Source organism: Ovis aries, chromosome 2, assembly GCF_016772045.2.
Source record: "Ovis aries strain OAR_USU_Benz2616 breed Rambouillet chromosome 2, ARS-UI_Ramb_v3.0, whole genome shotgun sequence".
NCBI lineage: Eukaryota > Metazoa > Chordata > Mammalia > Artiodactyla > Bovidae > Ovis > Ovis aries.
The window spans coordinates 184,136,121-184,207,037 of NC_056055.1; the positions used below are offsets into that span (position 1 = coordinate 184,136,121).

Genomic DNA, 70,917 nt, shown 5'->3' on the forward strand with positions numbered 1-70,917 from the left:
GTTCTCAGATACATTTCTTGCAGCTACACAGGCTTATGTTTTGCACTAAAAATCTTTTTAAGCTCACAGAAGAGCAACAAAAATGGAGGGTAAGTTATTTTTTCTATGCCTACCAAGCCAACATTAATCTCTCTCCAACTTTTGGGTTCCGTTTTTAGTTTTTTACTCTTTTTTCTCCCCATTCTGGCTAACTGTGCCTCTCAGTATTTCCCAAACCCTTATTTAAAGCAAAAATCCCTCCTGACAAATGTTTTTGGTTTAAAACTAATGTTTGCCCCAACTGGGTTAATGCCACAGAAGCAAAAAAAAAAAAAGAGTTTTCAAAAAATATTCCACAACCTGATTTTTAATTTACTGCATCATCAGCTACTTTTATGATAATATTTAATCTGCTGAAACAAAACCAGCCTTAGAGGGGAAATAAACAAACACCACCAACAAAAGACAGTTTATTTTTAGCGGCTTCATTCTCATTTAAGGTGGCTACCGAAAAGGCAAACAGTCTCACCTAGGAACAGTAGTTTCTCTCCTCTATTTTTCTTTCTCTCTTCCTTCTTTCTTTTCATTAATTTTTTTCTCTCTTTTATCTCAGTAGCTGAGTTAATCACATTAAAGTTTAGACTTCACAAAGTGCAGTTAACAAGTCTCTGTAAGAAGAAGGCTTTTAGAAAGAAACACTCTCCACCCACCCACAGAAAAAAATTTATAGAGTGGTGATAAGTGTAAATAGTCAACCGTGGTCCAGATATGCAAAACCCCGAAATGAAAAGAAGTTTAGTGACTACACCACTTCATGAGGTCAAGTTTGGAAAATTTGGCTCAGATGTCCCAAGTAGAGGGCCACGATGGTGAGAGTGTCATTATTTAGGAGTCAGGAAAGTAGGGAAGGGAGACAATAAAATTGCCTCGATTTTCAGGGAGTTTCTTCATCTCGGGCGCTTCAAACTGTTTACTCCAGAGTTCATTGTTTTAGAGACAAGTCAGATAGGAGCGATGGCAAAGCAAACTAAGCATTCTATGGGTTTTTATGGGTCTCTATATCCTATGTCTGTTCAGACTGATTTCTTAAGAACTAAGCATTCTAGTGAGAGACAGTTATGCCTAGCACTGTGCAGATAAAAAACACCCTTGAAAACCATGCCCTGAAGATGCAAACTGTAATGGAAACTGAGCCAGGGCAGTGGGCGCCTCCCCCTACCCTTAAGGAACTGCTTCCAATCAAAAGGTGAGCCCCTCTGCATGCCTCCACATTTTTAAGCACTGGCCTAGATTAAGGCAGCTCCAAGCCATTAGAATGGGCCTTTCCTGAATGGAAAAGACATTACTGAAGTTTTGCCTGTGTTTCTGGTAGAAAATGGCCCTACCCCAGGAGCACCATGCTGGTGGCTCCTCAGCAAAGTAGAAAATGTCACTTGCGCGTGAGCCGTGACAGCAGCATGTACAGGCCCGCACGCACGCTGTCCTCTGCCGAGCAGCTGCTACAGCTGCAAACTGCAGGGCAAGATCAAGAGGACTAAAGGGGCCAACGACCCCACAGCCACAGCGCTCTGGCCACGGAGCACTGCAAGAGAAAGTTCAGGTTATGTCAGGATGTTTCCCCTGGAAATGAGGGGGAGGTTTCCTTTAAGCTCCATAATTAGCTTGTTTGAAAGCTGCTCTGATTCACCTCTCCACCCTAATTCTTAAGATCATGAATTTTGCATTATTCTATGCACAATAATGCACATAAAATTAAATAAACAATTTAATTAATTTAATTAAAATTAAATATTAAACATATTGTGTATAAGGAACCTGCGCCTTTGATTTAATTGGGCGGGAGAATCCAAAGCACTTTGGGTAACAGCAGAAAATAATTAAAAACAACAAGTACGTTAGCCTCTGGGTACAAGAAATAGTTGGGAGCCTTCTCTTGAGAAAGGTTTATTTAATTAAAATTAAACTAATCTTTGGAAAACATTTGATAAGCATTTCATAATACAAATCATAATCCAAAAAATGAGGCTCAGCCTGCTTCTTCACAATACAGGAAAATTGTGTTAAATAATTTATCTCTGGCAGTAGCTACTTTCTCCTTTACAGACACACATACACACACACACAGAGTAATTCAGTAGACATGTTTACTAGCTTTGAATTCTAGGTAATATTTGATTCATTTAAAATCTAAGATAAACATTAGCAAAGCGTATTAAGCATAATACATCCATAGTAAGAATTTAGGAGACAGTGCTTGATTTCGAACTGGGTATTGATTTTCAGAGTCAACAAGCCTCCCTCCAAAAGCATCCTCATGAATTCATTTAAAAGGAAAATGCAACTGTTTGGGCAAATCACTAATATAGCCCCAAACACTAAAAGATCACGGTCCCACAGTCATCCTCAGATACATTTAACTCACAGGGCATCATGGTTAGTGCTTCTGGCCAGGAGAGGAAAACCATTTATATTCCTGCTTCCCTCCCACCCCCAGTTAGTGTGACTAGATCTGTTATCCAGTTGCAGAGAATTAGATAATATTAGACACAGACCACAAAAGAAAGTCATCAGATACACACACACTACCCTGCTAACTCTTCCCAGGGCCTGACCTGCCAGAACCCCAGACGTCCATCGTCTTTACTAAACCGGGGCCCAGTTTGACACCTATAGCCTGAGCAGGAATATCACCAAAATAAGTTTGTGGTCCAATTCCAAAAGTACTGAATGCATGCATCTCAGCTAGCAGGTATCTACAGGCATAACTCGAAGCCTAAATTATATAAATGCTAATTGTCCACCTTTTAAAACATCACATACCCCTAAAGAAGACCAAAGTTGGACCATCCGCTGACTCAAGTAGTTCCCTTCACTTCTACTTCTGAATAACTTAGTTTACCAGAGGATATAAAATATTTTCTTATATTCTAATGATTCATAAAGGATAAAGAAACTATATTCACCTCAGAGATCTGTTGGGAGCATACAACAATGCATTTTTGCTTTGTCCTCACAGCAAAAGATTTTCAATATATGCCTTGACAACAAATCATATTCTCCACTGGTCATATGTAACCTAAAAATCATTGTGTGGGCTGTACCTACCCACAGGTGTCACACACATAGGAAAATATGAGTCAAACGTAGTTCTACCTACACCAGGTCATTTTATAGTGTCTTTGCTCTGTAAAGAAAGCCATGACGATATGTAACATGCTATTTTATAAGCAGTAATTCATAATGGCAACTAATAATTATTCCTACAACATCACGCATTCCTCAAAAAATTCAGCTAAGCTTTTAACCATTTTCCCTGTTTGGTTCAACTTTTCTTTGATCAGAAGAACAAAGTACCATTGGAGACTTACAGTTGGACTGAGAGACACGGCGATCCAAAGGGTGGCCTGCCTATTACCAGACTTAAAATTAAAAGAAAAAATCTGGAGATGGGGCAGAGCTAAGAAGGATTGTAAGCAAAATATCCCAAAGCCACCTCCAGTTCAATTAACTCTTTCACATCATTATTGGAAAAGAATGTTTAACCCTCTAGAAAACACCCTGTGAAGAGCCTGGTGCAGCCCTGGCTTCCTCCAGCCAGGACCACGGCTGCAGAGGGTTTCCCTTCTGCCATCCAGGGCTTGTCAATGGTGCCCTTCATTTGCATGTCAATCCTTTTACATGATTAATATGTATTTATTGACCAGAAGGCCTTCCCAACCTAGGACAAAGGGAGACAGGCAGTCAGTCCCCTTTTATAGGGGAGCGATAACTTTCCTGGCAGGACTGACAATTGTGCACAGAAATAATTCTCTTCCAGATAGAAAGTTCCCACCATTCAGACACATGAAGTGATGGAAAGAAAACAGTCTAAACTGGGCACCATAAGCTCATGTGCACCCTCCACCCCTTCCCCCTAAAGTCATTTGTCTCCGCTTCCTGCCACCTCAACTGGAGAGTAGGGACAGTTACTTTGAAGACCAGAGAAAAAAAAATGACCCAGAGTCTGAAGTTTTTACATCTCGTTGGGCCCACAATGGCCTCTGAGGCTGAGGTCTGCCCACAGGCAAGGCCTGACCAGAACCCTGAGTTACCTGGGGGAGGAGACTTGCCTTCTTTCCAACGAACGTGAATCTAGAAACAGGACGAAGCTGCACGCACCACAGCCCACAATTCAACTCCTCGTCCATCTTTTATTCACGCAAGTGTCACATGTCCCAGACTGACATGCAGAGTTTTATTTATTAAACAGCAAATTCCATTTTTATAAACAGATCAGCCTTGTATCAACCATGAAAGATCCCCAGAAATTCGCTCCCCTTATATCTCCTCACTCGTCCCACATATGAAACTAAATAAATAACAGCCTGGATGGTCAAGCAGTGGCATAAACTTCTACTTTCACTCTGGCATCTGCCAGTCTGAATGTCAGAGATGAGACTCCAGATAAGTTTAGAAAAACTGTGCACAGGATTATGATGACTTGTTTGTCCTGACGCCAAGGATATTGAGTCAAAACATCCAAGAGGGGTTTTTTTTTGTCTTTATCCTGGGTGGTTCTGGGACTTACTCAGTTTGATTGTTGGCTTCCCACTTCTGAGGGTATTAAGTTCTCCACCCCACAGGGAGGCTGACAGCTCACTGTCTAGGGTTTCCAAGGAAAAGTGCATGGAACCATTTCTTCTATAAAGTCCTTCACTGAAGAAATTAATAAGAAAAAAGGGACTTTCCCTTTAGGTTGAGGTAGTTCATAAGCAGCCTCCAAGTAAGCACTGTAACCTCTTAAAGGAAATGCACACACATTTATAAACACCAACAAGGAATTAGTCACCTTTTCACTTCAAGGCCAGCTCCGTATTCCTCCCCAGGATTCATCATCCTGGGATTTTATGAAAGGTACTCATTAGAGGTAAACTCACTTGATATTAAAGGAGAATTCTGGGGTGTTGCTCCTCCCAGTCTGTCCGTTACCTACATCCTATCGAACTCTAGGCAGTTGGGAACAAACGGTACACTTTGTAGAAGGACTGGTCACAGGCTTGCTCTCCACCCATAGTCTGGTCTGGACAAGGTGAGGGAGGGAAGCAGTTTAAACAACCACATGGCTGTCTGACTTCAGCCAACCCCTGTTTCATTCATGGTGTCATTTTTACTTAAACTGGTTTACATGTATAGACTGTACCTAAAAGAATCCCAGAAAGAGTCCTAGAATTCCAAGAATGTAAACTTCAAGGGCTAGGCCTGCAATGGTGAACTTACCACAAGCAATTTAACATAGAATGGCTCCATGGATGCTCATAGGCAGGATGTTTCAAATTTCTGCCCAAGTTTTGCCCATACAGAAATGCGATGCTTATGTTGAAGAAGGTATTTCCCTTAATAATAACCTCAAAGAATATTGCCCCGAAATAGACCCGGAGTCATTTCAGAGATGCTCCTCTAACTTCATACATCTTATGTGATGCCCAGAATGTCAGGACTCACCCTGCCTCCAGCCCTGTTCCAAATTCAGGCTTACACTTTCAAAAGCTACTTGAGACTACTCCATACGACCACATTTCCCAGAAAAAAAAATCCACCAAAAATTCAGACATGAGTGTGGATAGCCCCTGAAAACAAATACAAAGACAAGGAGGGAAAGTATTATGAGAAATAGAATATAATCTCTAAATTCTGTACATCTGTGCTTTATTCCACTAACCTGAACAGATCTGTGTTAAAAGTAGGGAAATAATTTTTTCCTGAAGCTACTGACATAAAAAACTAAGGTAGATGCACCTGAGTCTGCCTTTGTTTTCTCTTTCACAGATCATAAATTCAGCTAAGTTAACCAGCCGGAATCAGTCCCAGAGCTATTGCCTCTGATATTATTAAAGTTAAGGGATGGCTTCTGATGGTGTTTACAATATTCCAAATAACCAGCCTTCAGGAATTCACATGGCTAATCTGGAAATCTGGGCTATACCATACCAACATGGCACCTGGGACGCTAAGAGTGCAGCCCACCAATGCCCACCTCAGGGCATCACAGGCACTTGACTTAGGTCAAGTTGAGTTGATTGAATAATTTATCAGGACACAGCAGAGGTTTCCCTCTGATCTTGGTTATCCTTAGAAGCCAATCTCTGTTCGCCTTTTCAATTCACTGACTCCCACTTCATGCATTTGGTGGGGTAAAGGAGTGGAAACCACAACCCCCCCACCAAAAAAAAAAAAAAAGCCCTCTAAATTTGAAAGAAGATTGAAATCTCCTGAACACCTCTATTCTCTCTTTGACCCCCTCCTTATCTAACATTGCAGGCCCATTAATCCAAAATGGACACTAGAGCATTCTGGTATTTGCCTTCACATTAAAATAACTGAGCAATTAATGAAAGTTGACCACTGTTTGTGCGAGCAACAAGCCCGCTCCCCTCCTTCCCTGACTTAGTGATGCGTCATCATATCTACTCATCGTCACATCCCCTCCCCATCCAGCTGGCTCTGTCATCCCTACTACATCAGTGGAAACTCCTCAGGCTCTGTGAGGTGACTTTGCCCTCAAAGAACCATTAAGACTGCCGCTCTTGACCACTGAGGACCTTTGTGGTAAAAAAGTCATCATCTATTAAAGGGAGAAAGGACAACTACAGGGGCTTGACTCCATTGCAAGCTATGGACAAGTCACCAGCCACCTAATAAGGGAAATGCATCATTTCCAGGATGGTCCCTGTTGATACCCCAAGGCAAGTCTCACACACACACTTCCATAAGGTGGCTTCTTAAGAAAAACAAGCTCCTCTAAAACAGAAGCACAATTATTCCCTGCAATCTGTGAGCTGGATAAGGTGAGAGAAAGAAGGACTGACAATCCCTCCTGGTTATCCACCCCCCCTCGCAAACAACAGCCTTTGTGTTGGAGGGGCTCCCAGCGTGGGATAACTGGAATGTGGGCCTGCCACTGTGTTGGAGTTAATAATACAGTGTCACAAAGGAATTTAAGCCTGAACTTGGGAAATTCTCCTTCTAGGAGTTTATACTTCTTCCTCTTCAAACTTCACTGCTCTGTCTCAAAAGAATAAGAAATCTTTATCGTTTCCCCCCCCCCCGCCCCTCCAGAGGTCATTTCACTTCTTTCCAACTGCCTCTTCGTGAAATGACCAAAGAATCCCTCATTATGGAGAAGGCAAATCGCCTGCAATGTGTGAGACCTGGGTTTGATCCCTGGGTTGGGAAGATCCCTGGAGGAGGGCATGACAACCCACTCCAGTATTCTTGCCTGGAGAATTCCATGAACAGAGGAACCTGGAGAGTTACAGTCCACGGGGTAGCAAAGAGCTGGACAAGACTAAGCAACTAAGCAACAACAATCACCAAGTCACTAGGTGAGTTTTGTACATCAAAGGTAGAAAGGCTCTGGATCTACTTCCAAAAGGACCCACTGAGACTGCATATATGCATCAAAATAAAACTGTGGATGGAGAGTTGTCACTATGGACACAAGCTCTTGACCGCCTGAGCATGGAGAAGATCAGGGAGGGCTAGAGGGTTGGAATGACAAAGTGAATGAGGTCAAGACAGCATACAGGACAGCATACAGCCGGGTCTCCTGGCTCTCCTGGAACACACTGCAAATTCCAAGGAACTCCACTGTAAACAGAAAAGGGAGGTGCAGCATTAAGGTTAGCAGTGATTTGCACTGCTTTTGGGACCCATAGACTACAGCCCATGAGGCTCCTCTGTCCATGGATTTCTCCAGGCACATACACTCAACATCACAGGGATCCTCAAGAGTAATCCTCTGGACACCCCTTTTCTCCAATTTCAAATCCCTCAACCCTCGAGTCAGGGGTATGTAACTAGGTCTTTACCCCAAGGGGCTTGCTGGATGCAGCCCCAGCGAACAGAGCTCTTCCCTTCCCCAGGTAAGCCCATTGTAGGGGTTTTCCCGACGATGCTGTCTCACAGCCAAGTGAGCTTGTGAGCCCGGAGACGGCTGAGGATCCGAGACAAGGAACTCGCTCGCTCGGTCTTTGCCGGGCAGTGTTTGCCATTTGCGGGAATAAATGAAGCATCGGTAATCTCTATAATAGAGCTTTCACGCTTCATTCTCTGAAACTAAGTTGGAGCTTAGACAGAAAGTAAAAAGGAGGACTTTTAATTTAAAGTAATGATCATCAACACTCTGGCTCTAGAGAATCTCTAAGGGAGGGGTCCCCACCCTACCCCCAGGAAGCTGGAGGGAGGGCCGCGGCTCCTGCGCCTCAGCAGGAGGGTCTTTTTGCTTAGATTGGTGGGCCAAATCCAAACGCGAGCAGCTCTCCTGGAGTTAGTAACTAAGGAAGGAGAGAAAGAAAGGAGAGGGAGAAATATCCGATCAGGTTGCCCGAGAGAAAGGAGAACAAACCCTCTCCACCGAGGCCCAGCCAAGACTGGGGGCAGAGGTGTCTTCTACACAAGTCAGCAGTCCGCACTTGCGGGGTGCTGTGGGGGCGCCTCCTCAAAACCTCGGGTATCTCTGGTTACTTTCACCGCGGCAGCTTCGGTTTGGGGCCAAAGTTTGCACCTGGGGTGCATGGAACACAGAATCTCGCCCACCTGGAATCCCCTGATCCTGGCTAGTCCGAGAGCCCCAATAGCTCTATCCCAAAAGGGAACTTTGTTCACTTCAGCTGAGTGAAAGTGGCGTGGGGAGGCTTTGTCCTTCCAATTCTTTCCTCCCCCAACTCCCCGGGTCCCCTCACTCCCTTGCCAGTAGGCAAACCCACAACCCTAGACTTCTCACTCTGCAGCTCTAAACAGCTCGACCCTGTTAGGGCATTTTGGAGAACAGATAAGAAACTGAGGCCCGAGGAACATGGAACTGGGGTTTGGCCGTCCTCCCCCGGGTAGGTACCTAGCGATTCCGACGGAGCTCTCTGTTTCTGCCCGCTGAGGACAGCGCACTTGAACCGACCCTGAAGCCGTGAGGCTAGCGTTGAAGGCCAGAGCTCTCAGTCTGCAAGGGGAGGAGATGGGGGAGTTGCAGCGAAGGACTGAAGATCCTCGCCCGGCCTCCGTCCTTCTCACGCCCTGCTAGCCGGCCGCGCCTTCCTGGAAGCTCTGTAGGGCCTGGGTGGGCGCCACTCAGAAAAGATGCTGACCGAGGGCAAGAGGACTGCTCTAGTTTTAAAGAAATTCCATGCAAACAGTTAACCTGAGGGGGAGACCGCAGCTGTGCCTAGGAAAGCGAATTGGCCAAATATCTCCAGAAAAAGAAAGAAAGGGAAGGTGGAAAAAAAGTCTGCCACCTGAAAGTGGGCGCTTTATTGTGGGAAAAGGCGGCAGGGGGCAGGGCTGCTGCTGCAACTTTTTCTCTCGCCCCCAAAAAAGGATCCCGCATCGGGGATTTCGGAAGGCGCTCACCTAGTCCAGGAAAATGCAGGTGGCGGCCCTTCGCGGGCCAAGTTCGCCCCAGCCAGGCACTGAGAAGGCAGAAGCCCAAGCTCTCAGACGCCAGGGTCTGCGGGCCAGCCAGGGCCGCGCAGGGCGCCGAGCGGGCGGGCCGAGCCGGGCAGCCGAGCCAGCGAGGGTTTCGGCTCCCGGTGGCAACTGTGCGAGAGCGCGCGCCTCGTCTAACCCTTCAGGACAAGTTGAAACAAATAAAGTCGGGTCTCCACAGCCTGAGGTCCACCCCCTCCTCCTTCCTGGTTTGACCCCAGGCCCGGCCGCTCCGAAACATGGTTTGCGCAGCTCCGATTGCCAGCCGCTGAGCGATACCTCCAGGGCAAGGGCGCACCGCCAAGGGAAGGGCGCTTCCCCAGTGGCCACGACTTGGTAGCCCGGGAGTCAAGGGGGCCGGGGGTGACTGGGGAACACGGTGGGAAGGGGGAGCGTGGCCGCCTCCAAGGTCAGCCGCGGTCCCGCGCGCCGGCCCAGGGAGGGAAGCGAGAGGTCGGAAGTCGGCGGCCTCCCTCAGAGCCTCCCAATCCCGGGAGCAAACTTGGGAGCCGGGCCACGGACCAGAGGAGACGGAGGGCAGGAAGCCAAAGAGACGCCCAGGCACACCCTCCTCAAAGGCCGAGTCCGAGCGGTCCGAGAGGCTGACCGCAGGAGGGCAGTCTTCTGAACGAAAACGGAAACCTTGGAGCAGAGGACCCACGAGAGGGACCCAGAGGCCGGGAAGCCCAGAGAAAATTACTGAAAGGAGAGCGAACCCGGCCTAGACACGAATCGAAACTGTACAGAGATCGTCGCTTGGGGGAACCCGGGCGGGGATGCGGGAGCACTGGCTCCTGCGGGTGGAGGGAGGCGGGTCCCTGTCCATCGCCCGGAGCCCGGCGCGGGTAAGCCGCCGGGGCAGCCCTCCCTTTGGCGCCTCCATCGAGCCGGTGGGCAGGATCCCGCGCAGGGCTAGCAGAATTGGGGTTTCGAGGTTCCTCGAGAGAGGACGAGCCCCAGATCCTCTCCGATCTCCAGCCTGACTCGACAGGTCAGCGCGGTCCAAGCCTACGGCCTTCGCTGCGCTGACCGGAAGTGCATCTGCGAAGCGCCCTCCGCAGACCGCGCTGGGCGCGCAGGCAGCTCCAGCCAGGCGGGAGAAGCCAAAGTCCGAGACGCCAGGGCCGGGCTGTGTCAGCCGAGCCAGACTGGGCTCAGGAGGGAGAGGAGATTGTGAGGGTAGGCACTGCTGACTGTGGTGGGAAGGGGTCATCTTGAAGACCTCCAGGGAACCTAATCTGAGACCAACCTGGGTAGAGTGGGATTTGAGAGCAAGAATTCGTGCGTGAGTTACTAACTTGAGGGAAGGGTGGGAGGTTGGAGGTGGCGGCTGAGGACTACTCCTACTTAAGAGTCCAAAAGAGAAAGAATAGCCTTTAACCCAAATCCACCCCTATCCCGACCTTATGCAGAAGTTCTCCTACTGTGGAAACATCACAGCACACCGGGAGAATCGTCCTAGTATTTTATGACATATAATTACTGTGTAAGCTTTAATGTGGTTTGGTGTGACCTTGGCAAGAACGTCTCTGGACCTCACTTTTCTTACCTGTAAAATGGGGATGATAATATCCAGCTCAAAGAAGTGTGTGAGGTTGAAAAAAGTAAACTGTGTCAAATGACTAGCAACGTGGGACACTGGCTCTCAGTAAATAGAGAATCTGTTATTATTTTTAAATTTCTGGATGTGTCTTGTAATGATGAATTTTCATCTTGGATGAAAGACTTTTAGTGGCCGCCTCACTGCAGCTGGATGGGGGTGTGGGGCAGCAGCAGGGCTTTATGCGTGGTTTCCCACTGCATTCACTTCATCAGTGGGCACCACTGTGTGCCTTCCTGCCTGAATCTGCTGGCCTCTCAGTCAGGGTCCTAGCCCACTCTTGCAGTGGTCTGTCCTTGAGGAATGTTCAATTTTAGTAGGTCCCTCTCTTCCTTGGATTCCATCTCACCTACAGGGGTCTCCCTCCCCTCTTCAATGCAATTGCTGTTCCTGGGGTGCCAGGAGCGAGTGGGAGGGGGTGGGGGGAAACGGAGAGGGGGTACTGAGTGCACCCAGGATGGCGCTTCTCACCACCCCTGCACTTGCACTTGAATGGCAGCTGGGTCTGGGAGGAATCTTCTGGTAGCTGCTAGTCCCTGGGAGATTGCTTGCGTGTATACCCGTCCCCTGGCAGAGTTGAGTAGGGAGGCTTGTGCTCACAGCTTCCCCCAGCACAGGGCTCCTTCTGCATCCTCCCACCGCCACCCTTCACCCCGTTCCCACATCCGAAAGGCGAGTCTGGAGCATGGATCCAATCCTCTCCTTGGGATAAGCTGAGTGTGTTTGAGCATGCACAGTGCTCCGATCTCTGCTTTTCTGCAATCCATTATTGCAACCTGAAATCTTTCCAAATGGGCTCACAGCAACCTACCCCATATCTTTGGGAAGAATTCCAGAGTGGAGGGGCCTGCTCCATCTCCAGAATGGCATCTCTGGGGAAGGCTGCATTTAGAAGCAAACTCAAAGTGCAAATTATAATGGCCCAAGACTCACCCAACTCTCTGAGAAATCAGCTTCAGAAGTCTGCCCTCTCCCTCCCTGGATCTGCTTCACCCCCAGGAGGTACACCTGGGAAGGCGCAGGGTAGGTGGGAGGGAGGGATGGAGATAGGTGTAGCAGCAGCACATTTGTGTCTGAGCCCAGAGTCTCTGGGGAGAGAGAAGGGGCTGCCTTGACTCCAGACTTTCCACTCCCACACAATCAATCCACTCACCTCAGTCCCAGTTCTCTCTGGTGGCCTTCATGAAAAGAAACGGGCAGTCTAGTGTGTCCCCAGCCCTGGAAGGGCTGTCCCTATACTGGATAGGAGCAAAGCCCACTAGCTGGGGCATGCAGGTGTGTATTGGACACCAGCAGGTGTATTCCTGGGTCATGTAAAAAAAAAAAAGTGCCAGAAATTTCTACATGGACCATGGCCATGTGCTTGCTAGGAACCCATCTCTGCATGTCAGTTCTAGATATCTAGAAACTTGTTTGTATATTTGCTCATATTTTGCATAGGTGTACAAGTATTATACATGTGAGCACCTTTTTTGTGCATTTGGATGTGCAGAAGTGTGTGCACACGTGCTGCATGTCTATGTGTGCATTGGTACCACCCACTCAGTGACACTCTTGAGGCCCTTACTGGACTTAGAGGAAATCTGAAGATTTTGCCTCTCACTTCCAGTATGCTTTCACACCCTGCCAGGCATTTTCCCTCCCATCCCCCACCCCCAGTTAAATGAAACTTTTTATTCAAGAATCTCTGTGGATCTCCTCCAACAATTAAATGCCTGGCCTAAATCATTTGGGAAGGAGTGGGGGCTGGTGGAGTCCCCAGTCTTGCCCCTTTCCACAAGTTGCCACAATTCTTTCACCTGGGTTCAGAGTGAAAGAGAGAAGAGGTCTCTGGTGGGGTGATGGGGGATGGAGCAGTACTTGGCCACCTCCCTCCAGACGGAGTGAACATGATTTCCAATTTAAGTGATGGTGACATAGAGATTAAATGGGCCCCAGGCAGTGAGGCAAAGCGAGGAGAGGGGTCTTCAGGCTCCCCACCTCCTTCCCAGCCTGTGCCTGTTGAAAGATGAGGAATGAAGGTTGCCTGTATTGCCAGAGGAAGAGCTTTCATGAAGAAGAAAAGCAAGGCTGACCCTTGGAGAAACAGATGGCCATTCCCAGAAAAGCCACAGCAGACACCTCCACGGGGCAAGGAGTCTGGGGAGGCCAGTCTCCCTGACCCTGGCCTTGGCCTCGGCTTCTTGGTGTCAGCCAGAGTCACCCCTACCCCCGCAGTCTCTTGGCTTTTTTACTGAGGGCATTGGGGCATCTGGAAGCCCTGTCACGGGGTGACAGGGCTGTGGGGGCCAGGTGGGGGGCAGGTTAGTACTGACTCTTTCTCTGTGCCCTCAGCAGCCTGGATACACACACACACACACCCACAAACACCAATCGCTATTGGTGCCCATACACTCAAAACACACACTTACACCTCCCAAGCCCAAATAAATACATTTATTTATCAGTCAATAACACCTCTATACAAATGCCCACATGCAATACAACCCACAAACACACAAGCTAACACAGACCTACAATGCACCGCCATACACCCGAATACCCCTTCTGTAGTCCACCCCCATCCACACCTCCTCCTCCTGACCCTACTGAAGGAACGGGAGTTTCTGGCAAGAGAACAGAGACCTTTGCCCTCAGAAAGAGCCAAGGATCAATACTGTTTAGACTTGGCTAGTGTGTATTTCCTCCTGGGCTGAGGAAGATTTAAGTTTATGGTTCAATCCAATCTTTAAAAAAATAGGTAGAATATAAGGAAGTTGGGATAGCACACTCTAGTATTTATTTCGATGCAGTGCCAGACTTTAATACACAGGCAGCTGGCTAAGCCAGACCCATAAATCAGAGAAATAAATGCCTGTTTATGATTATTATTACTTTCTTTTTTCAGAGGGGGTGCATGAAAGAAGTCTGACTGGAGTCCTCCTTCTCTAGTCTCTGCCTCAATCAGGAGGAAGAAAAATGGGGATGCGGAAGAGAGAAGATAGGAAAGTCATACTGGACCATTACTTGAGGACCTCAGCCAGATTTCAGAGATAAAGGCAGTTGTAATGAGTAGGTGTGACAAAGAGGAAGACACGGGAGAACAGAGGAGCCATGGACCAAATGTTTAAGTTCTCCAAGCTTTAGTTTCCTCCTCTGAGTAAAGAAGAAAATTCTATTTACCCATAGTGATTGGAAGACAAAAGGAGAAAATAGGCCAGAAATCAAATTACATAATAATGACACATCCATGCAATTTACCAATATAATCCTGGGGAGAGGTGACCACCTCTCTCTCCCCCAGAGAGAAAACTCTTGGCTTTGATCTCCTGGTACAGAAAAGAGGAGCCTTAAGGAACAGGATGCTTCTTGGAGTTACTACTCAAGTTGGCCCCTGACTCTGCATCTGTGATCTTGAGGGGCACAGGTACCCTAAGGGGGCCACACTGAGGAAGGGAGAAGGAGAAGTAGCCCAGTTTCCATGCATTTGGACAGAAAGATTCTCTGTAGAACTGGGCACCCCAACATCCTATCTGCCTGTGGCCAGATTCTGAAAGGGGTACCCTCAGCCTCAGGTCTCAGCCCCAAAACCAAAAGCCCTGGAGAACTCGAAGATTCTAGTCTCCTCCCGTGCATCCCCACCCCAAGAAAAGCACAGGATATACTTCCCTTCCAGGGAAGGGCCCATCTCACTGCTTTCAACTCTTCACTCAAGGACTGGGTGAACATCTATTATGTGTAGAGGTTACTCCACACACCCAAAAAAAGACGTAAAAGGAATGCAATACAGTTGGGAACCCATGGCAATGTCAAATGTGCTCTGCAACTCCAGGCCCCTGAACCCCAATCCCCCAAGCCCTTCAACAGGGACTTCAACACCCCCTTGGCTTCAAAGACCTGACACCTGGCACTGTCATTTCACACTCAGCACAGGCCCAAACCAAGGCGAATTTTCCAAGAAAGGCAGACTGATCGGTCATTCCCACTCTCACAATAATCAATCCTGCAAAAACAACAGGAAAGAAACCCAAGGAAAGAGCACAGAAGCAGGGTTCCCCTCCATGCACAAACGCACCTGCAAACACAAATAAGCACATGTGCACACACTGTAAACTCACAAACATCCAAGTATGCATCTAATTACAGAGACATGAACATCCAATCGCATAATGTTCACATCATGCAGAAATACGCAAAACCCTGTGGGCACCCAGATGTACCAGTATTTATCTATACATGATCACATATGCACCTGAGTTTTTTGGGACACCTACATATCTGGTCGTATGAGTATAGCTGCATACATACATACTACAGAAGAGAAGGAAAAAATGGGGAGAACAGAATTTACCATTAAAAAATACTGGACCAAAGGAAGATTAGAAGGGACCTCCCCTTTCTCTTTCTAGTCCCTGAATGGTGGGACCCAGTGGCTACCCAGGAAGGATGGGCCCCAGGGTCTGGGACAAGTGTCCAGACATTTCCCTCTCGGAAATCTGGGGGTTCTGGGGGCCCAGGGGGCTGGTGTTTGTGCCCCCCTCTGTCAGAAAGCAAGCCAGGCTTTGTTGGGATTGTGAAAGGAACCTCACTTATTAGATCTGGGGCAGGGTCAAGGCAGGCCTGTGTGCATGTCGAGATCTTCGCCCCAGAGCAATCCCTGTAGCTGACCGAGGGGTTGTGGCTCCACATAGCTTCTCCACATGCAGGCCTCCTCTCCGGACTTCGCCCACCATGAGTCCTGCCAGGCTCCTATGCCGCCCTCGACTAGCCGTCTAGACAACCGAATCACTTCTCCATTGGAAGAGCAGTGAAGTCCAGACAGGCCGAAGTGGCCCCCGCTCAGGATTCCAGGCAGCCCCTCACCTCTGCCATGCCCCAGGAAGTCCTTTTGCTTCTAAAGGAGAAAACCTCCAGCAAGACTCGAATCAGAAAAAGAGACAGAAAAGAAAAGAAGGAAGCTGGAGCGAGGAGCAGGTTGAACCAGAGTATGCTGCAGCCCGGCTGGTCCTGGATCCGCGGGAAGCAGACCAACAGCCCCACAGTGTTTCCGAAGTCAAGACTGGGATTTGGGCCTTTGGTCTCCTTTGAATGCTATCAGAGACCAGGCGTGTTCCGCCAGACCCTCCAAACCCGGGCCATCCCCGGGTCCGAGCCATCCCTATCACCGCGCCCTCCTTGTCCCCTATATTCGTTGTGCGGTGATGGATCTTAAGGCCTGGCCAGCCTCGCGGCTCCGCGCCCGGTGTGCACCCGCCTTGCGCAGGGCCGCCCTGCTTCTTCGCCCTTCCCCAGCCCGCAAAGAGGAGGGCCGTCAGGCGCTCGTGAGCACAGTGTACACTTTATTTCAGACTACAGGTTTCTGAACATAATAAAATCTTTGGCTTGTAGCGGCGGTTCAGTCTCGCAGTCTGTGGGGTCGTATTTCTCAACAAGTCTCCAGAAAACGAAAGGGTCGGGGGACAGGACAGACAGACGGACAGAAGGGGCCGGGGAGATGGGGGGAGGGGGAGAGGCAAAGGGCAGACACGCGAGGAAACACACTCTCACGCACACAAAGAAAAGTCCCAGAGAAACGGAGGGCTAGCGATGCGGGACGGGAGGCACCGGAGAAGCGATAACATTCAAAAGAAAACGAAACTGGGCCGGGGGCAGCGAGGCGGAGGCGGGAGATAAAATAATTATAATAATTATAATAATTATAACAATAATAATAAAGGAGATTAATAAAAAGTCCAGCAAATAGAGATCGCTACACATAATTCTTTTCCTTACCTGAAATTAAATATATACAAGGTCGTAAGCTGTTTGGCTAGATAGAGCTTTAAGGAGTTCGTAGTTTTCGTCCCTTATACTGTGAAGAGAGAACTGATCTTATTTTTCAATAGCACCTGTCTGAGTCTTTCTCCCTTTTGAAAAAAAGAAATGTCTCGTTCCAATGTGACTCTCCATTCTGGGAACCTCTTTCTCTCTCTTTTCCCTGTTGCTCCCTTCCTCCTTTACGCTGATTCTTTCTCCCCGGGGCGTGGGGCCCACACGGCGGCGGCCGCGGTGCCAGGAGGGGGCGCGGGTGCGGCGGCCGGACCGCGCGGCCTCTGCCGGCGGCGGCTACTCGCTCTCGTCTTTGTCCTGGACCGTGGTGGTTGAATGGTTGTACAGTCCTTGCGCCATGAGGTGCAGCGCCAGGCCGTTCTTGATGCCCGTGGCTTTCTTGATCTTGGCGCGCTTGTTCTGGAACCAGATCTTGATCTGGGACTCGTTGAGGCTGAGCTCCTGGGCCAGCGTCTGCCGCCGCTGCTCAGTGATGTAGCGGTTCGCCTGGAACTCCGCCTTGAGTCTCTGCAGCTGCTCGGCCGTGAACGCCGTCCTCGGCCGCTTGTCCTCCTTCTCGTTCTTCTTCTTCTTCAGCTTCCTGGTGCGGGGACCTGCAGCATCGGAGGTGGGGACAAGGGGCAGAGGGCAGGGGGGAGAGGGCAGAGGAAGCCGTGAGAATTGCGGAGCGGAGCTGGAGGATCTCCCCCCGAGCTTCTGGGGCGATAGCAGAGGCCGTGCAGCCCCTCCCGCCCATGAGCCCCTAGATCAATCTGCTGGCTACTGGGGTTGCTGGGCTCCCCTCTGGGAATCCTCTGGGATGCCAGAAGGGTCACAGAGGAAAACTGGCCTGCCGAAGTTGTGTATGCACCTCACACCCCAATTCAGAATAGACCCAGCCGTGATAGGCTTAAATCATAGAGTCCAAGATGGAAAGATATTTGGAGCCCTATCAGGCCCAACCCAGAGTTGGAGGTCAGGGGCCTGCTGTCTTCACAGCTTTGGCACAAAAAGAGGCTCAACACTGGAGTCATGAAGACTGGGATAAGACTGCCCTGAGGGAATTGCCAGCCTGCAAACTATTTTTCTCCCCCTCCTCAAGAAGTGCATCTATACCCATACACCTACAATAAGACCACATGGGCTTGTAGCTGCGGACTCCAGAAAACAAGGGGATAAGGAGGGCTCCCTAGCTCCAAAACATTCAGCATCTGTTCTCTCTACCTGCTCTTCTTTCCCTCTGGCCTAAAACGAAGCCCCTTATGGAGTCCCAGGAAGACACTGTCCACCTGCTTCCTGGAAAGGGGAGAAGAGGCCTTCTCCCAGTTGTATGCCTTACCCACATGCCCAGGCCCCTGGGTTCTCTGCTTTGTCCCTTGAATGGTACCAGTAAGAAAGAGAGGACCCTCCCCATCCTATACCCAGTGGCACAGGCAGGTCTCTCTCCCTAGTCCTTCGGATACAGAAGCTGCAATTTCAGGACTGAAAACCGAACGACAAAAGCAAGTCAGAGCTGTCTTTTCTGCCCACCTATGGTGATCTGCAAGAAAACTGCATCCCCCTCCCCACATCCAGGAGCAAAACAGTGACAGAGGGACAGAAAGGGTGGGACAATTCCAGCAAAAATCTGTGCTATGCCCTAAGATGGTTATAGGAAGAGGCGACATGAAACCTTCCTAGGAAAGTGAATTGTCCCTCAAAAACTAGTCTGGGAAGAGGGCTGGCTATGAAGCCCAGCCCTGAAGAGAGGAGGAAAAAGAGAGGCCTCCACAAGTAAGTCTTCTCTGGCATTTACTTGCTGGGCCCTGTCATGATTATGGGAGCTTCCCGAGCTGCGCGAAGTCCCTATCTGGCCTGTTAACCTCTAAAATTGTCTGGAAAGAAGGGTCTGCACCGGCATCTCCAAACCTAGTGGCAGAGGGGTAAACCAGGCAGCTGGCCTCTGGGGCAGTCCAGCGCCAGGGGTCACCAGCTGTCCTGTGACAAAAGAGTCCAGGCCTGGCCGACCACCGCAACTCAAGACTGGGTTGAGGTTCCTCTCCCTCAACTGCCCCTGCAGGATTAGAAACCAGCACCCTGCCTCCCCAGGTTTGTAAGAAGGAAAGCAGCCAAGAACAAAGACAAGGCCCACTCCTGAGCCCGATGCAGAAAGCACTGGGAGGCGGGGTGAGGGGCCAGGAAGGCCTTGGTTTAGGTTAGTAATTAGCTGGTCGAGCAGAAGTGGCCCAGGAAATGTGTGCAACCTCAGAAAGGCCCCATTGTGAGACGGGCATCCCTTAGGTTGTTAGAGCATTGTTGCAATTGTTTTGTTGTTGTTGTTGTTGTTACTGTGTGTATGGGTGCCCTTGCAGAGGCATGAACACTTGTAATAAAATCGTAGCCTCCTGGCCAGCCTGAGCGGCACAGCCTGACAGCTCAATCACTCTATCCATCAGGCGAGTCAATCAAAGCAGCTTTTCGGAGGTTCAGGGAGCCCGATGTGTCAATAACGGGGCTCGAGATGGCGGGGGCTGATAGCGCTCATCGATCCGCGCCCGGCCAGCAGCGGTGGGAAGTCAGAGACCACTCGGAGTGGAGCGCCACACGGCGACGCCAGCCCGGCCTCCTGCCAGACCCAGGCGCGGAACCCCAATCGTAGACCAGAACCCCTGCCGCCCTCCTCGAGGCGCCCATCAGCCTCCTGGGAGCTGCGGTCCCCGGAGGCGGGCAGGCCACAGCCTCCTCTCCAGGGGCCTCGTGGCTGCCCCTGAGTACCTCTCGGCCTGGGGTTCTCCAAACTCAAAGAGGTATGTGGGGAAAGGCCAAAGGAAAATTGAGAAAAATGGGCCCATGGCTGGCAGAAATTTGCTAACGGGCAGATGTACGGAAGGAAGGAGTGAAAAAAGGAAGGGGCAGGGCCCGGGAGGATGTGCCAGGCGGCCACGGAGAAGCTGAGGTGGGGGCTGGCTCTCATGCCCTCGGCCCAGGTCTCTGGCCTGAGCCTAAGGTATTTTCTGTCCTCTCCCTCGTTTATCTGTCAGTTCCAGAGAATCGGGAGCCAGGGGCTCTCGGCACCCGCTGTTTCCGAAACCGCCTTTCCCTGGATTCTACCCAGGCGGGTCAGGCCCTTTTGGCTACCCGGCTTGCCGAAGAAGGACAGCTATCAGACACGTTTCTCTTTCTTCCTGTGTCTCCTTACATCTATCTCTTTGCAAATGATCTCTCCGCAGAAAATATCGATACAGTGTTTATGTCTGCAACGACACAAAGCGAAGATAATTTCTCTAATCAAAGCCTTGCTCAGTTTCGGCCTCCGCAGGATTTGAGACCCAGATCGCTAGGCCCACCTTCCCGCTGATTCTAAAAACCCCTTTTCCTGGAAGAAAAAGCAATGACTGATTGGGTGTTTACTAAGAATAATAAAGGTAAAACACAAAGAAGGCGAGAAGGGCTCGGAGTTCAAAATCGAAGGATCCACTCCCTGTAACCCTGAGCCGTAACCTCCCAGGTGGTAGTCGCAGAGCCCGGGAACGCAAAACTCGGTATAACAGTCGGTAGTGACTGGAATCGAAGGTGAAAATGAGAGAGCAGGCGTGAGAAAAGAGAACCCTCGGGATCCGGCCCGCACGCTCTCCCCAGCCCGGCGGCTGAGAGTTCTACCGGCGTCTGCCTGTTCACCGCGCAGCCTAGGGCTGGGTACTCACCGGAGGACGGGCGATCGGAGTAGCGCGTGCAGTAGACCCAGGCGGGCCACACGAGGGGTTGCTGCGAGTCAGTTTTGACGACGGGCCCGCCGTTGGCTGAGCCCATTAGCAGTATGGCCGGGTTGCTGTGCTCCGGGTACTTGGCACCCTGCGCACCTGGACTCCCCACGCCGCCTCCACTGCCACCGCCGTTGTCCGAAGGCTTGGCCGCTGCTGCCGCCGCCGCCGCCGCCGCCACGGCCGCTGCTGCAGCCGCTGCCGCCGCCGCCGCCGCCGGGTTCCCAGCTTTGGACGCGCCCGCGCCGCCGGCGGTGGCTGGCGGGGAGCCGTCGGGTGGGCCACAGTTCCCGTCCGCGGTGCACAGGAGTGAGGCGGCGCCTGGCGACCTCGTACCCAGCGGGTGGACGGGGTCTCTACCTGAGCCGGTCTGGCCTCTGTCACGCTCGACCCGGCCTCCGCCTGTGCCTCCTCCGGCCGCCGCCGCCGCCGCCACCAGGAGCTGCGGCGGCGGCTGCTCCTTTTTGCAGCCGAAGTCCGGCCTCAGGATGTTGTCGATGAAAAAGTTGGTGGTGCGGTGCAGCTGGGCCGCGGGCTGCGGCTGGTGAGCAGGCGCCGCGAGATGCTGCTGCTGCTGCGGCGGCGGCGGCGGCGGCGGCGGGGGCGGGGGGTGCGGGGGGAGATGCGGGTGGTGGGCCAGGGGCGGCAGGCAGGGCGCCGTGGGCGGCGAGGGGGGCGCAGGCTGTGGGGACACCGGCACGCTGTCTCCATCGCTGCTGCTGCTGCCGCTTGCGCCGGGGCTGAGACTCAGGGTGAGGCTGCCGGGGGCCGCCGCCACCGCCGCCGCCGCGCCGAGGCCCGAGTCGCGCTGACTTTTAGGTTCCGGCTGCTGTTCTTCCATGCTCGGCCGCCCCGCCGCCTCGGCCGCCGCGCCGGCCCCCGCCCCCCCCGCCTCGCTCCCCACCCCACTTTGCCAGCGGCCCGTGGGGGTGTGCGGAGGAAGGAGGCCGGCAAAGCCCCAGCGAAGGCACGGGGCGGGTGCAGAAAAAAAAGCCCAGGCGCCTGGCCTGGATCTCTCGCTCTTATCGAGCAGATCTCGCTGTCTCTCTCTAATTTGTAGATATCCAGATATGGAGACACTTGGCTATTTCTTTTTTCTTTCTGCAACCAGAATCAATTTGTTTTAAATGGGGAGTAAGCCACGGCTAAAAATAAAGAAAAAAAAAAAACAGGAAAGGAAAAAGCAAGAAAAAAATCTCCAAGAATTTTTTTTTCTTAAAGATAAAAAAAAAAAATAGTCTTTAAAGTCTAGCCATTTTCCTAGGCAGTAGTGAGGGGTTTGACTTCCCCGAGTGTCACGCTCAGCTGTGCCCAGAGCGCGAGGCTGGCAGCGCCTTTAATCGCCTTTGCTTTTTTTGCAGGGAGAGCGCGTCTCCGCCAGCGCCGGGGCTGCTTTTTTTTTTTTTTTTTTTCAAATCTCTGACAGCTCGGATCTTTGCTCAAACTCTCTCGCTTAAAAAAAAATCACCCAGGCACACTTTTTGCCTTCAAACCGGAAGCACGTGAGTCAGGGCCGCACGTGTGCGGGGCCAATGGCGAGCCAGGACTCGCGCTGACACCCGGGCCTCGGCCCAATAGGCGCGCGCGGGACTTTGCGGATAAATAATCCGGGGGCGGCGGCCGCGGGCGGAGAGGGGGAGCCGCGGCGCGGGCCCCGTGTGTCCGGCCCTCCCTCCCTTATCCGCACCCGAGCCCCTCCCCCTCTTTCAGGCCAGGACCGAGGAAGGGGCAAAGGAGACCGAGAAGGGGTGGATTGCGGGGTGTACGCAAATAGACAACTCCATAAACAACTTGTTGGAGAAATGCAGAATTATGAGTGCGTCCGTACAGGCGCAGGATCAGGAGGCAGCGGCATCGGCTCTTTTGGCAACCCCCATGCCTAAGAAACAGCCGTTTATTTTCTCGCTCTAGCTTTTTCTTGCTCGTTATTAAGGGTGAAAGAGTGCTATCACTGTCGGAGTCTGTGTGTATATGGTGTGTGTTTGGGGAGTGGGGGGTGTGGGGTGGGGAGAGGTGAACCGAGGGTGGTCGGAGACGTGAAACAGACGTAGATTTGGCTACTTTCAGTGGAGCGGTTTATTTTTCACAAGTAGCAAACGCCAGCGGCCAGCTGCGCCTAGCTAGGTTTGTAGGGTTGTAGTGGATGTTGGCCGGCTGCACTGCGTGCCCTTCCCGGGGTTTCCGTACCCATGCCCTTCCCTGGCGGGACCTTTGACAACCCCTAGGAGCTGTCCCGCCGCCATTAAGCCAGGTCCAGAGGGCGCGAGAGAGTCCTTTTCTGGCCGCCAGAGTCGAGCGGTCCGGGCACCTTACAGTTGTCCTGAGCCAAGTAAGTCAGGGTGCGGATACCCCCGAGGCCCTGGCTTTTGAGCTCAGGGAAACCTCCGTTTTCTATTTCCACGCGAAGTGAAATCCAGCGGATAAAAGTACTGCACTCTTGGTATTTGCCCTAGCCAGCTGGACAGCGAATTTCCCCCAGTAGCCCAGATTTTCCTGGGATTGTTCCCCAGTCCTTAAAGGCCCCTTCACTGTAGCCCTGAATTTTCTTATCAGTTTTTTGGGGGAGGGAGGAACTGCACGGGCTCCCGCCGCTCCCACGCTCACGGAGATCTGTCTCCAGTCGCTGGCTCTTCTTCGCTGTTTCCTTGTCGAGGCACCCCGAAGTTTTCCCACTGCCAGGGACAGGGTAGGGGAAGGTGAGGCGCTGAACATCGGCGGGGTTTGGTTTGCCTACCAAGGAGGGCCGGGATCCGACCATGTGGTGAAGCATAGAAAAACTCGGGCAACTGAGGCCTCCGAGAGGGTGTTATCACGGAGCTCCAGTGGGCATCTAGTCGGAACCGCCATTCTTAACTGGGGCGATGGAGAAAGGATCTTTTTGAGGATGTTGTCTAACGGAAGCATGCAAAATAATCCTCCTGTGCCCAGAAAAGTCACAGAGGGTTAGGAAGAGAATAAAACGAAAATCACAATAACCGGAACCCCCGCACTAACCGAAGTTTCTCACAAGGGGCTAGTGGAGAGCGGGAGTTGGTATTGCTAGCTGCATCTCCGGGTCAGCCGAGGGTCTTCCGATGCTCGGGGCTTTTGGAATTCTAGCTGGACTTTCCCAGCGGTTCCGGGGCGGCGAGAACCACTTTCCCGAAGCGCTGCGCTAAAGCAGGCCCGACGTGATCTCCTCAAACCTCCCAAGTCGTCCCCCAAACCCACCTGAAGGTCTCCCGGGTCCTCCTCAGTTCTGCACCCAAGGGCTCCCCGAAATCTCCCTGTGCCCCCACCCATTCTCCCCGAAATGGGTGTGGGATTATTTATATTTAAGTTAGCAAAATTGAAATCTTTATCCCGCAAGCGAGCGTGGGTACTTAATTAAATTCTAATTAGGACACTATCAATATCCTATTTAGCCGCGTAGCTTTTGTGCGCCGCGGTCCCTTTCAGCGCCGTAAATAGGGTCTCGACGCCTTATCTCGCCTGCAGGAGACGCCTCGAGAAGGGCTGCGGAAGATAATTTATAGGTTTTAATTACTCTTCATTCCGCCTGATCAGCTTGGCGTTCATCACAGGCCTGTGAATAAAACCCTGGTCAAAAGCTCTGTCACATCGCGCTGGCAAGACGCTTAATCAAAGTGAGCGGCCCCGCGCGCCGCGCGGCCCGGCTCCTCCACGTAATTTCCAGCCAGCTGATAAAGCCAGCTGAATAATGCGGCGGCCCTTTGGAGACACCATTTACAGAAATGACTTTATTGACGGCTTAACGTCGGTAATTCATTTTACCTTTCATGTAGTGGAGCCCGGATTTGTTACAGTAATGGGATGATAAATGCACCCGCGGCCCACGAGCTCCGGCTGGATTAGGCGGTGCTCCTCGCGCTGGTTCGTCCCCCCACCCGCAACAGCATCCTCCCCCAGGCCAGGCCTCCGCCGACGCTCCGCATCCAGAGCCGCTTGCTCTCCGAGACCCCTACCAGGGCCCGCGCCGTCCTCTCTTCTTCCTGAAAATGAAAATATTATTGGGAACTTGGTGTTAGCGGGTTGGTGTCCTGGCAAGCCTAATAGTAGGGTGTCACAGAGAGCAAATGTTGATCCAGGTGGGTGTGTGAGGGTCCAGAGGTCTCGGAGGGTGCCCAAGAATGGACATGTGGGTGATGAAATACGGGCAGGGTGAGTTGTGTGTAAAAGCCTGTAGGTAGAGGGGTTAAGTGTGTGTGGAGCAATGTGTGTGCAGGTGTGAGTGCACTTTTGTGGCAGTCTCTTAAGGGGTACTGGTTTGTGCCTTTTCGAATTTCTACCAACTTGATAGATGTCCAGGAAGGGGTAGGCTATCAGGAAGCAGGTTGGGAGAATTTTCGCAAATCCAATGGAATCCTTTTCTTCAAATGTCCTCTGCTCCAGGGCCAAAGATATGGAAGTTCAGTTCTAAGCTGTGCCGCTCCGCTGGGGCCAGAGGGCTCACAGAAGGCCACTGACATAGCTATATCTATGCAATAAATTGACTGTCCCCGAGTTCTGCCAGCCCACATAGAAGTGGTGAATGATGAGAAAAAAAAGGATTTTTAATGCCAAAAGGAGCATTTCTTTTCCTCACTTCACTGAAGGGAGAAGGGAGCTGAAAGAGGCTTTCAATGGTGGAGGGTGGGGTAAGCAAGACAGGGACCCCTCTCAACCCTCCGTCCTCTCTCCTGCTCCCAGACTTCCTCCACTGAATCTAACTAACCAGGGCCTGCCACTGAGCGAAAGGCACCTGATCAGAGGGGAAGTGTTTGTGTGTTTGGGGGAAGCTAGAGAAGTTTGGGGACCATAAGTAGGAACTGAGTAGTAGTGGAGGCTGGGATACTCTACCTTTGTTTTCCAATCTTGCAGAAACCACTTATGGATTTGGAGAGTGTCCATGACTATGGGGGAATGAGCCTATATTCATGTCTGCTGCTTGTGCATCTAAGAACCAGAGACAGGAATGAGTCCATAAAAGCTTTGTATGTCTGTGTATTTGTGTGCATGGCTGGAGGCTAGCGAATGTACACATTAGTGTGTACACCTGAGTCTGCCCACCAGCTGGGTGCAGTGAAATGTATTTGGTGAGGGCTTTGGTGTATGCTGTGCAGAAAAGAGAAGTCTTCCACCATCCCACATTTCCACAGAACTTTAGATTTCGTTTAGGCAGAGACAAATGTCATGGTCCTGCCTGCTTCCACCTGTCTTTCGTGGATGGGTGTGAGGGGGAGAATTGTGAAAGAAAACCTTGCAGCCTGGCCAGCCGTGCAAGCGTTGGGCCAAGAGTATGAGCGTGTTGCATGCACACGGTGGTAATCGCATTTCGAGTGTAGATCAGATGGCGGTGGGGCCTCGTGGCGCGGGACATGAATGAGTTGTCGCAACACAATAGCGCACAGCCTTCCTACGGGGACTGGGTGACCAGCGGTTTTGTTGGGAGTGAATGCGAGGAGATCTCTGCTACAAGTGCCTCGGTATTATTATGAGCCGGAAGGTCAGACTATACATCGCAGGTCCCCAAAGCCTATAGACCTTGGGAAATGTGGGGCCTCGAGCCACGTCATTGTACCTGACAGTCCTTTCAATAGACTAATTCAATTAGCACTCAGGAGTTTTGGTCTTCATTTGGAAGCAATAATAATGTAGGGGGTGAGTGGGTGCAGGGGGATTCAATGGGTATTGGTTAGGGATCCTAAGCGATTGTACCCGAAGTTTGAAGCGGGACTAGGGGAAGCAGGGGAAGGGATAAAGCTGAGATGGGGGTATGTGGGAAGCAAACCATAGAAATAAAATGCTCTGTTGACTCTGAAAATTGGGGCAGCTGTTTTGTTTATAGAGACCCTGGAAGACTGGAGGAGGGCAGGGGATATTTCTTTATTTCTGTGTGCAAGACGTGTGTCCACAAATGTCCAGACTCCTAAAAAGTCCCCCAAAGGCCTGCTGTTGGAGGTGGTCACCTTTGAGGATTTCAATATTTGAATTTATGCACCCATCATCCTGCCTTCCCTCAGGGTTTTCTCCCTTTTATGGGAGGGAGAGGCGGTTCACAGCGTGGACTTTTTGTTCTAGAAACAGTTTTGGTTTCGGGGTGCTTTTACCCCCTTTAAAGCTGGGTAAGCAGAGAAAATGAAGCCTTTTCTCTGCTTGACTATGGGAAATGGGGGAAACATCTTTGGCGATTCCCGAAAATTGCTGACACAGTCGACGCCGGATTCCCGGACACCGGGGTGCAAACACCAGACCGTCGCTGCGGGCGGGTTGACTTGTCGACTTAGGGCTGGATCAAGGACTTGGGGAGAGAGATGGAAGGCCCCTTGGCACAGATTACGGAAAGGAGCCTTTACCTTCTCCTCTGTATCCCCAAACCGCCCTCAAGCTGTACCACACGCCGCCCCCCTACCCGGGAGCCGGGGATTTTAGAGCTCACGGCTTCCGAAAGCAAGGAGATTATATATCCTTCTCTCTACATTTTTCTTCACTTTAATCAGACATCCCGCCTTTCTCCTTACAAAGAATTCCACCCAAACCCCAGAACCGAAACCCTAATGTTCATCCTCACAGCCCCCTACACCACCACCCCCGCCTGAAAAGAAAGCCCGGAGTAAATTCAGCGGCTACACTCGAATTTTCTTCACCCCTTTATTTTGCTTTTCGCCCTCTCTCACTCCCTCCTCCTGCCCAGAAGGTTCCCAGAGCTTGGCGACCCCAGGCCGAGGAGGCCTGCTGCCCACCCAGGTCCCCACCTGTCCGAGTGGCGGCTCCCGCCTCCATCAGGCTCGGCGCGGGTCGGGGTCCACACTGACTGGCCTCGAGCGTGTGCACACCGGTGGGTACGGATGTGAGAGTGCGCGCGAGGGGGGGCCAGGGCGGCTTCCGGGTTCTGCTGCCACCTCCCCCGCCTCGGCTCAGTCCATGCTCCCCGGGAGGTCAGACCCAACTCCAAAGTTAGGAACAACAACAAAAAAAAACTCAAGAAAACAAAATACACGTACGTCATCCGAGTCCTTTGCATAGAAGAGCCCATACGGCTCCAAAATCGCGGTCTCCGGCTCGCCCCAGCAGGCATCCTTCTTCCCTTTACTCCTACAGGGCTAGACACTGGTCCCACGGCTCTTTTGCCGCTGGCCCGGGGAGAGCAAGCAGAAGTCGGCGCACCAGGCTCTCGGCGCTCGGGCTCCCGGCCAGCGCCTCCTCGCCGCCCTCCCCACCGGCCCCCGGGCGCGAGCCAGGCCGCGCCCCCCTTTCGTCCACTGGGGTGCAACCTCCCCGACCCCCTTCCTGGGGAGGGTGCGGGGAAACTCCGGGTTCCAACCGAGATCCGCGCTGCTGGCAGCTGGCGGGGAGGTGAGAGAGGGAAAAGTTTGGTCCTCAAGGGAGGCAGGTGGGGAAAGGAAGTCCACCGAGCCTGGGAGAAGAGAGGGAAAGAGGGAGAGAAGCCGGGTGCCTTCCCTCACCCCCCGAACCGCCCTCCCCCGCCCCCGCCCCGCCACCTCCTCGCTCAGACTGGATCTTGTGCCGGTGAGGTGCGGGGGAGGGGTCACTACCAGGTCTCGGCCTTCGGGGCCACCTTCCCTCTCCCCCTGCTCCTGCAGAAACCAGAGCTGGGGGGCGACGGTGCAGCCGGGCGCCAGCGTGTTTGTACGTGACTCTGTGTGAGAGACTCCAGGTGAGTGCGTGTGTACGTGTGTGCCAGCTGCTCGAAAGGACTGTATGCATTTCTGTGCCCCTGTAACCCTCGCGTGGTCGCGCTGTGTCCGGGTGTGCACGTGTAAGTGTCTGCATGGGCTCTGTGTCCTGGCTGCGCTTGTGCCTGTCCATGCGTAGGTCTCCCGGGGTGCGTTTGTGTGCCAGCTGGGAACCTGAGAGCAACTCCCTCCCACTGAGGCTCCAAGTGAGGTGTGTGATAGAGCAAGGGGCAGAGGGCTCTAACCCCAAACCTCCCACCCCATCACATCTCCCCCACCCCCGTCATTGAACTAGGCAAAGGCAAAGGAAGCAGTTGATAAATCCTGATTAAAATAGCCACTGGTTTTCTGTTTCCCACCAAAACCCACCAAAGCAATCCCCAAACCCTAAGTCCTCACTGGGGGAAAGAGTGGCAACATGTGGCAAGGTTAACATCACAGGGCCTCAGGGAGAGAATAGTCTGTAAGCCCACTCCACAGATGAGGCAACTGAGACTCAGAGCGGAAAGGAACTAGATCAGGCTGCCGCTGGTATTGGGAACCTTGGACATCTGAGTTTTGTCCTGAGGCCTAAGTGCCAAGTGAGAGCACAGGGGACAGTGGTCTCCTTCCCTGGGTCTGCCAACTCCATTCAATTCATCTTCAAGTAAGGTATATTCTTTCCCCAGACTGTCTGTGCGGTGGAAGAGGCAGCATCTCTAGGGGTTGGGAAAGCAATGGGAGGCGAGCGGGAGACACAGTCCGTCCTCTCTTCTGTCCCACTGGAGGGCCTTAAGGTTCCTGCTGCCTTTCCGGGAGGGACGAGGGGTGGGGGTTCGCTGCTTCCTCTCCACCGCCATTCGCCTTCAGAACTTTCCAGGCATGAATGATGCTGTTAGGGATGGGAAGTCAGTGAGAGGCAGGCTGGCCTCAATGCCAGGAATGAAGTACGGGGGAGGAATGGAATACCGACCCCAAAGCCATTCCAGGCACGTCCCTCCCCTCCCGCACAGAGTACGCCCGCCCCAAAATTGTTATGCAAAGGAGTCAAGTCTGTGATCTTCTGGCGATCAAAGCGGCAAAACCAAATATTAGAAGAGAAGTCAATAATGGATGAGCAGACTAAGAAATCTATCTCGAGGACAATTATCGTCGCAATTGAAAAAAGCTCTCGGCTTCCCTTACTCCCCCCCATCCCATTCCCAATATTTGGAAAAAAAAAAAAAATAGGCGGAAGAATGGGGCCTGGGGATAGTGGTAGAGAAAGGCAGCAGCCCAGCTTGCGTGAAGGAGCGGGTTCGTGGACGCGCTTGTTGAGGGGAGATAACGCCCCCTAGGGGTGACCCTGGTAAGTCCCGGTGTTGTCTCTGGGCCAGTGAGCAGAGCCTTGCCCTTTGCGCTAGAAGCTCTTTAGCCTCTTAAAAGTGTGGTCACTCTGAGCCGAAAGACTAGAATCAAGGTTTCTAGGGTCTTTTCAAACCTCCGGCACGAGCCTGAGCCCCTCTGCTGGACCCCTTTCTACCCTATTTCTTTCAAGAGGGACCCTAGGCGGGTTCTTAAGGCAGGGAGCAGGGTCCTAGGAGCGGGGGAGGATTCCCGGCTGGTTTTCCTGTGAGGAACGCGCCACCTATCGGTGCTCTAGGAGAACTGCACCTGTGTTGCTCGGGTAGAGGAGGCTATGGGGGAGAGGTTTGACCTGAACTCCCAGGGCCGGGAGATTCAGACCGTTTCCGGACAGTCCACACCAGACGGGGGAGAGACAAGATTGCAGGAAGGGGATCCTTCACGGAATCCCCTCGCCTCGTGAGAGCTAAAGCTGTTTGCTCTGTGATTCCTAAAGCAGCAAGCACCTGAGCCGGAGTAGGATGGGCAGTGCGTTGGGAGTCAGAATTGGATTCTTTGGACTCCTCTGCTATGCGACCTTGCGAGGGTCCCTGGCTTTCTCTGGGCCTGTTTCCTTATTCATAAACTGAGGAAATTGGATTAGATTGATCCCTTCTCGACTCTGACCTTGAATCTAACATTGAATCTAAGAAGTATATGTAGACGTGTGTGTCCTGTGTTTCTATTTCCAGCTCTTAATAGATTCTGGACTTTTATATGCCATTTATATCCTAATCTCTTATATGTAGCTGCTTCAATTAATATTACTGTTTTCTCAGTTGTCTGGGGATTTCATTTGCGTGGGATCAGGATGCTTCTTGGTGGCCCGAATAATCTTGATAAATGCCTGTTTGAAATGAAGTCAGTCATGTCTGACTCTTTGAGACCTATGGACGTAGCCTGCCAGGCTCCTCCTTCCATGGAATTTTCCAGGCAAGAATACTGGAATGGGTTGCCATTTCCTTCTCCAGGGAATCTTCCCGACTCAGAGATCGAACTCGGGTCTCCTGCATTGCAGGCACTTTACCATGTGAGCCACCAAGGAATCCCAAATGCCCATTTACTTAAACCTTTTTTAAAAAAAGAAACAGGAAAACTTCAGTCAGTTTACAGTGTGGACATGGCTGGGGAGAACGGGTGTCACAGAGCCAGGGAGAACATAATGGATGTTCATGTGGGAGCCTTAGGAGAGAAGACCCAGGACCCCGGATTGCAGTCACTGTCAGAGAGGTCAAGGAAGAACAGAAGCTAGACCGGGCTAGAACAACGGGCCAAGCCATGGACACTCTGAAACTCCTGGGGTGGGGTCGGAGTAGCTCCTGACCGGAGGCTCCTAGATAGAGGGAGCAAAAAAGGCAGGCGTTGAGACCAAAGGAGGATCGCTCAGACCTTAAGCCACTTCTCCTAAAACTCACCATGAAATTAATAAAGAACGGAAAGAAGGGGGTGGGGGGCAGTATTTTCCTCTGGTTATCCTGAGAAAGCGTGACTTCTGCTTGGAATTTCGGGTTTGTGAAACTGGAGGGAAGGGAAAGTTGCCCGCTGTGGGTGCTTTTTGAAAGGGCCGGCACTCAAGCTTGGGGCAGCCTGCCTGCGCCCAAATTAGACGTGCCAACTGGGGCGCTCCGGAAAGGTCTGCACCTGACCGAGCAGCAGGCAGGGCCCGCTAACCTCCTCTTCAGCTTCCCAACGGCCAGGGGCGGCGCGAGGCTGGATCCGCTGCCTGTTAGGATGGTTGGGCGGGGGCCACGCTTCCCCTCCCCTGGGAATAGAAACTCCCCATGGGACACCCAGAAGGGCTGCCTCTTTGAATCTGGGACCCTTTTCATTCTGGATGGAAGGGACGTTTCTCGTCTTCCAGTTTGCGTGTCCAAGAATCGTTCTGGGCCGCCGGCTCCTCGGAAGTGGAAGCGGTGAATTTCAGCGTTTAAACAACCCGCGCACATTGAGATTCAGGGCCAGTGGTTAAAGTTCTTAGTTGCAGGTGGAAAAATCAAGGGTCTGGTCACCTGTCCTTGTGAACCCGAACCGAGCCCTTGGTGTACTTGGTGACCTGGCCCTGACGTCCTGGCGGTCTGTACGGCTCGGAATTTTTCGAGCTGCACTCAGAGGCCGGCGAAAAGTTCGCAGTCCCGGTTCTCGGCAGCGCGGAACTCACATTGCTTGTGACACGGGCGCTTTCCCAGCCTCTCAGATCTGACCCATGGACCTTTGTGCCCTCTGGCTTGGGTGCTGAGGCCCCGGAGTTGGTGGCCACCCCGTTAAGCTATGTCGGCCCAGGAAATGCGAGCTCCAAGCCTGGGCCTACCACGGCGCCACCGCGGCTGCAGCTGTGGGTTGAGCACGGTGGCCGCGTGATCGCTGTCGCCCAGCCGGACCGAGGGGCAGCAGGGACTCAGTGTTCAACCCACCACCTCCTTGTCTTTCCCAGGTGGACCAAGAAACCCAGATTTCAGGAATCACAAGTTGCCAGACAAGAGTGCTCTGCGAGGAGCTGATCGAGACGCGGGAACTTCGGCGGCGCTGGTGCGGAAAACGCTGGCTCCAAAGTACACAGCTCAGATTTGCCTCTGTGGAGGGACCGACAGAAGAAAAAGAACGGATTCATTTTGCACATTTCATTCAGATGTTGCGGGTCTACAAAGCCATCCGGAGAGACAGAGAGATAAGGAGAGAAACAAGGAAAGCGGAGAATGCGGGTGAGGGATCGAGATGGGGGAGAGAGGGAAGGAAGGGGGCAAGGGGAAAGAGACAAACAGATGGAAGGTCCGCTTAAGAGGAGGTAAGGATGCTGAATAAGGGTATCCAGCATACAGCGGTGTGCTTTGGGAGCAGCTCTAAGCTCTTCTTCGGGGTTAGTTCATTTAATGCTTACAATAACCTATTGAGAAGTGTGGCACTGCTTCTCCAACTTACAAAGGAGGAAATTGAGGCACGGAGAGTCATAACGTAGCCCGAGGGGATGCTCATAGCAAGCGGAAAACGAAGAGCAGAATTGATCCCCAGCTCTGGGAGGAGCGGGGGAAAGTCTGTTCAGGGCACCCAGGGAGGACGGGGGTGTTATTTTCTCCGCACGGAGGCGGCCTCGATGATCCCAGACGCTCTAGCCAGGCGGGACTCTTGCAGGCTGCGGAGCTCCTTCCGGTGAACGTCGGCCCGGCCTTCTGAGTTCGCTCCGCGGGTAGGCAGATCTCTCGTCCTTGCAGGGACTGGAATCCTCTGCAGGGAGATGACCTTCCGTTTCTGTCACTCAGACAGCCCCTCCGGGTGCAGCGCAGTCGGGCAGCCACTCATTGAGGGTATTGGTGCTCTTCGTGCTTCTGAGCTCAGTGACCTCGGAAGGGGCCCCGCGTGGACTCATTCTTGGTTGGCTGCAGCGGGCTGCGGGGGGAAAAACGCTGGTCCTGGCAGGTCGAAGCTGCTGGGAACCCTCACTGCCGACTCCACCAGCCCAGCCCGCACCTTCATTTTCAGTGTCTAGTCTCGGCAGCTGGCTGCCAGAGTGATCGCCAACGCCCAGTGTTTCCCAGACTTGCTTTCCCGCAGCAGGTGGGGACTCTGGCTGGGGCATGCAGAGAGCTTGAGTCCCGCTGAGAGGACGAGTCCTCAGGCTTCCCAGACCTGAGCCTCAAGTGTCCCACCGCCACTTTCGGATGTCCCTGGGCCGGTGGAGGAGGACAGTGGCAAAACCCGGGTTCCACAGCCATTCCTAGCCATCATCCCTCATCCCTCGGGATTGCTCCCCTCCCAGGCTCCAGCAGCCCTTCTTACTCACCAGGATGAGGCTGAGGATGGAGAGGGAAGGAGGGGACCTAGGCTCAGAATTGACAGGAGATGGGCGTCCACTCCCCTCTACCTTGGCTCCAGGTCCTCTGCAGGCCAGTGAGAAACTCTGCCGTCCTTGAGAACCTTCAGCTGGTGCTACGTGGAAGGGGTTGTGCTGATGGTTGGCTCCAACTCACCCAGGCCCTGGTGAAAGAACTTTCCAGGCAGAGGAAAAGGAGGTGGGCTCTCAGCTTGCTTCAGAAAAGTGCAGGTGGGCTGAGAAGAGGGGGCTAGACCCCAGAGTGCTATCTCCCTCAGGTAACCGCCAGGACTTTTAGTCTTTCAGCCTTGGCTCCCTCCTGTTTCCCTTTCCCACAGCTTTGTCCTTGAACCCAAGGAGCAGAGCTAGAGGCTTTGCTGCAAGGTGTCTGTCACTGAGGGGGCACCTTTGATTTCTCCAGACCCCAGCAGGGCTCTCAGATGAGGAGTGAGCAGAGAAGCCGCCCCTTTCATAGCCCAACTCTGAGGCCCACTGGCCAGCAAGAGACAGTGCCCGCTGGCCTGCACCACTTTTCAATTTTGACAAACCTAATTAGGACTTGTCAAATGCTAAAAGTCTTCCTGTTGAAGGCTGTCTTAGGTCTGGAAATCACAACGCTGTAAATTTGCAGTGTAGTTGAGATTTGGCAAGAAACTGAAGGTGTCAACAATTCTGAATGAATGTGATCTTGAACTGACATGGGTCTTTTTTTTTTTTTGGAAGATATCTGAACCTTGAGCCAAAATACACCAAAGAAGAGGTTCTCCTCACATCCTCTACCTCCTGGAAGTTACAGGTACCTTGACTGTGGGGACCTAGGGGTTGGGAGTACAGAATTTGCAGGGAGTATGGGAGGTTATTTATCTTCCCTAGGTCATCAGAGAAGGAAAGCCAAGAGACAGTGCTTCCATCCCCCTTTCTCCATCAACCTTTCGCATTTATCCCCTCACCTCTCCTGCCTGCCCCCGTCAGTCTCCCAGCTATCAAGTGCAGACTTGACAGGAATGTTGCAAGGAAAAACCAATTAAACGGCAGTACAATGCTTTGGAAATATTAAGTGTCATGTAAACGCCTAATGCTAATAATAATCTTGATGGTGGTAATTATGTGCCAGGAAGCACATCCCAGACAGCTCAGCGCTAAACCCCAATGTGCATGTCTGTGAGAATCCCAGGGAACACCCATTCTTTCTGCCACAGAGCCCCAGGTTTGAGTGGCCAGGTGGAAGGTGGGAACTCCTTCCCACTCCAGGTCCTGCTCCCATCACCTGGGAAGCAGACTGGGCTTAATCCTGGCTGGGAGTCCTTAAGTTACTTCACTCTCTGACCCTGAAGTCCATCACCTGTAAAATGGGAAGTTGGTGATTCCCAAGGTATGAATACCCCCATGTTGGATTCTGCTTCTTTCAGGCTCTGACCGGCTCCACGGTGCACTCAAATCAAAGTCTGACCTCTGTGAGCTGGACGTCTTCCATCTTCCAGAGCTGGCTTAAGATCGAACCATTAGGGGGATTACCCTGGTTACCCTTCATGTTTAAATAGAAGGATGTCCTTAAACACATCTCCCTCTTTCTCTGGACTCTCAATGGGAGGGGCAGGAGGTTTCAGGTCGTAACATTTTTCTAGTTTGATGAAACACCAGGCCTTCTCCAGGGCTTAAATTTGCCTTATAAGGTCATTTCACTACCACCCGTCCCTCAGCCCCATCCTCTCCCAATCAGAGCTTCCCCACCAGTGCTGGGCTGGAGATATGGGGTGCTGATGTCTGCCAAAACCAGTGGAGGCTCAGGGGGCAACAGACTACAGTGACTCATGATTGAGGGTTTTGGGAATTTCCACCAGAAATCACTGGGCCTCTCAAGGGTTTTGAAGAATCAAAACCTAGATACTTTGCTGATACTTCTCATCCTTGAACTTGCCCTCATTTTATTTCTCCGTGACTTGGAGAATAGGTTACAATTTCAGGCTTTTCCAGCTGCCATTTTTTGTCAGTCCTAATTTGGTTGGATTTTCAGGGTTTTTTTGCTATGTGATGACATACCCCTCCTTGTTGGAGAAGAAAATAGCTGACTCTTTTTTTGTTGTTGTTATTCAAAGGAAACAAATTCTTGTGTAGTTAAGCTTTTAAAACAAAGTACTTTGTACTGTTTAAGCTAGGCTTCAGTAACTCAAAAACACCTTACCTTTAAAACTAAAACTTTTTGCAGATTAAACAGAAATAGGTGGTTTCCTAGGTATCTTTTTAATAGGAATGCTGTTAACAGGGACAGTGTTAGGCTTTGGCATTTAGGCTATGTGATATTTCATGGTCAAAATTGAGGAGAATCACAACATCAACACTGACAACACACACACACACACACACAACACAAACGCACAGGTAAAAGGAATTCTGGAACTTGCCATTTCACACTTTCTTAGCTAAATATAGGCTTTGCTGTTTATTTCTTCCTTATAATGAGAAGCTGGGTGTGCCACCCCATGGACTATACAGTCCATGGAATTCTCCAGGCCAGAATACTGGAGTGGGTAGCCTTTCCCTTTTCTAGGGGATTTTCCCAACCCAGGGATTGAACCCAGGTCTTCCGCATTGCAGGGGCAATCTTTACCAGCTGAACCACAGGGAAGCCCAGAGAAGTAGATGACAAATGTTAGCTCACACCACCCATTGATGACAGGCAGAGACTACCTTCCAGGCTAGTCAGTGCCCTTTCTGCCACACCATCCTACCTGCTACTTCTTTGGATAAGAAGGCAAATCCACATGCAAAATCCCGCACAGTCCCCAGATGTGACCCTGTGTGTGTGTGTGTGCTTAGTCGTGTCAATCATTTTGCAACCCCATGGACTGTAGCCCACTAGGCTCCTCTGTCCATGGGATTTTCCAGGCAAGAGTGCTGGAGTGGGGTGCCATCTCCTCTTCCAGGGGATCCTCCTGACCCAGGGATCAAATCCGAATCTCCTGCATCTCCTGCATTGGCCCTTTACCCTGTGCCACCTGGAAGCCCCAGATGTGACCCTGCTGCTGCTGCTGCTGCTGCTAAGTCGCTTCAGTTGTGTCCGACTCTGTGTGACCCCATAGACGGCAGCCCACCAGGCTCCGCTGTCCCTGGGATTCTCCAGGCAAGAACACTGGAGTGGGTTGCCATTTCCTTCTCCAAAATGTGACCCTAGGAATCACCAAATCCTACAGTTCAAAAATACAGTTCTCACACTGACCTGCCAACCCCACAGCCAACCTTGAAGGGGTACAGGCAGTTCCCAGGCTAAATTGTACAATTCCACACCCAGGACAGTGGGACAGTGAACCGTAAGGCCCACTTCTTCACCCCTGGCTTATTTTTTGAGTTCAGGCTGTACCCCAGTAATCACCTCCAGTGAATGAGAGTTGTGGTCTGGGAACATTTAGGGGCAAATGAGAATGAATACACCTATGTGTAGCTTTTCAGCAAGTTTGTCTTGTTGTTGTTTTACTCGGTCCCACCCAAGAGAGCCGCATCATGAAGAATCTGTTTCCAAATTAGATAAGTTACCAAGCAGCTACCAATAAGTAAGACACACTTGATATTTCAGATAAGTTCTTAGCAACTGCTTCTGAGTTAGCTTTTTTTGGCTTCCTGAAGATGTTATTCACCAGAAAGCGTTCCCTTCTCCAGGAATTTCATGGAAAAAAAAATTTTAATTTCTGACTTTTGGTTCCCTTTGGCTGGTAGGAGGGGAGTGTGGGGCACAGTCGAGGTGATGTGGTGGGGCCAGGTTCTAGACCACAGGGAGAGAAATAGGATGGGGTCTGGGGGCTGGGCAAAGCAGCAATGTCTGTGGGACACGGGCCTCAGCTCTGTGCAGCTTCCCCATACTACCATGCTAGCACACTAGCTTTTTTTTTTATCCTTTTCACTCACTGCCACCATCCTTTTCATCACTCAGACTTCCCAATCTTTTTTCAGCATCTGTATTCCTATAGTGGCTGCTGTGTTTACTGTGGGCTGTGGGTACCCAAGCATTTTGTTTAATAATGTTGGTTAATTCTTTTGAAAGCACTCTGATCTGAGCAGTCTGATCAGGGAATGGGGCTTCTATTCCAATGTGGCTGCTACTGCTAAGTCACTTCAGTCGTGTCCGACTCTGTGCAACCCTATAGACAGCAGCCCACCAGGCTCCCCTGTCCCTGGGATTCTCCAGGCAAGAACACGAATGGGCTGCCGTTTCCTTGTGGCAGGCATGCCCTTCTCCTCCTCCATGTGCTGTCAACACAATGCCAGGCAATGAAAAACAATCTCTCCAGAAATTCAGATATTTCCACACTGTCGGCTGTTTGGCCCTGGGAGCCAAAATGTTCAGCCTTTCCTCCAGATAATAGTATGTTACCAGGGCCCACAATAGTCTGGGAAATCAAGTCCCCCTTTCCCCTCTCCACAGGAGTCCTTACAGTAGACTGGGACAAAAGCCTAAGGAACCACCAGACTGAAATTCTTGCCCAACGTGGCGGTGGGGATGGGGAGGAAGTGTGAGGACATCATTCCCTTTGTGTCCGGTGGAAACTGCCTAGCACATGTGGATGAGACAACCCAGCTCAGCTGTGAATGGGCTGTGTTGGTCCAGGGTGGTAGAAGGGATGCAGGAACTGGGCTCAGAGAGCCAAGTGGGCTGGCTTTCCTCTAGCACTTCTGGTTTGGAAGCTAATTTCATGGGAAGACTGTCAAATTTGACCATCTTGAGCATTTCCTGTGTGGGTTCAGGAAAACTAACTGGGGATGGTGAAGTGGCAGAGGGTTACAGGGCCTTGAACTCTATTTGCTATGACAAGTCTCTGGTGGGCCAGAGAAGCTGCTCCTCTGTTACCCTTTCCTGTGGAGAGAAGACCTCCTGGCCCACATCCTTCCATAAACTCAGATCCCAGGTCTCTGGCCTGTGAGTAGAAAAAGAGAAGAGTGTGTCACACTTAGGGTTTAAAGGATATGAAGCCCCAAAGGAGCAGATAGAGGAATTTCAGGCATTGTCCAGCAGGTGGCAAGGAATTTGGGGGAATGCAAGCTGACTTGGTACTATTTGCTAAATTAGCCTTGCACTCCGGATGCTTCTGGGCCCCCATATGTCTCCAGTGCATGCAAGCTGCTTCTCAGAGCTGATGCACATGACCTTGTTTCAGTTCTGTCCAGCATGACAGAACCTGGCCCCCTGAGCACTTGAAGTATGATTGGTCTGAATGGAGATGGGTTGTCAGTGTAAGTTAAAGTGCAGCATAACCAACAAGACTTACTGTATAATAGCATATGGAACTCTACTCATTATCTTATAATGACCTATAATGGGAACAAAATCTTGGATATATATGTATATGTATAACTGAATCACTTTGTTGTACACCTTAAATTAATGCAGCATTGTAAATCAATATATTTCAATAAAAATGAAACACATACACACATCAGATTTCAAAGACAACATGGCAAAAATAAAGTATCTCATTAATATTATTTTATTATTTATACATTGACATGACAAGTTTTTAATTTGTTGGGTTAAATAAAATAAATCATTAAAGTTATTGTCCTCTGTTTCTTTTTACTTTCTTTTGATGTGGCTAGTAGAGCATTTAATTTACATATTCAGCTTGTATTCAGGGGTCACATTATATTTCTATTGGACAGTGCTGGTCTAAGTAAATCCTTCCCTTTTGAAGTTATTTTTGAGGACTTGCTTATTAATTTCCTTCTTACATTAGCCACATGCATGGAGGCCACTCAGAGCTCCAGGGAAATTTCCTTTCTGCTAGATAGGCACTGAAAGATCAGGAGGCCGGGAGCCCAGCTTGACTTGTTTCCAAATAATGGCTTCTGGTGACATCGTGTGGTCATTTCTTAGTACTACACCAACCACAGGCTGGGAGCAGTCCCCGTTTCCCAGTCCTGGTGTTGCCCATTGCTCGCTGTAGTCACCACACTGGCTGGGCTAATAGATCAGAAATCCTACGCTTGCAGAAGAATGTCCCCCACCTTGAATGTGTCCTGTTATCCTCTCAGCCTCCTTTCCGCTCTGCTACCTCTGCAGTATTGGGTCGACCTCACTAACCCACTGCGAGGTTCTCTTTACTCAAGAGAACAACTCTAGAAACCTCTCTCTAGAAAACAGATATTCTAGCCTGGAAACCTTGCAAAAAGTTGAGTGGTATTAGGGAAGTCTTTCTACTTCTCTGTGCCCCTTTTCCCTCATATATGCAAAAAACGTCATATAGCGGATGACCTCTAACCTCAGCTCTGGCTCCCCAAATCCTCTTTGGTGGAATGGACTCGACCCCTCACAGGTGGTCACCTATAAGAAAGGGCTTAATGTGAAGTTCAGGGAGGTGACTTAACACAGAGCAGAGGTAACTGACCATGAATACAAACACAATTGTGTCATCAGTGAAGACCAAGTCTTTACATGTGCTATCTCATTTAATGCTCACAAGCATCCCACAAATTAGGTATGAATACAAAAGGGTAAAGAATCTTCCCACAATGAGGGAGACCTGAGTTCAATCCCTGGGTTGGGAAAATCCTCTGGAGAAGGGCATGGCAACCCAGTTCTGTATTCTTGCTTGGAGAATCCCATGGACAGAGAAGCCTGGTGGGCTACAGTCCATAGGGCCACAAAGAGTTGGACGTGATTGAGTCGGGCACACAAATAGCAAACAGAATTTTAATATACACAAAGTTAAAAAATCATCTAGGAGATCAGGGGACCCTATAGAGGAATGCAGACTGTCCCAAGAGAATCTAACTGTATTGCAAATGAATGAGACATTTGCATTTGAAAGGGGTGGAAAAGATGCTGATCTAAGCAACTTTGGAAATAAGTAAGACTAGAGGCATGGAAAAGTACACATAAGCACTATGCTCTGGTTAATAAAATTGTTTCCCATGGGGGCATGCAATACTTGTTCTGATATTATTAAACATGTACACAGGAATTGGACAATCAAGTAAATGGATGACAGATGATGGGAAACCAATTTCTTATAGTTGGAGTGGGAATTTACAAATAGTCAAGGAGAGGAAGCTGGAATGATCCATGTGGTAATGGATTAGAGTGGGAGACATTAGTATAAACCCATGTGTAGCTTATACAGATGGTTACTTATAGAAGTATTTGTATATGCATGTATATACATATTATATATATAGATATATATAGATATATACACATACACAGGTTAATATATACATACATAGTTCCTGTCCTATAGGCTAAGAGGGCCTAGAAGCAATGACACCCCAATAACAATAAGCATCTTAGCACCCAGATCTTGGTTTCTAATACCATTTTCCAATAAGGAACCAAGAGTCCTTGGAGAAATGGCCAATTGTAGAACCAGAAAAGGAAATACACACGGTGAACCTGGAGGATTTTGTGTTGCTAGAATGTAAGAAAGTACTCAAAACTTTAAAAACCTCCATTGATAGAGGCATACAGGAGCCAACTGAAAGGATTCCCAGTGTTAAAACTGGAACACCAAGCTACAAAATAAAGTAGTATTGTAACATTTGACCCAAAGTTTAAAATAAATATGTATTCATGGGCCCATACTGATATCAATGACTGAATATATAAATGAATGGGAGAAAAGAGGTAGATTTTCCTTGAAGAAAGTTTCCAAATCATACATTTCACCTCCAAGGAATAATCTGCACCCCATAAGTGTCGCCTGTGCTGCTGTTTTTAGTTGCTAAGTCATATCCCACTGTTTGCGACCTCATGGACTGCAGCCCTCCAGGCTCCTCTGTCCCTGGTATTTTCCAGGCAAGAACACTGCAATGGGTTGCCATTTCCTTCTCCATGGGATCTTCCCAACCCAGGAATCAAACCCGCATCTCCTACATCTGGCAGATTCTGAGCCATCTGGGAAGCCCATAGTGATTGCTTTTCAGAGAGTCCAGTACACAAAGGCAGAAGGTGAGGGGAAGAATCCCTGACAGACAAAACCTGGCAAACACTTCCTTAGGCAGGTGATCAAGGTCATTATAAGCTGAAATAATTCTTGTTAGTTGGTACCCTTGGTAAAACGATACTTTACCTCTTTGATCTTCCTCTCCAAAGTCCATAATCCCTATCGAGTCATAAGAAATACATCAAATAAATTCCCAGGGACATCCTCAAAAATATTTGAGCAGCATTCCTCAGAACTGTCACAGTGATCAAAACCAAGGAGAGTCTGACAGACTCACAGACTTGGAGAATAAATTTATGGTTGCAAGAGCTGGGAAGAAGGGATAGTTAGGGAGTTTGGAATGGACAGGTACACACTGCTATATTTGAAATTGGTAACCAACAAGGACCTACTGTATAGCCCAGGGAACTCTGCTCAATGTTATGTGGCAGCCTGGATGGGAGGGGAGTTTGGGGAAAAATGGATACATATGTATGTATGACCGAGTCCCTTTGGTGTCCATCTGAAAGTGTCACAACATTGTTAATTGGCTACACTCCAATACAAAATAAAAAGCTTAAAAAAAGGGAGGAAAGTCTGAGAAACTATCACAGCCAAGAGGAGCCTAAGGAGACATGACAGTTAATGTAATGAGGCATCCTGAGAGGGGCCCTGGAAGAGAAAAAGACAGTGAATAAAAGCTAAGGAACTGTGAATACAGTAAACACCTTAGTTCGTTTTGGGGCTCCCCTTGTGGCTCAACTGGTAAAGAATCCTCCTGCCATGCGGGAGACCTGGGTTCGATCCCTGGTTGGGAAGATCCCCTGGAGAAGGGAAAGGCTACCCACTCCACTATTCTGGCCTGGAGAGTTCCATGGACTGTATAGTCCACTGAAAGAGTCGGACACGACTGAGCGACTTTCACTTTCGGTTCACATCAATGTATGAACGTGTAGCTGCACACTAATGTAAGACGCTAATAATAGGGGAAACGAAGTGCAGGAGCATGTGAGAGCTCTCTGTGCTATTTTCTCAACTTCCCTGTAAATTTTAAACTGTTTTGAAAAATAAAGTCCATAAAAAATGTTGGAGCTTCCCTGGTGGCCCAGCAGTTAAGAATCTGCCTTGCATTCAAGAGATACCGGTTCGATCCCTGGTCCAGGAAGATCCCACATGCCTCAGAGCAACTAAGCCTGTGTGCCACAACTATTGAGCCTGTGCCCTAGAGCCCATGCACCCCAACAAGAGAAGCTGTTGCTATGAGAAGCTCATGCAGCGCTAGAGAAAGCTCATGTGCAGCAGCAAAGACCCAGTGCAGGAAAAAATGTGGTAGACAAAAGCAAGATGAGGCTGTAAAAATGTCTCTAGGTAAGGGTTGGCAAACTTCATAAAAGGCTAGTTAGTAAATATTTTAGGTTTTGGGCCTTATGGTCCCTATTACAGCCACTCAGCTCGGCTGTCTTAGGGTAAAAGCAGGCACAGGCCATACAGATGAGATGGCTGATTTCCAATAAAATTTTATTTAGCAAAAACAAATAAACAAATAGTGGCCTGTGAGTCATGGTTTGCTGACCCTGCTCTAGCATGTGTATTTAGAAGTGGAATTACTGGGCCACAAATATCCAAACCCTCAATTTTGGAAACCATCAAATGGTTTTCCCAAAAGACTGCATGAAGTTAAAAAAAAAAAAAAGGAAAGTAATGTATTAACACAGAAGTTCCTTTTGATTCATGTCTTGCCCAAAACTTAGCATTTTTTTCTAAAATGGTGTGTTGCTGTGTTCTTGTGCTGCGTTTCCCTGATTATAATGGGCGTATAATTTCCCCCTCTTCTGAGAAATGCCTATTCGTGGTTTTTGCTTAGTCTCTGCTGTGTTGTCTTTCTTTTATGCATTAGCAGGAGCTCTTTATATATTTTGGGCTTTGCTGGTGGCTTAGATGGTAAAGAATCTGCCTGCAATGCTAGAGACCCAGGTTTGATCCCTGGGTTGGGAAGGTCGCTTGGAGAAGGGAATGACTTCCCACTCCCATTTTCTTGCCTGGAAAATCCCATGGACAGAGGAGCCTGGTGGGCTACAGTCCATGGGGTTCCAAAGAGTCAGACATGGATGAGCGACTAACATACACTTCAGATACTAGTCTTTTATTTGTTATTAATGTTCCAAATATCTCCTCCCAAGATATGGTTCGTCTTTTCACTTTTCATCAACATCTTTTGATGAACAGAGTTCTTAATTTTAGTGTAGTCAGGTTTATTAATCTTTCCTTTTTATAGTTAGTACTTTCTCTTCTCTCTTGTTGAAGAAACCCTCTTGCCTTTCACCTGTAAGTCCTCAGTACCTCTGGAATTTACACAAAGTCCAGAACATATGGAGGAGGAGAGAATTCAATTTTATTTTTTTCCGTTTGGATAGCTAGTGGCCCCAGTCCAGCACTTCCCCCCCTGTTGTCTGCAAGGTCACCATGTCACATCGTGTCCACATAGTACATCTGGTGCTGGTGTCTAGTTTGTTTCATTTGTCATATAACTTCAGGAAAATTCCCGATATCAAATTACCCCCAACCTAGTCTTTTTCAGGAATGTCTTGGCTATTTTTAGTCCTTTGGGCAGTCATATATTCTTTAAAATTATCTTGTCAAGTTATCCGTGTGTTTGTGTGTGTGTGTGCGCGTGCTCAGTCGTGTCTGACTCTTTGCAACCCCAGTTTGATGAAAAACAAAAACGAACGATATTAGTTTAGGGGAACTTACTGAGGTTGCATTGAATCCATTGACTGGTGTGGGGAGAACTGACATGTTCAAAATGTTGCATCTTCCTATCTCTGAACATACAATATGCCTCCTAACATCTTTGCTCAGTTGCTTCAGTTGTGTCCGACTCTGTGCGACCCCATAGACGGCAGCCCACCAGGCTCCACCGTCCCTGGGATTCTCCAGGCAAGAACACTGGAGTGGGTCGCCATTTCCTTCTCCAATGCATGAAAGTGAAAAGTGAAAGGGAAGTCGCTCAGTCGTGTCAGACTCTTCGCGACCCCATGGACTGCAGCCCACCAGGCTCCTCCATCCATGGGATTTTCCAGGCAAGAGTACTGGAGTGGAGTGCCATTGCCTTCTCCGTTGGGATGAGGTTTCAAGATGTTAAGGGATCAGCCCCTGGGGCTGCACAGTGAGGCTGAGGTTAGCCTGTGAGCTCTGAGTTTCCCCTCTGCCCAGGTGAAGGGGAGCTCACCCACCTTCAATAAAAATTCTCTTCAATAGAAAAACAGCAAAGAGGGCTCCTGACCATAGTAAGCTCGCTCACCCACCTGGGAACCCAGAGTTGCCTGATAGAAGCAGAAAGGGGCCCTGACTCTCTGAGAGTTGTAAAATGAACAGCTGCCACTCCTCCTGAAGCTCACGGTTTGCTTAAAGCACTTTTTAATAGGTTCTTAGACAGGGAGATGGCAATTAGGTCTTCGCAAGGCTCCAGGTGCCCCAGAGAGAGTGGTTGAGAAATCTGACCTGATGAACAGATAAGAAAGTTATAATTAACATAGTCTATGTGAACACATGGGATTGCCTATATAGTAGTTTTCCAAACCATCAACACAGTTCTCAGACAAATCTTCACTCACAGGGAGGCTCAGAATGCCCATGCTTCATACTACCAAGTTCCTTGTTTTCATAAAGAACAGATAAAAACCCAACCTAGCTGGTCTGTACATCTGCCAAGTCTGAAATCAGGAACTGAAATGAATAGGCACTGAGTATTTTTGTCATTGTTATTGCTTAGTCGTTAAGTCGAGTCCAATTCTTTGCAACCCCATGGGCTGCAGCACGCCAGCCTTCCCTGTCTTTCTCTATCTTCTGGAGTTTGCTCAGACTCACGTCCATTGAGTCGGTGATGTCACCCAACCATCTTATCCTTTGTTACCCCCTTCTCCTCCTACCCTCAGTCTTTCTCAGCATCAGAGTCTTTTCCAATAAGTCGGCTCTTTGCCTCAGGTGGCCAAAGTATTGGAGCTTCAGCTTCAGCACAGTCCTTGAAATGAATATTCAGGGTTGATTTCTTTTAGGATTAACTGGTTTGATCTTCTGGTATGTCTTTAAAATAATTGTCTCTCCACTGAGGCATAACTTAAATTCAATAAGTTTAGAAATCTGGAGTGTCCAGCTTACTAAATTTTTACTCAAGTATACACTGTGCAGCCACTACCTAGATCCATCTATTCAATATTTCCTGACCCCAGAGGTCCCCTGTCCACCACCCCCCTCAGTCATGTCTTCCCCAAGGAGGCTGCTACTCTGACTTCAATCACCATGGATTAGTTTTCCCTGTTTCTGAGATCCCTATGGATAGAATTCTGTCACATGTATTTTTTGCATATGACTTCTTGAGCTCAACATTACCTCTATGAAATTCATCAGGGTATCACATGTCACCATCATTTGCTTTTTTCAACTACCGTATAAAAACCCATTGTCTGATTTGTTGCAAGTGGTTTTACTATTGATGGACATTTTGGTTGTTTTCAGTTTGGAGCTATTGCAAATAGAACTGCTGTGAACATCCCTAAACTTGCCTGTTAGTGCTCACGTGTGCACCTTTAAGTGGGTATAAACCCAGGAGTTCGATAGTCCAGTTTTTGAATTATGATAGGTATTGAATTCTCTTTCTTTCTTTCTTCCTTCCTTCCTTCTTTTACATGTTCAGCTGTAGACTTCTGTCTGGCAAAAGAAAATAGCCCCAATGTTTATGCTTTTATTGCCATATTTATTGTCATACTGGTATGACATTAACCAGCTTTAATCTGGCCTGACAGTATTTTTCTTTTTCTCTTCTCTCCTTCCTACCTCCTTCGCTTCCTTCCTTCTTTCTTTCCAAAATCATCTTTACAATAAAATTTACAGTATATAATTTACATATAATCAAATCCACCAATTTTAATTGTATAGTATAATGACAAATGTGTATGGTTGTGTAACTACCACAGTCATCAAGAAAGGAGACAGTCCTGTTACCCAACAGTCTTCTGTATCTCTGCAATCACTTTTCCCCATCCCCAGCCCCTGGCAACCACTCCCTTGATTTCTGTCATTATAATTTTACCTCATCTAGAATTTCATATAAATTAAGCTGTAGTTTCTGTAGTCCTTTGTACTTCAGCTCTTTCACTCAGCATAATTATTTTGAGTTCCATCTGTGTTCTGCATATGTCACATTTCAGTCCTTTTTATTTCAAAGTGAAATATATATTTCATTGTGATATACTGCATTTTATTTTCCCATTTATTTATTAATGGACTTTGGGGATTTTTTTAAAATTTGGCGGATCTTATTAATAAAACTGCTATCATTGTTTGCTACAGTTTTTTGCATAGAAGTGTGTTTTCATTTCTTTTGGATAAATACCAAGAAGCAGGATTATTCAGTTACCTAGTAAATATATATTTAACTTTATAAAATAGAAGCTAGTGGGAAGTTGCTATATAACACAGGCAGCTCAGCCTGATGCTCTGTGGCAACCTAGAGGGATGCGATGGAGTGCAAAGTGGGAGGGAGTGTTCAACAGGGAGGAGACATATATATACTGATGACTGATTGACATTGTTGTATGGCAGAAATCAACATTGTAAAGCAAGTGTCCTCCAATAAAAAATTTTAAAAAACATTAAGATAGATAACTCCTTAAAAGAATTGCCAAACTGCTTTGCAGAGTGGTTGTACCATTTTCTTGCCCCACCAGCAGTGTGTGAGAGTTTAAGAACCTCCATATCTTCACCTGTACTTGGTATTAATCCTTCTTCAAAATTTTTACTTTATACTGGAGTATAGTTTATTAACAATGTGGTGTTAGTTTCGGGTATACCACAAAGTGATTCAGTTATACATATACATGCATCAATTCTTCGGCTCTCAGCTGTCTTCACAGTCCAACTCTCACATCATACATGACTACTGGAAAAACCATAGCCTTGACTAGACAGACCTTTGTTGGCTAAGTAATGTCCCTGCTTTTGAATATGCTCTCTAGGTTGGTTATAAATTTCCTTCCAAGGAGTGTCTTTCAATTTCATGGCTGCAATCACAGTCTGCAGTGATTTTGGAGCCCTGAAAAATAAAGTCTGACACTTTCTGCTGTTTCCCCGTCTATTTCCCATGAAGTGATGGGACCAGATGCCATGATCTTCGTTTTCTGAATGTTGAGCTTTAAGCCAACTTTTTCACTCTCCACTTTCACTTTCCTCAAGAGGCTTTTTAGTTCCTCTTCACTTTTTGCCATAAGGGTGGTGTCATTTGCATATCTGAGGTTATTGATATTTCTCCCAGCAATCTTGATTCCAGCTTGTGCTTCTTCCAGCCCAGTGTTTCTCATGATGTACTCTGCATAGAAGTTAAATAAGCAGGGTGACATACTCCTTTTCCTATTTGGAACCAGTCTGTTGTCCCATGTCCAGTTCTAACTGTTGCCTCCTGACCTGCATATAGGTTTCTCAAGAGGTGGGTCAGGTGGTCTGGTATTCCCATCTCTTTCAGAATTTTCCACAGTTTCTTGGGATCCACAGAGTCAAAGGCTTTGCCATAGTCAATAAAGCAGAAGTAGATGTTTTTCTGGAACTCTCTTGCTTTTTTGATGATCCAGCAGATGTTGGCAATTTGATCTCTGGTTCCGCTGCCTTTTCTAAAACCAGCTTGAACATCTGGAAATTCACGGTTTATGTATTGCTGAAGGCTGGCTTGGAGAATTTTGAGCATTACTTTACTAGTGTGTGAGATGAGTGCAATTGCGTGGTAGTTTGAGCATTCTTTGGCATTGCCTTTCTTTGGGATTGGAATGAAAATTGACCTTTTCCAGTCCTGTGGCCACTGCTGAGTTTTCCAAATTTGCTGGCATATTGAGTGCAGCACTTTCACAGCATCATCTTTCAGGGTTTGAAATAGCTCAACTGGAATTCCTTCAACTCCACTAGCTTTATTCATAGTGATGCTTTCTAAGGCCCGCTTGACTTCACATTCCAGGATGTCTGGCTCTAGGTGAGTGATCATACCATCGTGGTTATCTTGGTGTTGAAGATCTTTTTTGTACAGTTCTTCCATGTATTCTTGCCACCTCTTCTTAATATCTTCTGCTTCTGTTAGTTCCATACCATTTCTGTCCTTTATCAAGCCCATCTTTGCATGAAATATTCCCTTGATATCTCTAATTTTCTTGAAGAGATCTCTAGTCTTTCCCATTTTGTTGTTTTCCTCTATTTCTTTGCATTGATTGCTGAGGAAGGCTTTCTTATCTTTTCTTGCTATTCTTTGGAACTCTGCATTCAGACGCTTATATCTTTCCTTTTCTCCTTTGCTTTTCGCTTCTCTTCTATTCTTTGATTAAGGACTGTTCAAATCTTTTACTCTTTTAAAAATTGAGTTGGGGGCTCATTAAGTTTTAAGAATTCTTTATATATGCAAGATATATAAGTCTTTTATCAGATTTTGGGAATTTAATTTTTTCCCAGACTGCTACTTGTCTTTTCATTCTCTTAACAATGTCTTTTGAAGAGTGTAGATTTTTTATTTTGGTCAAGTCCATTTTACTTATCTTTTTCTTTTATAGTTTTTTACCTATGAAATTCTTACAAATCCAAGACCTAGTTTATCCCTTATTTTCTTCTTCAATTTTTATAGTTTTAGCAATTACATTTAGGTCTATGATTGATTAAGGTCAGTTTTCATTCCAATCCCAAAGAAAGGCAATGCCAAAGAATGCTCAAACTACCACACAACTGCACTCATCTCACATGCTAGTAAAGTAATGCTCAAAATTCTCCAAGCCAGGCTTCAGCAATACGTGAACCGTGAATTTCCAGATGTTCAAGCTGGTTTTAGAAAAGGCAAAGGAACCAGAGATCAAATTGCCAACATCTGCTGGATCATCAAAAAAGCAAGAGAGTTCCAGAAAAATATCTACTTCTGTTCTATTGACTATGCCAAAGCCTTTGACTGTGTGGATCCCAAGAAACTGTGGAAAATTCTGAAAGAGATGGGAATACCAGACCACTGAGCTGCCTCTTGAGAAACCTATATGCAGGTCAGGAGGCAACAGTTAGAACTGGACATGGGACAACAGACTGGTTCCAAGTAGGAAAAGGAGTACGTCAAGACTTCCCTGGTGGCTCAGATGGTAAAGCATCTGTCTACAATGTGGGAGACCCAGGTTCAATCCCTGGGTGGGGAAGACCCCCTGGAGAAGGAAATGGTAATCCACTCCGGTACTACTGCCTGGAAAATCCCATGGACAGAGGAGCCTGGTTGGCTACAGTCCATGTGGTCGCAAAGAGTCAGACATGACTGTGAGACTAATCACATCACATCACACCACATCACAAGGCTGTATACTGTCACGCTGCTTATTTAACTTATATGCAGAGTACATCATGAGAAGCATTGGGCTGGAAGAAGCACAAGCTGGAATCAAGATTGCCGGGAGAAATATCAATAACCTCAGATATGCAGATGACACCACCCTTATGGCAGAAAGTGAAGAGGAACTAAAAAGCCTCTTGAGGAAAGTGAAAGTGGAGAGTGAAAAAGTTGGCTTAAAGCTCAACATTCAGAAAACGAAGATCATGGCATCGGTCCTATCACTTCATGGGAAATAGATGGGAAAACAGTGGAAACAGTGTCTGTCAGACTTTATTTTGGGGGCCTCCAAAATCACTGCAGATGGTGACTGCAGCCATGAAATTAAAAGACGCTTACTCCTTGGAGGGAAATTTATGACCAACCTAGATGGCATATTGAAAAGTAGAGACATTACTTTGCCAACAAAGGTCTGTCTAGTCCAGGCTATGGTTTTCCAGTAGTCATGTATGGATGTGAGAGTTGGACTGTGAAGAAAGCTGAGCACCAAAGAATTGATGCTTTTGAACTGTGGTGTTGGAGAAGACTCTTGAGACTCCCTTTGACTGCAAGGAGATCCAACCAGTCCATTCTAAAGGAGATCAGCCCTGGGTGTTCTTTGGAAGGAATGATGCTAAAGCTGAAACTCCAGTACTTTGGCCACCTCATGCGAAGAGTTGACTCATTGGAAAAGACTCTGATGCTGGGAGGGATTGGGGGCAGGAAGAGAAGGGGACGACAGAAGATGAGATAGCTGGATGGCATTACTGACTCGATGGATGTGAGTCTGAGTGAACTCCAGGAGTTGGTGATGGACAGGGAGGCCTGGCGTGCTGCAATTCATGGGGTCACAAGGAGTCAGACACAACTGAGCGACTGAACTGAACTGAACTGAACTGATGATTGATTATGAGTTATATCTAATGTATAGTATCAGATAAGGGTCAAGGAATATTCTTTGCATATGAAATTCCAGGTGGTCCAGCAGCTTTGTTGAAAAGTCTGTCTTTTCTCCATTGAAGTACATTAGCACCTTTGTCAAAAATTCACATCCATACAATAGTGTTGCTGTGAGAATTAATTAGGGCTTTGAAAGCACTAAGCATTAATAACTAGCATATAATAATTGAACAATAATTTTTTTCAAATTTATAATCATTTATAATTTATCATTATTTCAGTTAGATTTTCTGTAAAATAGATGTAATACTACATATTTTGTAACGTTTTTTGTGAGGATTTGGTGACAAATAATGTAAACAGAACTTTTAGCAGTTTCTGAATGTAATAAGTTCTCACAAACAATCTTCTCTATATGACATTGCCTACAAGTAGAGACTCTCTAAATAACAGCTATTATTACTATCTTAAGTATATCTGTAAACCCTTATATAATGAATAATACATGAAAATATTTTATGCAATTGTTAATGCTAATATCCCTTATGAAGTAACAAGGAATTATTATTTTCTACCTTTCAAATTGGATAATTTTTATTTTTAAATGAAACCCAGTGTTGCTAAGAATGAAGGAAAATGAGCACTCTTTTATACTGTTTATAATAGTGCAAATTAGCCCAGACTTCCTGCAGGGCAACCTGGCAATATAAATCAAAACCTGTTAAAACATGCATACATTTTGGCCTCGCAATTCAAATTTTAGGAATTTTAGCCCAAGAAAATAATTAAAGTTGCGTGTTGAGAACTGTGTGTGAAGGTGCTCCCTGTAATAATATGTGTAGTCAGAGGAACCTTATAACCACCTAAATGCTTGACAAATAGTTAAATAAATTGCTGTACACTCATGCAATACTATACAAGATGCCCTCTTTAAAATTATGTAGTAGAAAAATGTTTTATGATGTATTGAAAGAAAAGACTAGGTTACATACCAGAATTCATTTTTTCATTCAGCAAGTATCTGTTGCAGACACTGGGCTATGATGGAGAACTATTCAGACAGTACAGGGCAGTAAGTGCTGGGACAGGTGATGGCAAGATGCTAGAGGACCACACACAAGGATGCTTAGGCCAGTTTGACCTGAATTTGCTGTCTAGGTCGGGTCAGAGCTCCCATAGTGAGTGACATCTTAGTAGAGACGTGAAGAATGAGTAGGGCTGGGCAGAGATAGATGTGGGGTTGGTGAGCAGATAGAAGGGGGTTCCAAGCCAAGGAAGCCATGTTACTACAAGTTCCAGGAGATTACCGAAAGCTTTTATGCTAAAGAGTGAAGTGATCAGCCTTCGCATCCTAGAAGGACTTCTCTCCATTGTGGGTGGCATGGATTGAAAGGCATCGTGTTGGAAAGTAAGTAGACCAGTTAGAGACTGTTGGAGTAGTTCAGAGATAATAATGGTCTGTTGGAAAGAAGTAGATGAATCCAGGAGATATTTAGAAGGGCTATTGGACAGGATTCGATGATTGATTGGGTATGGGAAGTGAGGAGGGAAAGAAGAGGACACCAACCAAGTGTCTGGCGTGGCCGCCTGGATCAAGAGTGACCCCCTCAGAAGATGGGGAGCTCTAGGGAGGGGAACTGGGAGGAAAGGGGGGAGAGGCGTTGTGTTCTCTTGGGCTACATTCACTTCAGGTTCCTCTTAGCAGAGAAGCTCCATAGACTGTTGGGGATTGGAGTCTGAGCTCAAGAGAGAGATTAAAACTGAAAACTCAACTCACATATAAGTGATGACTGGACACAAGAGAGTGGGTAAGAACTCATTTCTGAGTTCAGTATCTTTGATACTGCAGATCTTAATCCCCATTAGTGAACTATGAAATCAACATAGTGGGACATCTCCAGCATTAAAAACAAAGAAAAGATAAATACAAACTTTAAGAGTGCATTTATAAATAAGGTTAGGAGTTGTTTCATGAAACTTCTGTTTTAGATCGTATATGAATAAAAGACTGTCATAGTGTGTGACATAAGTTTGCATGAACTCCCGGTGTTGGTGATGGACAGGGAGGCCTGGTGTGCTGCAGTTCGTGGGGTCGCAAAGAGTTGGATACGACTGAGCGACTGAACTTAACGAACTGAGTGTGTGAATGTACCCTGTCCTCCGCTGTAGCTTGCCTCCATTTGATGAGTGAGAAGCTATCTCAAAGCATGTATTTAAATCAATATTTGTGCTCCTTGACAGTTTGGAGCAGGGAGGTTCAACTGAAAAAAAAATGGTTAACAATTGAGTCCTCAAATGAACTCATCAGCTAGTAAGCAGATAAAAACATATGGAAAAGCACCTGGATTCTGGATTTCTCATAACCTAATTTTTCCCTATTAAGATTCTTTTTTAATTTTAAGATAATGGAGGTGAGGTTGATTCGATGAAGGCACAATTCCTCAGCGAGTATTTCCTGGTCCCTGGAGTCAGGAAACATTACTGTTGTGCTAGATGGTCCCTTTCAAGTCAATTTCCTGACATTAACTCTTAGAGTGCAATCATTTATGACTATAAACCTTTAGGTTCTAGGAACCCAAAGTGGTAAAGCCAGCCTAAACTGGGTCAGGAGGATTGGAAATGAAGTCTGGAGTAGAATGAGGGGAGTTGATGGGGTAACACACCTATTATCAAAGAAGCTGGTGTTCAAGTCCTTGCCATCTACCTGCTGGCTGTGGAAGGCACACTTCTCAGTGAGCCTCCATCCCCAAACTCATAAAATAGAGACATAAAGTCCTCCTCTACAAGCATTACCTTTTCATTGAGAGTATCAAGATGAGATGCAATGTGGTGAAGGGTTTTGTTCATTGAAAGCCATCTACAAATGCTTGGCAGTGTTTCTTGGGTTAACAGTCCTTGGATTGACTTTTAAAAATAGGAGATACGAGTTAAAGGAGGATCAGGTTCCTAGGGTTCTTGTATCATAAACTCTGTTCTTTCTGTTACAGGGCAAGCACTGTGGAGACTGTGCAAGCACTGTGGAGTGCTCCTGTGGTTACTATATTATAGATGGCCACAGGGACAGCCAGCCTGCAGACTCAGACAGCAGCTCCACCCCCAGCTCACGCCACCCTGAGTGCAAATACGTAATGGAAGCAATAGCATCTTATTCAAAGAGTTGTTTGAATGACACAATATAGTAATCGTGTGAGCAAAGTATATATGTTCATGAAGTCTCAGTTCTCACTAAGGAAGCCCCAGTCTTCTGGCTCTGTGCTGAGCGGAGGAGGCTAAACCTGCCATTCTCAGCTCCCTGTGTCTCAGAGATGCCCCTTCTCTTTTGTCACGAGTTCCCAAACTTTAATGTGCAAATGCTCTTGGGTAACGCAATGAGAAATTCATTCTCTGGGACTCGTCCCCAGGCAATGAAAACACACCTGTAATACTCTCACCTGCCCTGGTGTCTCCCTTCACAGGTGGCCAGTGCTGAGGCCTCCAGGGCACTGTCTGCTGGCTGGAGCTTGAACTCTGCCTCTTCCCTGGATTCCCTCATTCAAGATCCGGAATAAAGGAAAGGACTTAATGTGGACACAGCAACATGCAGTTTGCCCATTCATTTGGCTGCTCTGTGGGTCCTAACCCTGGAGCCAAGAGGCCCCCACCAGGCTCCCCATCAAGGCTGAGGCCATATCCCCACCCATCTCATGCACACACACCTGGTAACACCTTAAGCCAAGGAACTTAAGCTCTCACAACTCTCGGGGAGGAAGGGAGAGACTTCTTCTTTCTCTATTTTAAGCAGAAATGCTAGGCTGGCCCTCAGCCTCTGCAGCATCTCCACTGGGCTGGGGAAGGTCCTTGCCCATCTCAGGGGCAGGAACTCTAAGAAGTCCTTCCAGAGACTTCCCTGGTGGCACAGTGGATAAGAATCCGCCCGTCAGTGCAGAGGACACAGGTTCAATCCCTGGTCCGGGAAGATTCCACATGTCACAGAGCAACTAAACCCATGCGCCACGACTACTGAGCCAGGGCTCTAGAGCCTATGGGCTGCAACTACTGAGCCAGAGCTCCCACGAGCCCACACTCCAAAACAAGAGAAGCCATCACAACAAGAAGTTCGAGCATCGCACCTAGAGTAGCCCCAGCTTGCAGCAACTAGAGAAAGCCTGCACACAGTAACGAAGACCCAGGACAGCCAATAAAAATTAAAAAAAAAACAAGTCTTTCCAGGTGCCTCCTCACATAGGCCTTCTCCTGGGCAGTCACTCCTGCAGGGGCCACTCCAGAATGTCTATGCTTGGGGGGAATGGAATTGGAGGGGGCTGGGCCTTGACCAAGCACCTCAACTGTTTTTCACCTAAACTACCTGTTATATAAATGCAGTTTTCTAGAGGTGTTTTCTTCCCACTTGAGTAAGACCGAGAAAGCAATTGTGGATATGAGAGGGTATTATGTTTTTCTTTTTTTTAGAAAAAAATATTTTTAATGGAAGGATAATTGCTTTACAATATTGTGTCTGTTTCTGCCATACATCAACATGAGTCAGCCACAGGCCTACATATGTCCCCTCCCTCTTGAACCTCCCTCCCACCTCCCACCCCGTCCCACCCCTCTAGGTTATTACAGAGCCCTCGTTTGAGTTCCCTGAGTCATACAGCAAAAGTGAGAGGATATTATTACTGTTTTACTATTATTGTAACTAACACATTTTGACGAGCCCTTCTTGGTGATCATAAATTCAAAAGGTTCAGTAAACCATAATTTTGCACAACTTGTTTGGTGGTCAGCTCCTTCCTAAATGAATGGGAAGCAATTTATAGCCTTTCTGATTCTGGCTAGGTTTGAATGCTCCTCTACTTCGTGTGCCTGATTATGGGGTGCTGCCCCAGACCCCACAGGGTTGTCAGATACCATACAGTCTTTAAACCATATTACTTTCCTAAAATCCCTCAAATTCTGAATTTCTGAATGCACCTGGATAATGGTTTGTGGGCCTTATTACAAGAATCATAGTTTAGGGACTTCCCTGGTGGCCCAGTGGCTAAGGCTCCATGCTCCCAGTGCTGAGGGGCCTAGGTTCAATCCCTGTCAGGGAACTAGATCCCACACGCCACAACCAAAGATCCTACGAGCTGCAACTAAATAAATAAAATTAAATGCTGCTGCTGCTAAGTCGTTACAGTTGTGTCTGACTCTGTGCGACCCCATAGACGGCAGCCCACCAGGTTCCCCTGTCCCTGGGATTCTCCAGGCAAGAACACTGGAGTGGGTTGCCATTTCCTTCTCCAATGCATGAAAGTGAAAAGTGAAAGTGAAGTCGCTCAGTCGTGTCTGACTCTTAGCGACCCCATGGACTGCAGCCGACTGGGCTCCTCCATCCGTGGGATTTTCCAGGCAAGAGTACTGGAGTGGGGTGCCATTGCCTTCCCTGAAGTATTAAATAAATATATAAATATTAAAAAAAGAATCATAGTTGATATTGTTGCAGAGATTCAGAAGGGGTGGAGGTGTGTTGGGACTAGAGGCCTGTACCTACCCCTATTCCCCTACCAACCTCCTCCCCACACTGTTCTCCTGGAACAGCTGGTCTTCAGACACCATCGCCAGCAGCTTCTGATGGCCTGTGGCCGGCTGCATTGGCTCCATCTCAGGGCAGATCCTTGCCAGCAGATGAGCTCCCCATGCAGGAGCCCCTAGCACAATGCCTGCTTTCCCAGCCCACAGGCTTACATGGTGTACTGTGGTTCTGAGCCCCAGGCAGAGCCCCGGAGGATGCCAGGGCAGCTGTGAACACCCCGCTGTCAGAATCACCATGATTATCTCTAGCACCTTCATCAGAGGTGCCCTCAGCCAGCACTCGCAGGTACCTGCAGACACTCATGAGCCACCCTGCTCCGCAGCACATCAAGTAGGCTGAGAAGGGAAGGGGGAGGGTCATGGTCTCTTCTAAGGGTCCCAGGAAAGAAACAGAGGCTGCTTTCCCCAACAGACTGCAGGGGCTCCAGAGGTGACTGTGGGCTCCAGAAGGACAGAACCATGTCCCTTTGATCCCCACTGTTTCCAAGCATAGCACCTGGCCTTCCAGGGCAGTGCAGGCTTACTAGCTGAATGAATTAAACCAAGTGGCACTCACTGAACTCATCAGATGACAATATAGACAGAGGTCGGAAGCTCCCCACAGGTCAGCTGTAGCTGTGGGAGCTTTAATGCAGTACTTACTGTCTGCAGAGCCCTGTTAAGTATCAGATCCTGTCTAGTCCAGACTTTATGACACCGCATGCAGGAGCAATTTGTATCCCTATTTATAGATGATAACTTCAGGCACATGGAGGTCAAGAGCCTTTCTGAAGGTCTCCCCAGTCAGCTTGGCTCCAAAGTCTGAGTCATTTCTGCCCTGTGCTGCTGCTCAAGGGCAATCCACCTGCCCTCCCTTCACAGTGGGGCTGGACCACACTCTATTGTCATTGTCTCTTTTCTGTATAGAAACAACTGCCAGGGCCTGGAGGAGAGACTCCAACAGCTTTCTCTGAGCGCAAGGAGCCAGGAGGCAAGGACTGGGGAGAGGCTGAGAGAAGGGAAGGTGGCGGGGGGAGGAGGAAGGAGAGATTCCCCTTTTTCTGGGATGGGTTCCTGCTGCATGGTCCATCCTGCTTTCAAACCCTCTTCCTTCTTCACGACCTGAATCACAACTTCTCTATTAGCTTGAGGATTTCCCTTACCACCTCCTTGTGTTCCTCCTTTTTTGATAGTTCAGCTGTATCTGGCAGAGAAGGCAATGGCAACTCACTCCAGTACGCTTGCCTGGAAAATCCCATGGACGGAGGAGCCTGGTAGAGTCAGTAGGGCCTGAAGAATCGGACATGACTGAGCGACTTCACTTTCACTTTTCACTTTCATGCATTGGAGAAGGAAATGGCAACCCACTCCAGTGTTCTTGCCTGGAGAATCCCAGGGACGGGGGAGCCTGGTGGGCTACCATCTATGGGGTCACACAGAGTCGGACACAACTGAAGTGACTTAGCAGCAGCAGCAGCAGCTGTATCTGGAGACTTGTTTTTGAACTACATATTCTTTTTCAAATTCTTTTCCATTATAGGTTATTACAAGATACTGAATACGGTTCCCTGTGCTATACAGTAAATCCTTATTGAATATCTATTTTATATATAGTGGTTTGTACCTGCTAATTCCAAAACTCTTAATTTAACGCCTCTTACACTTTCCTCTTTGGTAACCATAAGTTTGTTTTCTGGGTTTGTGAATCTGTTCCTGTTTTGTAAATGAATTCACTGGTATTAGTTGTTTCTTTGTATTTTTAAGATTCTACATATAAATGATATCATATGGTGTTTGTCTTTCTCTGACTTACTTCACTTAGTATGATCATCTCTAGGTCCATCCATGTTGTTACGAATGGGCATTATTTCAATCTTTTTTATGACTGAGTAATTATTTCATATATATATGTGTGAACCGTGAACTTCCAGATGTTCAAGCTGGTTTTAGAAAAGGCAGCGGAACCAGAGATCAAATTGCCAACATCTGCTGGATCATCAAAAAAGCAAGAGAGTTCCAGAAAAACATCTACTTCTGTTTTATTGACTATGGCAAAGCCTTTGACTGTGTGGATCCCAAGAAACTGTGGAAAATTCTGAAAAGATGGGAATACCAAACCACCTGACCTGCCTCTTGAGAAACCTATATGCAGGTCAGGAGGCAACAGTTAGAACTGGACATGGAACAACAGACTGGTTCCAAATAGGAAAAGGAGCACATCAAGGCTGTATACTTGTCACCCTGCTTATTTAACTTCTATGCAGAGTGCGTCATGAGAAACACTGGGCTGGAAGAAGAACAAGGTGGAATCAAGATTGCTAGGAGAAATATCAATAACCTCAGATATGCAGATGACACCACCCTTATGGCAGAAAGTAAAGAGGAACTAAAAGGCCTCTTGAGGAAAGTGAAGAGGAGAGTGAAAAAGTTGGCTTAAAGCTCAACATTCAGAAAACGAAGATCATGGCATCTGGTCCCATCACTTCATGGGAAATAGATGGGGAAACAGTGGAAACAGTGTCAGACTTGATTTTTGGGGGATCCAAAATCACTGCAAATGGTGACGCAGCCATGAAATTAAAAGACGCTTACCCCTTGGAAGGAAAGTTGTGACCAACCTAGATAGCATATTCAAAAGCAGCGACATTACTTTACCAACAAAGGTCCTTCTAGTCAAGGCTATGGTTTTTCCAGTGGTCATGTATGGATGTGAGAGTTGGACTGTGAAGAAACCTGAGCGCCAAAGAATTGATGCTTTGAACTGTGGTGTTGGAGAAGACTCTTGAGAGTCCCTTGGACTGCAAGGAGATCCAACCAGTCCATTCTAAAGGAGATCAGCCCTGGGTGTTCTTTGGAAGGACTGATGCTGAAGCTGAAACTCCAGTACTTTGGCCACCTCATGTGAAGAGTTGACTCATTGGAAAAGACTCTGATGCTGGGAGGGACTGGGGGCAGGAGGAGAAGGGGACGACAGAGGATGAGATGGCTGGATGGCATCACCGACTTGATGGACATGAGTTTGAGTGAACTCCAGGAGTTGGTGATGGACAGGGAAGCCTGGCGTGCTGCAATTCATGGTGTCGAAAAGAGTTGGACATGACTGAGCGACTGAACTTAACTGACTGAATTATTCCATTGTATTAGGTTTGGATTTGTTTTCTGTGTGGGAAGAACCGGGGGTAGCATATCCAGTGCACTGTGGGCCTGGACACTGAAACCAGCAGGACTACAGCACCACTATCCTATCAGTGCCTTTGGGCAAATCAGAAAGGTATCCTTCCTTTGGTTGGAGTAAAATCCACCTGCAATGCAGGAGGCTGCCTGCAATACAGTAGACCCAGATTCAATCTGTGTGTCAGGAAGATCCCCCAGAGAAGGAAATGTCAACCCACTCTAGTATTCTTACCTGGAGAGTCCCATGGACAGAGGAGACTGGTGGGCTACAGTCCATGGGATCGCAAGAGTCAGACATGACTGAGGGACTAAACCACCACCAGAGTGTAAGATGGGTCTTGGGGCAACTCATCCCCTGCAGGGGTTCCTCCCAGGGAAGGGCACAACTTTCCCACTGGAAGTGGTGGCCCTGGGTGGTACTTGGCCCGACTGACACGTGCACTTTTGGTAGCACTCTCAAGACAGAGTCAGAAGGATTGTCCACTGACATGGGTGGTCTGTGTAGACAGCCCCACCAAAGACATAGGCTGGGTTGGGGATGTGCTTCTCTGACAGTGGTGCGTGATCTACCCTATTGTGGCCAGTAGGGCTCAGTTATTGCAGCTCTTGAGCTCTAGAATTATGATGCACAGGTTTAGTTGCTTCGAGGCATGTGGGATCTTCCTGGACCAGGGATCAATCCATGTCCTCTACATTGGCAGGAAGATTCTTATCCATTTTACCACCAGGAAAGCCCCATAAATTTACATTTGCCAAAACCCTTTGCGAACCTTGAGTTCCTGGAAATTCTGATAATTATCGTGGCTCTGGCCTTGTGACTTCATAGAACCATGGCCCAGATTTGGAAAGAGTGCGTTTCCCAGAAACAGTACCTTCTCCAGTCGGATGAGCCTCTTGCTGCTCACATGAATAAATGAATGAATGACTCAATGAGCCGGTTGCTCTCCACACCCAGCACGAGGCCAGCGTGGGATCTCCCAGTGCATTGTCCTACTTGCTAACCCGACGCGTGCAGGAAGAGTTCATGCATAAGCATGTGTGTGTGCTCAGTCACGTCCAACTCTTTGCAACCATACGGACTGCAGCCTGCCAGGCTTCTCTGTCCATAGATCCTCCAAGCAAGAATACTGGAGTGGGTTGCCATTTCCTCCTCCAGGGGATCTTCCCAACCCAGGGGTTGAACCTGTGTCTCCTGCATGTCTGGCACTGGCAGACAAATTTCTTACCACTGAGCCTCCTGGGAGGCTCATAGGAAGAGTCCAGAATCCTGTTTGTTTGTTCTACAATCAAAAACAGAGTAAGAATGGTTCTAATTCAGATATCAGACATATGAGAAGCTATTTCAAAACACCAGTGTAACATGATTAGCACAGACTCTGGAGATGGGCTGGGTTGGTTAAATCCTGGCCCCACCATTTCACAATGGTGTGACTGGCAGGTTCTGTAACTTCTCTGAACCTTGACTCCCTCATCTTTAAATAAGGATGATATCTACTTCCAACAGTTGAAGTAGAAACTAAATAAGATGCTGCGTGTGAAGCACCTGGCCTGTCGTAAGCACTTGACAGCTTATTACAAGACATCGCAATGGCCATTTCCTGCATTGACCTGGACAGAACAATTTTCAAAAGCTGCAAATGAAGAGAAAGCCACTGAACAAGTGGTGAAGGGAAGAAGACTGTTGAAAGACAGAGGATGGGCCAAAGCGCCCCTTTCCTTGCAAAGTCTTCAGGCCAACAGCCATTGAACGGTGCTGAGCCGTTTGTCCCTTCCGTAGTGTGACACTTGGATAATGATGTTGGCCACCACGGCCCCTAATTGAGTTTTAATTACAGCAGTTCTGGGAAGAATGAAGTTAAACCTCTGTTCTCCTTGCATAATTAAATTTAGGTTAGCATATCTGGAGAATTCTTATCCCACACATGTACTGTGCCTCCTTGTCTGAAGAGGGATTTCAAAATTGGACATTGTTGTTTAATGGATGAAGTTTAAGAATGACACACGGGCTTTGTTCCACTTTAATTACTAATAGTTAATTGTAGAAAGAACCTAATTAGATTGCCACCGGAGGGAGATGTAGGTGGAGATGAAATGGATCTCTTTATTAGGTATGGTTCTAAGGAAAGAGGGGCCAGCAAGGTCTGCAGGATACTGGAGGCTTCCAGGCAGGGCAAACATAATTTTGAGAGACTCTACTCTAATGAAAGGGGGGTGCCTTGGTGAATCTCTAGGTGCTTTTCAGACCTCTGTGCCAATCTCTGTACTGGCTCTGAAAGCAGCACAAGAAAAGCAGGAGGCTTGATGCTTTTCCTTGAGGTGTCTCCAGCTTGTTCAAGGAGAACAAAATTAGCATACCTAGGGCAGAGGAAAAGGAACTTCATCAGCACCTACACAAATGACAAATTCTAAAGGGTATCTGAGAAGTCTGCTCACAGGGGACAGTGGGGACTGGCAGAAGATTGTGTGAAACCCAAATTCAAAATTCAGTCCCACCAAGTACCAGCTCCAAGGCCTTGGACAAGTTACTCAATCACTGCAACTGCATTTCTCATCTGTAAAATGACACCCACCTTGCAGAGCTGAGTGAGGAGGAACAAAGGCAGAAAAACAGGAGCATGGGGCTTGGTTCTTATTTCTTGATGAAAAAGAAAGAAAGAAAGAAAAACAACCATAGCTGTTCTTCTAATTACAGGCCCTTCTGATTCTGATGATTCTGAGATGAAATCATCCAGGCCTGTCTGAAACAGGCTTTGTTTTCCACTGAAATGTAAAAGGGATCAGTCTCAAAAATCCCTACACACATATGGGCAATGAGAGACCCCATGGGTGAAGCTTGTGGAGGACTAGGGCCCAGGGCTGGTTTAATCCCTGCTTCCTGGACCTCATACTCTGTGGGTCCCAGGACCTGCTTCTACCCAACTGAAGTCCTGCCCTCCTCGCCACTTTGCTAAGAACTGAAATGTTTAACTGAACAGCTCATTTGTTGAACCAGGTTTTCAACCAGTAGTTTTCAACCAGGGGCAACTCCTCCCCAGCACTCTCCAGAGGACATTTGGCAAACTTTTTAGAGATGTTTATAGTTGTTATAACTGGAAACTGGGAGGAGTTCCTACTGGCATCTAGTGTGTCAAGGCCAAGGATGCTGCTAAACTGCCTACAATGTCCAGGATAGTCTCTCATGACAAAATTATTTGGCTCCAAACATCAAGAATGCTGAGGCTGAAAAACTCTGGAGTAACTTGTCCTGGATCCAGGGCAGCAAGCCTGGCAGAGCAGTCTCTGAATACATGTCTGAATGTGGCCTGAGGAATGCACGCCCAGACAAATGCCCCCAAGCAGCCTCTGTCAGCAACATCACTAGGTGTCCTGCATGAGGGGTCCCAGCCTGAGGTTTTTGTCTCATAAACAGCCTCAGGGTAACTGCTCACCTGTTTGGTCATCAAATTGTCCAAGGAGTGTGTTCTACAGTGTGGCCACTAGATGGAGATCTTGGGATGATCTTTCCCAGGGAGATAATGAAGATAATGGCGACCTCCTTCAAAGGTGCCAGACATGCACCGCTGTACTCAGTGCCCCCAACCCTGCAGCAGCCCACCGCTGACCCAAGCCTCTGCCAGAGACTCCAGGACAACCACGGGAAAGTCTGGCCAGTCTCATGTGTGGTCACTGCTCCTTTCTCCTGAGTCCCCGTGTGCATAAGGTTCTGTTTGTGCCCTCCAAGAGTCTGTTTCCCCCGTCCTGTGTAAGTTCTGGGGGCTCTATGGTGGGGTTAATGGTGACCTCCTCCAAGGGGGCTTATGCCATACCCAGGTCTACTGCACCCAGGACCCCTGCCCCTGCAGCAGTCCACTGCTGACCCATACCTTTGCAGGAGACACTCAAACACAGTTCTGTCTCAGTCTCTGCAGGGTCTCTGGGTCCTGGTGCTCACTAAGTTTGCTTGAACCTTCTGAGCATCTCTGGCGGTATGGGGCTTGATTCTAAACGTGATTTCACTCCTCCTACCATCTTGCTGGGGCTTTTGCTTTGCCCTTGGATGTGGGGTATCTCCTTAAAGATGCTTCAGCACTGTGCAGCCAAGGAACCACAAGTTGGGTCTCCAAAGACCAGCAGAACACAATCACTGTTTTTGTTTGTTTCTTTTTAAAAAATTATTTGTTTATTTGACTTTGCTAGGTCTTAGTTGTGACACACAGGATAATGTGCCACACATTATCTTCATTTTCTGCATTACCTCCACTAGATGGAGAGGTAATGCTCTAGTTTGCTCTCAGGTCAAACAACAGGGAGGGAACACAGCCCCAGCCATCAACAGAAAATTGGATTAAAGATTTACTGAGCATGGCCCTGCCCATCAGAACAAGACTCAGTTGCCCCCTCAGTCAGTCTCTCCCATCAGGAAGCTTCCATAAGTCTCTTATCCTTCTCCATCAGAGGGCAGACAGAATGAAAATCACAATCACAGAAAACTAACCAAACTAATCACATGGACCACAGCCTTGTCTAACTAAATGAAACTCTGAGCCATGCCATGTAGGGCCACCCAAGACAGACAGGTCATAGTGGAGAGTTCTGAAAAAACGTGATCCACTGGAGAAGGGAATGCCAAACCATTCAGTGTTCTTGCCTTGAGAACCCCATGAACAGTATGAAAAGGCTAAAAGATAGGATACTGAAAGATGAACTCCCCAGATCGGTAGGTGCCCAATATGCTACTGGAGATCAGTGGAGAAATAACTCCAGAAAGAATGAAGAGACAGAGCCAAAGCAAAAACAACACCCAGTTGTGGATATAACTGGTGATGGAAGTAAAGTCCGATGCTGTAAAGAGCAATATTGCATAGGAACCTGGAATGTTAGGTCCATGAATCAAGGCAAATTGGAAGTGGTCAAACAGGAGCTGGCAAGAGTGAACATCAATACTTAAGGAATCCACGAACTAAAATGGACTGGAATGGGTGAATTTAACTCGGATGACCATTATATCTAATACTGTGGGCAAGAATCCCTTAGAAGAAATGGAGTAGCCATCATAGTCAATAAAAGAGTCTGAAATGCAGTTATTGGATGCAATCTCAGAAACGACAGAATGATCTCTATTCATTTCCAAAGCAAACCATTCAATATCACAGTAATCCAAGTCTATGCCCCAATCAGTAAGGCTGAAGAAGCTGAAGTTGAAGGGTTCTATGAAGACCTACAAGACCTTTTAGAACTAACACCCAAAAAAGATGTCCTTTTCATCATAGGGGACTGGAATGCAAAAGTAGGGAGTCAAGAGATATCTGGAGTAACAGGAAGTTTGGCCTTGGAGTACAGAATGAAGGAGGGCAAAGGCTAATACAGTTTTGCCAAGAGAACGCACTGGTCATAGCAAACACCCTCTTCCAACAACACAAGAGAAGACTCTACACATGGACATTACCAGATGGTCAATACTGAAATCAGATTGATTATCTCCTCTGCAGCCAAAGATGGAGAAGCTCTATATAGCAGCACAAACAAGACCAGGAGTGGACTGTGGCTCAGATCATGAACTCCTTATTGCCAAATTCAGACTCAAATTGAAGAAAGTAGGGAAAACCACTTGACCATTCAGGTATGACCTAAATCAAATTCCTTACAATTACACAGCGGAAGTGACAGATAGATTCAAGGGATTAGATCTGATAGAGTGCCTGAACTATGGACAGAGGTTCCTGACATTGTACAGGAGGCAGTGATCAAGGCCATCCCCAAGAAAAAGAAATGTAAAAAGGCAAAATGGTTGTCTGAGGAGCCCTTACAAACAGCTGTGAAAAGAAGAGAAGTGAAAGGCAAAGGAGTAAAGGAAAGATATACCCATTTGATTGCAGAGTTTCAAAGAATAGCAAGGAGAGATAAGAAAGCCTTCCTCAGTCATCAGTGCAAAGAAATAGAGGAAAACAATAGAATGGGAAAGACTAGAGATGTCTTCAAGAAAATTACAGATATCAAGGGAACATTTCTTGCAAAGATGTGCACAAGAGGGACAGAAATGGTATGGACCTAACAGAAGCAGAAGATATTAAGAAGAGGTGGCAAGAATACACAGAAGAACTATACAAAAAAGATCTTCATGACCCAGATAACCATGATGGTGTGATCAGTCATCCTGGAATGTGAAATCAAGTGGGCCTTAGGAAGCATTACTATGAATAAAGCTAGTGGAGGTGATGGAATTCCAGTGAAGCTACTTCAGATCCTAAAAGATGATGATGTGAAAGTCTTGCACTCAATATGCCAGCAAATTTAGAAAACTCAGTAATTGCCACCAGACTGGGAAAGGTCAGTTTTTGTTCCAGTCTCAAAGAAACGCAATACCAACGAATACTCAAACTACCACACAATTGCACTCACCTCACATGCTAGCAAAGTCATGCTCAAAATTCTCCAAGCTAGGCTTCAACAGTACATGAACTGAGAACTTCTAGATGTTCAAGCTGGATTTAGAAAAGGCAGAGGAACCAGAAATCAAATTGCCAACATCCGTTGGATCATTGAAAAAGCAACAGAGTTCCAGAAAACATCTACTTCTGCTTTATTGACTATGGCAAAGCCTTTGCCTGTGGATCACAACAAACTATGGAAAATCCTTGAAGAGATGGGAATACCAGACCACCTGACCTGCCTCCTGAGAAATCTGTATGCAGGTCAAGAAGCAACAGTTAGAACTGGACATTGAACAACAGACTGGTTTCAAATCGTTAAAGGAGTATATCAAGGCTGTATATTGTCACTTTGCTTATTTAACTTATATACAGAGTACATCATGAGAAATCCTGGGCAGGATGAAGCATAAGCTGGAATCAAGATTGCTGGGAGAAATATCAATAACCTCAGATATGCAGATGACACCACCCTTATGAAAGAAAGCTAAGAAGAACTAAAGAGCCTCTTGATGAAAGTGAAAGAAGAGAGTGAAAAAGTTGGCTTAAAACTCGACATTCAGAAATCTAAGATCATGGCATCTGGTCCCATCATTTCTTAGCAAATAAATGGGGAAACAATGGAAACAGTAAGAGACTTTATTTTGGGGGGCTCTAAAACCACTGCAGATGGTGACTGCAGCCATGAAATTAAAAGATGTTTACTCTTTGGAAGAAAAGTTATGACCAACATAGACAACATATTAAAAAACAGAAACATTACTTTGCCAACAAAGGTTCATCTAGTCAAAGCTATGGTCTTTCCAGTAGTCATGTATGGATGTGACAGTTGGACTATAAAGAAAGCTGAGCACCGAAGAATTGATCATTTTGAACTGCGGTTTTGGAGAAGACTCTTGAGAGTCATTTGGACTGCAAGGAGATCCAAGCAGTCCATCCTAAAGGAAATCAGTCCTGAATATTCATTGGAAGGACTGATGTTGAAACTGAAACTGCAATACCTTGGCCACCTGATGCAAAGAGCTGACTCATTTGAAAAGACCCTGATGCTGGGAAAGATTGAAGGCAGGAGGAGAAGGAGATGACAGAGGATGAGATGGTTGGATGGCATCACTGACTCAATGGACATGAGTTTGAGTAAGCTCCGGGAGCTAGTGATGGACAGCCAAGCCTGGTGTGCTGCAGTCCATGGGGTCGCAAAAAGCCAGACACTACTGAGCGACTGAACTGAACTGAACTTCCCAAGGAGGACTTGTACCTGGGTGGACCAATCTTCCCGGAGGGTGGCCTTTGTTCCACTGCTCTAAGTGCCTATAGCCTTCAGGAAGCAGGAATTTAGTGGAGGGAGGCATGAACTGGAGAAAGGGTTCAGTATCTACTGCTTGCTTAGCAAGTATGGGACACTTACAGCCCTGATCCTTGTCAAATAAACTGAGATTCACCTGCTTCATCCTCCCTGTTAGCAGTGATTATCCTGAAGGGTTATTGTGCTCCACCATTAGAAAAATGCATCCTTAAAGACTGAGAGCATGTGCTGGGAAATGGGGAGGCGGGCAGATGGAGGAGCTACTTGATGGGGCTGCCAGGACTCATGCCAGATACCCTGCACACATTAGCTCCTTTTATCATCTCAGCGCCCCAACCTGGGGGCCTTTAGAGAGAGACTCGGTAACCAGGCAATGTTACACCACGGACCTGAGTCCCATCTTCCCCACCACCCAAGAAGGGTCTCTTGTTTACCATCAACATGGGAGAGTTCCTCACCTGTAACCTAGGGAAGCGGATTGACTGCTGGTCACAGGGAATCAGACATGACTGATTAACAATCTTCGCACTACATTTGGGTGACTACATAATTCACTGCCTAGAGCAGGACACTTTGGAGAGTAAAATCGGACAGCAGGTGGACAGCAGCTGGGACCACAGATGCTAACCTGACGTGAGGTCACTATAGCTAAATTACTTTCCTCTCTAATGCCCCTGAGCTTCTGAGTCCGAGCAGGACTCTTTTTTTAAAGCTTTCATGACATTTGTGTGATCATTCAGTACACAGTGCAGTCCCAGTGGGAAAGCTGAGGGAAGACAGTGGGTCAGAAAACCCAGGCCTTGGGGTTCTGCCTGCGGCCAAGGTGGGCCAGGTTGCCTTCCTCAGTGAGTGCAGGCAGGCGGAATGCGTGCATCCAGGACAGACTGAGCTAAAAGAAAGGAGTCCTTGTTTTGATAGTTCTTACCTGAACAGTTCTTACCTGTGTTATTTTGATACGTGTGTGTTGTGTGTGTATATAACAGCCATGCTCGTGTTGCTGATTGTGAAAGTGCTGCTTTTCCGTTCGGCCAGAATGTGATACTGGAACTGAATCTTCGCAAATGTCCCTCCTTTGTCAGCAGGCACGATGTTGCACTTCGCCAGTAGAGGGCGATGGAGGAGCGCTGCCGGACGAAGGGCTTCCTGGTTGCGGGCGCGGTGCTTGTTACCTGCTCCTGCGGTGCTGGTGTGCAGGCTTCCCATGGAGCCTCCTTCACCCTTGTGCATGACTTTCTGGTGAGTTCTGCAGGCAACTCATCCGACTTCCAGTGACTTCAAGAGCACTTCGTTGGGGGTGGTGGGGTGGCTTCCTGGAAGCTTCCTGGCAAGTCTCTCTAGTACCACAGTCGGTTTTCCAAAGCGTTCAACCGCTTTCCTTTCAGGCCCCTTCTGGAAAGCTTTATTTTCACTCCAAGTGACAGCTTCCTGCTTGACTGTCACCTCGGCAAACTTCACCATCCAGTGGGCCAAGCCCCCGCCCTCTCCAGCAAGATCTGAATCTCAGACTAGCGTGTTAGGGGTTAGTTAGTTTTTTCTGGCGGGCTCTGCTCCCGCCCCCGGGCAGTACCTGCTCCCTGTCTATGTCAGCCATTCCCGGATTCTTTATAGCTCTCCTCACCCTTAGTAGTCATGCCCTGCTACTACATCCCCCTGTTACTAGTCAATAATTCTTTACTTAACATAGTCCCTATTTAATACCCTGTGTAGTTTGGGTCTCCTGTCTATGCCAGTGAAGGGATTTTTGTCTTTCAACCTCTATCTGCTCTTGGTATTTTTTGTGTCTTTGTCCTGATTATCAGTGGACTTGTTTGTAAACATACAGGAAATAAATTATGTCACTCCACCAAGGACAGGAAGCCTGAGTGAGTGTGCCGAGTGGTCTCAGAGAAGTGACCCTGAGAGTGCACAGAGCTGAATAAGCTGTAGCACCTTATGCTTGTGCTTTCAAGTCCCCTGTGTTTAAATCAGCGTGTTGATTATGCCACTCTTCAGTAAGAGGTGGACAAGTTGCCCTCCCCCTCTCTAGGCTTCAGGATTTCCTTGAGTAGAACAGGTGTTCTCTATATTGTGCAGCTGCCAGGGTCTTCCATTCCGTGACTGAATGCATGCTACAGAATGGTCTATGCTTTCTTATCTTACATAGATGTAGAATCTGGCACTGAGGCTAAACGTTTCTTTGCCTAGTGAAAGCATCATTTCCAAAAAAGGTGTGACCACTTTATTGTACACTGTTGCCCTCTTGCATATTATTGCAACAAATATGCAACCAACAAAACTTTCTTTGTTATCTCTTTACCCATTAGTGAGAATGAGTGCAGAAAAATCATCTGACCCAATCCTCAGCTTTGCGGAGGAGATGATATAGGTCCAGATGATTAACTGACTTTCTTAGAGCTACACAGTTGGTTGTAACAAAGCCAGGACCAGCTCCCAGGTTGCTTGGGTTCCAGTTCAGTTCCTTGCCTCATATTGCTCCTGTTGTTGGTTAGTCGCTAAGTCGTGTCTGACTCTTTTGCGACCCCATGGACTGAAGCCCGCCAGGCTCCTCTGTCCATGGGATTTCTCAGGCAAGAATACTGGAGTGAGTTGCCATTTCCTTCTCCAAGGGATCTTCCTGACCCGGGATCAAGCCTACATCTCCTGTGTCTCCTTCATTGGCAGGAGGATTCTTTACCACTGAGCCGCCTGGGAAGCCCATTCCCTATAAATTAGTCCAACTAATTTCATTTATCTAATATAGCCTCCTCCTGTACCATCTTTAAAATTCCCTATAGTTCTTTTCTTGAGATTATGTTTGTATGGCAGTAGGAACACAAGCTACTGTATTCCTGTGATTAGAAGTGAGGGGTGGCAGTCATTTATAGGAAAAAAATACAAGGGAATACTGAAGGGGAGGGTAAGGGAATTTTGAAGTCAAAGTTTGCCTCTAGCTGTTGGTAAACTGTAAAACAGTTCCTTAGACCAATATATATTAAGGATGCTTTTATTAAGGTCAAATCTCTCATCAACTTCATGGAGTAAGCAGGCTCTTCATTTATTTGTGTGATTGAATCCAGTGGTTTTCATCTAAGGTCACCTTGGCTTCCCAACGGACATGTAACAATGTCTGGAGACATTTTTTATTGTCATGACTAGGGACGGGGAATAGTACTGGAATTTAGTGGGTAGAGGACAAGGATGCTGCTAAATATCCCCAAATGCACAGGGCAGTCCCCATAACAAAAAATTACCTGATCCAAAATGTTAATAGTGCCAAGGCTAAGAAATCTGGATCTACTCAAACATGTTTCTTAACAACATTGCTTCACAGCGCTGATAGTAGCCAACCTAATGTGTGTGAGATAGTATCTCTTTGTGGTTTTCATTTACACTCTCCTAATGATTAGCGATGGCAAACATTTTTTCAGATGCTTGTTGGCCATTTGTATAGCTTCTCTGGAGAAACGTCTGTTCAAGTCCTTTTGCCCATTTTTAAATCAGGCTGTTATTTTTTGTTTTGTTCTTTATGTATTCTGGATATTGAATCCTTACCAGATATATGATTTGCAGATATTTTCTCCCAGCTTATACGCTGCCTTTTCACTCAGTTAATTGTGTCCTTTAATGAAGCTTTATATTGTCATGTTGTTGTTCAGTCGCTAAGCTGTGTCCAACTCTTGGCAATCCCATGGACTGCAGCACACCAGGCTTCCCTGTCCCTCACCATCTCGCAGGGTTTGCTCAAACTCATGTCCGCTGAGTTGGTGATGCCATCCAGTCATCTCATCCTCTGTCATCCCCTTCTCTTCCTGCCTTCAGTCTTTCCCACCATCAGGGTCTTTTCCCATGAGTCAACTCTTTGCATCAGGTGGCCAAAGAATTGGAGCTTCAGCTTCAGCATCAGTCCTTCCAATGAATATTCAGGGTTGATTTCCT

The 70,917-nt window shown here is 48.0% G+C and overlaps 1 protein-coding gene and 3 long non-coding RNA genes across 6 annotated transcripts; 1 reads left to right on the forward strand and 3 right to left on the reverse strand.

The window, feature by feature from the left end:
• Nucleotides 1-16,333: 16,333 nt before the first annotated feature.
• On the reverse strand, nucleotides 16,334-21,445 carry EN1 (engrailed homeobox 1). Its single transcript, XM_027965030.3, has 2 exons — nucleotides 20,506-21,445; nucleotides 16,334-17,436 (listed from the first exon to the last, which is right to left on the reverse strand). The coding sequence occupies exons 1-2, from the start codon at nucleotides 21,401-21,403 to the stop codon at nucleotides 17,120-17,122; spliced, it is 1,215 nt and encodes a 404-aa protein (XP_027820831.1). The 5' UTR covers nucleotides 21,404-21,445; the 3' UTR covers nucleotides 16,334-17,119.
• LOC132659321 (uncharacterized) lies at nucleotides 19,483-38,951 on the forward strand. 3 transcript variants are annotated; one of them, XR_009599622.1, is made up of 5 exons: nucleotides 19,483-19,608; nucleotides 32,032-32,299; nucleotides 33,468-33,604; nucleotides 34,129-34,201; nucleotides 34,815-38,951. It is a non-coding gene; the product is annotated as an uncharacterized LOC132659321 (long non-coding RNA). The 3 variants fall into 3 exon arrangements; XR_009599621.1 differs by lacking the exon at nucleotides 19,483-19,608 and adding an exon at nucleotides 21,002-21,106; XR_009599623.1 differs by lacking the exon at nucleotides 19,483-19,608 and adding an exon at nucleotides 28,083-28,219.
• On the reverse strand, nucleotides 24,275-27,782 carry LOC121818550 (uncharacterized). The gene is made up of 2 exons (XR_006058516.1): nucleotides 27,297-27,782; nucleotides 24,275-24,554 (listed from the first exon to the last, which is right to left on the reverse strand). It is a non-coding gene; the product is annotated as an uncharacterized LOC121818550 (long non-coding RNA).
• LOC121818721 (uncharacterized) lies at nucleotides 32,204-33,489 on the reverse strand. Its single transcript, XR_006058791.1, has 2 exons — nucleotides 33,376-33,489; nucleotides 32,204-32,981 (listed from the first exon to the last, which is right to left on the reverse strand). It is a non-coding gene; the product is annotated as an uncharacterized LOC121818721 (long non-coding RNA).
• Nucleotides 38,952-70,917: the final 31,966 nt, after the last annotated feature.

Excerpts from the sequence above, each read along its gene's own strand:
- EN1 (XM_027965030.3), bottom strand. The coding sequence starts at position 21,403 with ATGGAAGAACAGCAGCCGGAACCTAAAAGTCAGCGCGACTCGGGCCTC. Across the intron at positions 17,437-20,505 it reads CTCCGATCGCCCGTCCTCCG|GTCCCCGCACCAGGAAGCTG; the intron begins GTGAGTACCCAG and ends CCGATGCTGCAG.